The sequence below is a fragment of the Ischnura elegans genome, chromosome 5 (assembly GCF_921293095.1).
Source record: "Ischnura elegans chromosome 5, ioIscEleg1.1, whole genome shotgun sequence".
Lineage (NCBI taxonomy): Eukaryota > Metazoa > Arthropoda > Insecta > Odonata > Coenagrionidae > Ischnura > Ischnura elegans.
In genome coordinates, this window is record NC_060250.1 from 74209938 (window position 1) to 74270885 (window position 60948).

The 60948-nt window shown below is 37.4% G+C and overlaps 5 protein-coding genes across 6 annotated transcripts; 2 read left to right on the forward strand and 3 right to left on the reverse strand.

Moving 5' to 3' along the window:
* Window positions 1-18227: 18227 nt before the first annotated feature.
* LOC124159049 (DNA-directed RNA polymerases I, II, and III subunit RPABC5) lies at window positions 18228-18975 on the reverse strand. Its single transcript, XM_046534548.1, has 2 exons — window positions 18630-18975; window positions 18228-18443 (listed from the first exon to the last, which is right to left on the reverse strand). The coding sequence occupies exons 1-2, from the start codon at window positions 18722-18724 to the stop codon at window positions 18335-18337; spliced, it is 204 nt and encodes a 67-aa protein (XP_046390504.1). The 5' UTR covers window positions 18725-18975; the 3' UTR covers window positions 18228-18334.
* A 1557-nt stretch (window positions 18976-20532) lies between these two features.
* Window positions 20533-37981, reverse strand: LOC124159050 (TATA box-binding protein-associated factor RNA polymerase I subunit B). Of its 2 annotated transcripts, none has more exons than XM_046534549.1 (10): window positions 37812-37981; window positions 35166-35259; window positions 34874-35069; window positions 28362-28491; window positions 28130-28260; window positions 27167-27373; window positions 25808-26040; window positions 24628-24860; window positions 23848-24148; window positions 20533-21528 (listed from the first exon to the last, which is right to left on the reverse strand). In XM_046534549.1, the coding sequence occupies exons 1-10, from the start codon at window positions 37896-37898 to the stop codon at window positions 20609-20611; spliced, it is 2532 nt and encodes an 843-aa protein (XP_046390505.1). In that variant the 5' UTR covers window positions 37899-37981; the 3' UTR covers window positions 20533-20608. The 2 variants fall into 2 exon arrangements, with proteins under 2 accessions (XP_046390505.1, XP_046390507.1); XM_046534551.1 differs by having other exon boundaries at window positions 21507-23300.
* Window positions 37982-38037: 56 nt separating this feature from the next.
* On the forward strand, window positions 38038-41247 carry LOC124159052 (ribonuclease P protein subunit p25-like protein). Its single transcript, XM_046534553.1, has 4 exons — window positions 38038-38299; window positions 38377-38650; window positions 38735-38851; window positions 40772-41247. Coding segments are annotated over exons 1-4 (621 nt in total). The 5' UTR covers window positions 38038-38298; the 3' UTR covers window positions 41001-41247.
* Window positions 41248-42650: 1403 nt separating this feature from the next.
* Window positions 42651-58436, forward strand: LOC124159051 (dynein regulatory complex subunit 2). The gene is made up of 10 exons (XM_046534552.1): window positions 42651-42738; window positions 45275-45537; window positions 49260-49486; window positions 49565-49678; window positions 49786-49924; window positions 53292-53515; window positions 54499-54696; window positions 54779-54973; window positions 55091-55448; window positions 56931-58436. The coding sequence occupies exons 3-10, from the start codon at window positions 49346-49348 to the stop codon at window positions 57098-57100; spliced, it is 1539 nt and encodes a 512-aa protein (XP_046390508.1). The 5' UTR covers window positions 42651-42738; window positions 45275-45537; window positions 49260-49345; the 3' UTR covers window positions 57101-58436.
* On the reverse strand, window positions 43804-49036 carry LOC124159053 (dynein regulatory complex protein 10). Its single transcript, XM_046534554.1, has 4 exons — window positions 47314-49036; window positions 47085-47234; window positions 46831-46960; window positions 43804-44108 (listed from the first exon to the last, which is right to left on the reverse strand). The coding sequence occupies exons 1-4, from the start codon at window positions 47364-47366 to the stop codon at window positions 43884-43886; spliced, it is 558 nt and encodes a 185-aa protein (XP_046390510.1). The 5' UTR covers window positions 47367-49036; the 3' UTR covers window positions 43804-43883.
* Window positions 58437-60948: the final 2512 nt, after the last annotated feature.

Here is a 60948-nt window from a genome sequence, read left to right on the forward strand (position 1 = left end):
CTTGATTGTGACCTTAATGGGTCAACGGTTAAATTTTTGTAAATAAAAGTGTTATTTTCGGTTTCCTCGTGTCCGAAAACCTTAGAATTGACATATTGGTCAATGAAATTCAGACTTTTTTCCATCTCAATTTTTTTAACATTGAAACCCCGTAAGGCAAATTCAAAATTTTTGGTTTGGACCCACATTGTGAGGTCAGAAGGTCAAAATTGTAAAATTTTGCTTACACTCAACAAAACTTAGGGTTCAACAAAACAACAAAAAAAACCTTTCCCCATAAGTATGCCAATTTTCATGAATGTAGCTCGATAAAAAGTTACTAAAATTAGAGGACAAAAATGACACCAGACCTGTGGGACAGTCTTTACATATCATTTCTCATGGTCATTTTATGTTATATCATTTCTTCGCCTTTTAACCCTCAAATGAAACATATTCCTCGCCTTAATTTAATTCAGCATTGACAGAAATGTGTACGTCTTATCTAAAAGGCAATATGTGCACTGTACGCATATATACGAATGTGGGGAACACTGATGAAAATATATAAAAAAATACTTTTGAACTAAGCAAGATGCAAGCGAACAGCCGTGGAATCTCATAGGGCAAGGCTTCATGAAAGCCTTGCCCTATGAGATTCCACGTTATTCCACATTCACAGTATCGGAAGCCACTCCCAGGAGTTAGGTTAGTACACCTAGCCCCCAGTATCCTCTCTTCATGTCAGTTAACAATTTTCCGTTTTTCTGATGTCGTTATTACCTCGTACGGGTTGGCTGTTGTACCTTGTCTTTGTGATTTTTATAGCATCCCATCTCCAATTCCGTTTTCCCATTGGGTTAACTTTCGAAACAGTTTCACAGTTGCTTCCAGATTGGCAGCTGCAGTATTCTTAATCGTGAAGGACTTGGGACACGACGATTTCACTGTCGAATGGCGCAGTCATACACAAGTCTGTTAGTTAGGACTGAATATTGAGTACGAAGTAAACGGAGTCTTCGAGGAGCTCATGTCAGTGCATACACCAAAAGAAAATTAAAGTAATTCAAATTTTATTTTCAATACTTGTCAGCTCTAATAAAAATTTTTTTATCAAACGCTGATAACGCTTCAAGTATTTCGTTTTTCCCTTGGTGGCCATCACCACTCTACGCATATGATGTCTTTACTGAGATGGGAACTCAACGTAGTCTGGTCTCCTAACGCGGTTTATAATTTATATTTTTTCCCACTCTCCTTGGCTTGTTCAAGGAATACAAATGTACGACATAAAATCAATATTTATCAACATTAGATGACAAAATAGCTAGATGAGCACTCGCTCCTACCATTGGATAACACTGAAGAAATATTGACGTTATTTCTTGTGTGTAGCTAAGGGCTTGAAAGGGAGCGGTGGAAGCTTGTTTTTAAGCCTGTATTATCATCCAATCGGGAGATTAATTGGATTATTCACTGCTTTCCCGTAAAATCTGGAAAACAATAAATGGTCATAAAGCTATAAACCAAAAACTTAATTGCTGTGACGACACTATACATCCATTTATATGAAAAAATAAAGTATGCTGACAGCTAAAATGCATGTGATGTATACAAATTCAATCCATTCTTTAAAACCTATTTCTATGATATTTTGTCTATTATAAGTTCATGTATATTTCTGAACAGTTTAAATGAAAGGAAACTTGTGCGAATTGGTGAACCAAATTGGAAGAGATACAATATTCTGATCATGTATCGTAAAAGAGGTTAAGAGGTAAATTTTCACGTACATTTTCGGCTCATACATCCTTATATAAATTTGTACGTAGCAATGTATCGCGTTATTTATCCAGCCCTCGCTGCAGGATCTAGAGATTAAAACCCATAAAAAATGCATGTTGCAAAAACTACATTGATTTTCACTATATCTTACTGCCAAAGCGTATATTGTAATTTTATACCAAACGTGCGAAACATAACGATTAAATATGCAGAAACACCATGGAGTAATAGGTACGAGTAAAAGACATGCCTCCACTCTTCAGCAACAGACCATCCGTCTCTTACCACCGATGCAATAGCTGTGAGACCCGGACTTTACGGTAACAGAATGAGGACTAAGAGGAAAAACCGAAAGCGGTGCACTGCTTCTTACTTATCGATATTGGAGGATGGGGAATTGCAAAGGAATGTTGGGGACGTTACCTGGCACGAATAGCCCAAGGCAGAGTCAAAAAGTGTTGAACTGAATTTGAGTCGCAGTGAAGCACTAAGTCTGACGGTTGAGTTTCGGTTTACACGTCATTGAACGAGCAAGACAGGAGTTGGTGGCTAGATGGAGGGAGCGAAAGAGCATCTGCGAGGACGAGGGTGGGGGGAGTGACTTAGGGCGCCACACTGTACACACTAACACCATTAATTCTGTTTTAAGCGTGTGCGTGTGCAAAAATTGGCTGCTTTGTGTTCTATTACATGTACTAAGGCCATTTTTAAATTTCGAAGCGAATCGTCAGACAAAGAAGTAAAAATCCATTCGTTAAATTGCAACGAGAAATTGATTATTGATTTAATGTCCCTCGTTATAAATTAAAACATTGTGAAACGTGTATTTTTTCTTTGCGTTGTTTAGGAATCTACATTTCCATAATACCCAGCGAGCCAGTGGAGCAGCGAGGGGGGTTTTGGGGGGATAGACCCCCCCCCCCCCAGAGCTCGGGGAAATTTTTAATTTTTTATGTTTTAATCCATTTTACTTAATTGGATTGATATTACTAATTGAATAGTGTAAGTATTAATAAAATATCCCTAAGAAAGCCGTAAAACTCACCATTTTGAACCATTTATCTTAATAATCCGCAATTCTCGCACCTGCCGATTATCCTGGTGGGTATTCCATACCCCCACACACCCCGGTATTAGTTGCACCTAAACCTCCCCTCCCCCCTCCAACCTTAATTCCTGGCAGCGCCCCTGCTGCGTGCCACCTCCAGGATGTTCGGCAGGGGGTGATCAATCACCAACGTGCAGCATGCAAGAGGGTAGTCACATGCACACCACACGGTCACAGAAATATTACGCATAATAGGAAAATATACGTGCATATTCATGCAAATACAAAACTTCAGTCGTCGCCTCGGTCAGAAGTGGGAAGGGGTTATGGAAATGAAGGGGAAGAATAAATGTGAAGGATGGGATAAGTAAGGTCTTTCCGGGTCGGGTTGCATGAAAGAAATAGGAAATAGTTATCTTTCAGAGCATTACATTTCCTCCCACCCTCTCCCATTAGCAGACATTCAGTGGACTAATTCCTTCTATGTTCCCCTTCTCAGGAAGCCGGCTGTTATTATGAGCCACCTAGTGGGCTGTAAAGTGATAAACAATAACTTATCGCAATTTATGTTATACCTCAATACATATTTCCCTGCCGAGGCTTCAATTACTTTCTGGAGAAGCTGAGTAACAAGCGCAGTTTTGAAATGAACCCTCTTGTCTTAAGCTTACCAAATAACAAATTGCACTGACGAAATCATCCATTCATTAATATGAAAAGAAGGAATAGTGATAGCTGAAATTCATGTAATTTATATAACTTTTTCAAGTTTTTTTTACTGATTCCAGTGATTTTTCATTTGAACGAAAGCGAATATCTGAAGTTACAGCGGTCCTTAGGCTCATTAACATATCGCTTACCTTTTTTCGTAGCATGCGCGGTATATAAAAAGACATAACCCAATATTTTTGCTTTTTTGCAATATACATATGAATGAAAGTAATTTTTTTATTGCCGATTTTAAAGCAATATTGGCGGTTCACTTAAACGTACGTGTTCCAGCAATTGTAGCTACACCTATCTTTTGATTGATATGATGGGCATATCTTATCTATTTTTACTTAAATTCATTACTAAACTATCAGTTTCACTCAGTGATTTAATGGCAAAATTAGCCGTGCCTGATTATTAACTGATAGTTTAGTAATGAATTTAAGTAAATATAGATATGTCCATCGTATCAATGGTCTAAATACAAATACTTAATTATTATCACATATCTCCGCATCATTCATAGTTTGCTACAGTTAGTTTGTTAAAGCAGCATTTAGCTCGGTGGCTACGATTTAGCCCAGTGGCATGGGAAGGATGAGGGGGATAGATCCCCCTCAAATACTCAGAGAAATTTAAAAAAAAATATTTAAAACTATTGTCTGGTTTTGACATATAATAACTGCATCTGCTTGAAATTAAAGATGATGTAAGATTTATTTCCAGAAATGTCATTTTACCAAAATTTTCTCCCGTTGCCAGAGGGAGTTGCCGCCCCAGACCCAACCTACCCTCCCCCCAAAGCCTATTCCTAGTTACGCCACTGATTTTTAGGAATTCAAATAATGGGATTAAATTTACGCCTAACGGCATAGGTTAAGGGGTTATTTTTTTGAATTGGAGTAATAAAACGGTAAATACGAGTCTAAAGACATTACTGAATGAAAGAAGCCCTAGAGGTGCGTTTACACTGTGTAACATGTTATATAAAACAAGTTACACATAACATGTTTTACGAAAAAGTTACAAATCCGTGCAACATGTTACATGTACCAATGTGTTATTAAAACAAAATATCGTGTTATACAACAAGATTTTGGTTTCCTGCTTCGTGTGTTTTTGTTTTATAACATAATGCTACACGTAACATGTTACACGGATTTGTAACTTTTTCGTAAAACATTTTATATGTAACTTGTTTTACATAACATGTCACGCAGTGTAAACGCACCATAAGGCCCTTCGTGCTTTTCACTACAAGTTAACTTCCACTGAATTCGAAAATCCATAAGGTCAGATGTTTCACCGTTTTCTGCAGTAATCCACGGCGTTTGAAGCATGAAATTTTCCACGCACTTGAGCAAGGGCGCAACCGCAAGGACATAAACGTAAACACCCCGACTTGGGAGGGCAAGCATGGATCACGTGCTGCGGTGATAAATGCTCGACCGAAATGCGTGACCCATAGGTAGAAATGTCATGCGACGAATGCAGTAAAGCAATGCATGCAGAGCAACATGGACGAACTAGAATGCCCCACTTATTGTGAGGAACTCGACAGACTGTATGGGCTATCATCAAGCGTACAGAGGCCGTCCGCTGCAGCCTTCATAATGATACAACGCAGTATCAAGACCTACACTCAAAGACGCGAATCAACGGTAAAAATAAATTTCAAGAGAAAGAAAAAAAAAACACAATCTAGTGTCGACTAACTCAACACATTTTGTAATGTGAATAACGAATTATGGGTCATTATTGACACCTATAAGTCTCTCTGGTTTTGCTTGTCGAAATGCTTCAAAAAAGATTTCCACGCATGCATAGATAAATTAACCATACCTAGGCGAATATTTAAATTGATAGACCAAATCATCACAGAAGAATTAGACCAAATCATCACAGAAGAAGCGCAATGTGAGGAAAATTGGTTTTTCTGTTGAATCCGCACTTTTCTGCTGCTGTATTTAAGTGTAAAGATTCATTTCACCCCCAGAAAGGAAATGACATGAGCAAGGGGACTTAAGAAGGGCACAGTCCGCCCCTACATGGTTGGAGTTGTGTCCAGGGATGCCGACTAACAAAAAATATTGGGGGGCCCAAACCGGGGATCTTGCCCTGGGAAATTTTGTAAGGAATGAGTTTTAATTTTTTTAAGCTTTTTAGAGAAGTCATATGATCAACATTAGAACCTTGATAACTCAAATCTCCATATCTGGACACTCCGGGGAAAATCGGCAAGCCTGAGACATTTTTTCCTCATCGAAACAAATAACGAATTTTGAGGGGGCTCGGGCGCCCTCAGGCCCCATGGAGTCGGCGCCACTATTTATGCCGCCAGAAAGCGCGCTCTATCAAAAAATCCAGTACAACGACGATGACCGCAGAGCGATCAATTTATTACCGCTGTTTACAATAGATTATTTACTATTGCAAACGAATATGATTGAAAAGTCGTTTAATCGAGTAGATTACGTATGCCTGATGTGAAAACTTCTGTTTGTAGACCAAATTATGGCTTATTTCGCCGTGAAAATCCAATAGATTCATCTTCAGGGTCGCGACTTTTGTAAGTCTAAAAGATAGTTTCCGTCGTGATTCGGAGGAAATCTTTTATATTTAACATAATGAAAGTGCTTTTCCATTTCCACACTTCATTATTTCCACCAATTCAGGTCTTCGGCACAAAGCCTAATGCCATTTTCATTATTGAAAATTCGGCACATAATGCCATTTTCATTACAGCATTCATAATTGAAAATGGCGTTGTTAGGCGAAACCTGGAGAAGTAGAAATAGACAAGTAATTTCATTATGTTACATGTTTGCAAGTCTTTTTGAATGCGCGGTAGGTGACAGTACCATCTACTAGTCGAGGCTGATATCCTCTCCTGTGATATTCTTTGGATCTGAGAATCGTACGTGGTTCTACAAGGGAGAGGTTGAAGAGGAAAGGGCACGCGGAGCGAGCAGAGGATACAGAGAGAATAGCAATGGGAAGCCCCGAACGAATCGTGGACGTCCACTCACTTGTCAGTCCCTCTAACACAGGACTCCCCTTCGCCAATGGGTCAATTTAGAATTTTTACGCAGGCTCCGAAACTTCGGCCTGAAGTCCTAGCCTCCAATTTCCTCCGCCACCTTCGACCTACTCCACACTTCGCAGAGCTCTTCCAACACGACCTCTCTTTTCCTTTTCATCTCCATTCGGGATGAAAGGCCAGGAAATCTATGCCCACAGCCTAGTTCAGCTCCTCGCGACGATACGAGCTCATCCATTGCGATATTGATTTTGTAGACTCAACGCCGCCATGAACTGCGTTTTACAAGTATTACTTGCATATTATGAATAAAATACTACCGTGGATAGTGATACAATCACATTTAAAGTATAGTATTATGGCATCACATAGTCGTATTTGACATAATTATCAATGGCATTTCTTATGGTGTGCTTCCACTATCTTCATAATATCAATGTCTAAGGTCCAAATAAAAGTAACAGAAGCAGGCGAAATATAGTGGAATGACATCCTGGAAGTATTAATAGAATATAGAGATGGCACTTTTCCACAGGTTTATTGAGAGTACGACGCGTTTCGACCGTTAGGTCATTTTCAAGTACAATGAGGATTTCTTGGTCACGGAGCTGTATTGATACAGAACGGATGGGTGGCAGGTGGAAGGGGAAGTTTAGGAAGGGTATGCGTTATTGGGTGGTGCGCTTTGGGAAAGTTATGGCAAGGAGTGGGGAATATCCAAAAAATATTAGTTCATTCATAAGATAAACGCCTCCTTCTTACACAATTTCCAGTTTTTCCAAAGTGTCCAGTCTTCGGCCTTTCCTCTCCACATGGACGATCTCCGGGTCAAAATCACAAGAATGTTTATCTACAAGATGTTCCGCCACGAGAGAGATGGTACCTCCTTTCTCCCAGCATTTTCTACGCTCCTTCACACGTGTATCGAAACTCCTGCCCTGACGATAATGGCCCAACTGTCGAAACGAGTCGTACTCTCAATAAACCTGTGGAAAAGTACCATCTCTCTATTCTATTAATACTTACGTCTAAGGTCCAGTTAAAATCACGAATCGCAAAGTTTGTTGGAAAAACCCAATCGGGCATAAATCAATGAAAACACTGCATTATACCCGCATTAATAAGGCAATTTCCAGTGGCTTTAATACAAATATGAAAAATTACATAAATGGTACGGCGTCACGATAGATAGACTCCACTTTACCAGACCCCATGGCATGAAGATTCTAATAGGGCGGTGTCCTATTATTTTTTATTGCCTAAATCGAAAGATTATTACTCCTGTAGTACGTATTTCACGCTTTTAGATTTTTAAACGACGATATCTATTTTTCGCGATTAAATGAAAAGTGAAAAGTTTCAAGCGCGCGAAAACGCGACGCGTAAGTAGGAATGATGGGAAAAAGTCCGTGCGACGCATTTCTGGTTCCCCCTCCCGCCTTCTGAGGTGACCTTGATCGAGGCTCTGAGCGCTGATAGGACGCAAGTTGCTAGCAGGTAGCAGAGTGCCCTGCTAACAGGTAGCGCTTGGCTTAAATAACCCAGTCAACACAACAATTATGGCCACAGTGTGGCCGAACTGTGGTTTACCTGTGGCAACTATGGCTATGGCTAGCCACAGCTTGCCATACTATGGCCAGACTGTGGTTGACATGCGGCAAGCCATAGTGTGGCTTGCCAAACACATATGCAACTATGGCCACACTTTGGAAAGCCACAGCTGCCACAGATGATGAAGTTTGTTTACGGTTGCTATAGATGCAGACTTGTTGATGAGTTATCAAAATGAGAGTTGGTTGATTTCATTGATATAAAGAAAGTGTGTTAAAGAAAGAATAATATGTATTAAAGGCTTCCACATTATTTATTGATTTAATCTATTTCGGCGTCTTTCCGTGAGTACTGTGATGTTGAAATGTGGGGAAGATTAGATAGACTACCGTAAATGTTGTAATGACTAAATATGTGATTTTACCTGTTACAGATTGGTCCATAAGCCTAGCTAAAATAACTTGAGGTGGATGTGTAACATGTTACTGTCTCAAATCCAAGGCAATATTGTAATACTAGCTTATCTGCAATGTTGTTATGTTTTTTTAGTGGCTAACCGAGGCGATCATTAATGGTTATATTATGTTATTTATGGTGAATTTACTGCAATAATAAAGTACTTACAAACATCATTTACTAAGTAGGAACTTTTATTTGCATTTACCTTTCTGATACTCTATATCGCAAAGTGCTACTTGGGGTATGGGGTGCCAACCAGAGGGCATTTTAACGTATTTATTATTTAAATTGATGGTAAATTAAAATTTTTGGTTCGCATCTAATTTTCCAAAAAATCATTATTTTTGCATTGATGGGCATAGCTAGGATTGAAGGAGGCATAATAATACTAGTAAAAAGGAATTATTATATGTATAAATATTAATATATTAGTAGTGGAGCATTGTGGCTAGCCAAAATGTGGCCATAGTGTGGCTATCCACACTAAAGCCACATTATGGCTAGCCACACTTTGGCCACAGTGTGGCCGGGGGTCGAAACCATTATGGCGCCATAATGGCAACCCACTATGGCCATAATGCCTTGCCACAGTATGGCCATAGTGTGGCCACATTGTGGCCATAATTGTTGTGTTGACTGGGAAGGATCATTAATACCTTATCAAACGAATGAAACTTTTCGACCATAGGCAGTTTTAATAGGTGATTATTAAGGCATCTTTCCCTCAGCTCTGTGCCTCATGCATTGGTAATCTCAGGCGATATAAAACTCCTATCTACTCGTATAGAAACTAGGTCCCTGTGACGTCACGTGGAGTGGCATCGCATGGGCGCCAATCTATCCTTTTTCAAGTGCGGTTAAAATTGACCATTGCCATTCGTCTAAACTAGGATTTCTAAAACCAAATAATATGTATATTATGAATACACTAATGGTGGGTTACGAATCGCAATCAATGCCTTTCGTTTTCTTTGATGAAGGAAACTACCCTATTAACAAGCCGATGATGGAGAGCGAGCGGCCCTCCGAATGTTCGGCAGCCATGAAGCCTGTCACGCAGTTGGAATCCCGAGAAGTCTTTCTGCAACAACGGCATCATGCCAAACAGCACCATTTCCATGTCCTTAAAATCTTCTGTTGCGGCTCAATAAAATTTCCTTGAGCCGCGTAGGTGAAAGAGTGGAGTGATCGATCGTTAGTTATTATCACGAAACTACAAACGAGAAGATACATATTATTTCACACGTAACACGGCAAGCAGCCCGGTCACCAGTCATTGACAATTCATTAGTCGCCGACTTCATCAGGAGGAACCGACTTTACCACACGATCAAGAAAACAATCTGAAATTTGGGGTCGCAAATGTGCGCAGGATGTTTCTATATACTTACCACGTGCGGATGATTAGCGCTGTAGTTGCGAAAATACGTTTTGATATTGGGAATAATTGGGGCCAATATCATACCCTAGCAACGCATCTATTGTTTGTTTACATATTATATTAGCGTAGCCGTGGTAGCCGTACCCAACAATAAAGGAATGGTATCCAAAACACGGATTTTAATAGAGGACCGCTCGAATAACTGGATCCCATATTGCGAAGAGCAATATCACTATAAGGAACAACACGTGTTTTCATCACATAGTGCTTGGCAGAAACAAGCAAACGTATTCTTTCATTCGTGAGTGCAAAACGGAAAACGAGAAGATAAAAGGTATGACAACGCGCGACGCGAAAGGTATGAAAAATAAGCGCGGGCTACTGTAAGTAGCTGCCATTTAATGTTTATTTGGGTATCCTAACCCTATTCACGGAATAAAAATCATGGTTTACGCTAGAAATTACTCAGATTCATGAAAAATTCTGAGTATGATTCAACACAAATTATAAACTTATCAGTGATGGGTCGTCTGTGACACCTCTGCTCGTCAAGGGAAGATGTGGCGATGGTGTAATGAATCTATACGAATTTCAGGAACGAACAACGTGTCTTAAATTTTCATAAGCTTACCGCTTTTTTTCTCGTGGCTATTCTAGTATGAGTGACAAACATGAAAAACGCTACGTTTTGACCTGGTTTCCAAACAAGTTCCTTGCGTGGTGGAAATAAACAGCACAAAACCGTAGTTAGAGCGCATGAAATGAGTTTTTATTTTTCGTGCGCTTTCGTGGCAAACTCAAATCTAGAATCCTTTTGACTTCGAAAAGTTTTAACCTCACATATCCTACCGACGAATTCGAAAATTGGTCATAGTTAGCAAGAGGTATTCTCTCTGGCTTACTATGACCAATTTACGAATTCGTCGGTAGGATGAGTGAGGTTAGAGAATTTCGTGGAATACTGGTTCATCCCACTCACGAAAAAGGTGAAAGCAGACAAATCCAAGGAAAATGGGACTACGAGCTTAATTTGGCGGGCGGCGTAAGTGTTTCTGAGGGTTATGAACATACGAATGGGGGCGAGGGTGAACGATTTCTTGGTCAACGATCACTTGGTTTTTTCAGTCAATCCGATATGCACTAGCGATCAGGGGCACAGCCAGGAACTAAGGCTGGGGGGGGGGGTTTGGTGCAACTAATACCGGGGTGTTTTGGGGTGCAGAATACTCACCAGGATAAGCGGTAGGTGCGCGATTAATAAATAGCGGAATTTTAAGATAAATGGTTCAAAATGGTAAGTTTTACGGCTTTCTGAGGGATATTTTGTTTATACTTACACTATTCTATTAGTAATATCAAATTAAGTAAAATGGATTAAACTTAAGCATTTCTCTGAGCTCTATGGGGGTTTTTAACCCCCAAACCGCTGCGCCACTGCTAGCGATAATGAGGACTACAGTATAGAGAGGAACACATACCTACCCACAATTTTCACGATTGCTTCGAGGATTCTGAAAAAACATTTGGGATAGTAAACTTGGAGATTCTAATTGACATCCTTCAGAAAGGAGGTGTTAATTGCATTACAGGTGTGGAATGAAACTGGACAGGCAACTCATTCGAAATCTGAATATCGCTCAAACTGCACAATAAAAGATAGGAAATCCGAAATAGTGCTCCGGAATGGTTACGCGAGGTTTCGTAGTACCATGCGTAATGGCAATGTATCTACAGCGAAGCAACTGAATTCACTTTCCTTTTGCATTATTGGATAATTTTAAATTACAAATTTTACCCGCTTATTTCGCTTTTTCGTTAATCATTTATGAATACATTTTCTTGATCATCAACTTATAATTTTAATATTTATATCTGCGGTTCATCCAGGTATTGATCACATTCTGCTCATCCCAGCCGATAGTGTGACCAGCCAACTCATCCGAATGCAGCAATATCTTCTCGTCATAAAATATTCAAAATAATTAATAATTACGACAATAAAGCAGACTAATGCTTCAAATTATTCCGCCTTATAATCATAGTCATCGCTAAAACCAATAGTGTGCGTCCACTTTCCCTCCATCAATAATTTATATTGAAGCAAATTAACGAAACTACTTACATTTTATTTTTAACAGTTACTCGTAAAATGTTGCTGCTTTAGAAAAAATCAGTTCATTGTGCGGGTGAGGAACAACAGGGAAAAAGTTTATCATTCACTTACCGTTAATCACGCAGAGAAATAACATTAAATATTGAACATCAGGAATTATATTTATTTTTTATATCACGAGATGTGGGTGAGAGATTTCATGCCAGAGGAGAGTTAAATCAGAAGAGATTGAAAACCATTTTCAACAGGAAGGACTACGCCAAGCAAGAGGAATATGGGAGATAAAAAAAAAAAAAAACATTTGACCCACATCTCGTGATATAAAAAATAAATATATATAATAAGGGGTCGTGAAGTATAAAGTTTGAATCAGGAATTATTGCAGCATTATTAAGGGCACCAAAATCACATTGAGAGACATCAATCCAGGAAGCCGTTCTTAGGATCGGGGAATAGAAGTTAGATAAGATTCGTCGCCAGAGGAATTCCTCCGAATGTGGCATTCGCGACATTCATGCCGTAGAACCAAATGAGAATGGTGGTGATTAATCAAATGAGAATCCGTACGAATTAAGAAAACGCCCTCAAAGCACAATATTCCGATTCAAATACTGCTCAAATTTCTCAATTTGCTTTGAAATCACTAGGCCTCGAAAAAGTCGAGCGTATTGAAAATATTCACGACAAAATGGATATATTATACAACCCAAAAGAGAAAAGGATTATAAAACGGAGACAATTGCTCATATAAACTCCTAGGTGTTCGGTAACTTACTATGGTTTGAATTGAAATAATAGGGTGGTTTCCTATTATTTTTTTATTGCCTAAATCGAAAGATTATTACTCCTGGAGTACGTATTTCACGCTTTTAGATTTTTAAACGACGATATCTATTTTTCGCGATTAAATGAAAAGTGAAAAGTTTCAAGCGCGCGAAAACGCGACGCGTAAGTAGGAATGATGGGAAAAAGTCCGTGCGACGCATTTCTGGTTCCCCCTCCCGCCTTCTGAGGTGACCTTGATCGAGGCTCTGAGCGCTGATAGGACGCAAGTTGCTAGCAGGTAGCAGAGTGCCCTGCTAACAGGTAGCGCTTGGCTTAAATAAGGATCATTAATACCTTATCAAACGAATGAAACTTTTCGACCATAGGCAGTTTTAATAGGTGATTATTAAGGCATCTTTCCCTCAGCTCTGTGCCTCATGCATTGGTAATCTCAGGCGATATAAAACTCCTATCTACTCGTATAGAAACTAGGTCCCTGTGACGTCACGTGGAGTGGCATCGCATGGGCGCTAATCTATCCTTTTTCAAGTGCGGTTAAAATTGACCATTGCCATTCGTCTAAACTAGGATTTCTAAAACCAAATGATATGTATATTATGAATACACTAATGGTGGGTTACGAATCGCAATCAATGCCTTTCGTTTTCTTTGATGAAGGAAACTACCCTGTTAAGTTGAGCTACTGAAGTGAATATCTCCGCAATCGTTTTTTTTATTGTGAAAGGCATAAATTAAAGGAGAATATGAGTTAGGCTGCCAAGAGCTAGAGTCAATCCTATCTCAGCTCAGCTCGTAACCATTCGATGATTTCCAGAGTTGAAACCAAACTCCCTGCCGATGAATCAAAAATAGATTGTTAATTCTAAAAGGATAAAGAAATTTTCAGTTTAAACTCTCGCGAAATTCAAACTTTGAAATCTATCTATCTGTGGCCACGTTAATCCCAAAATATCTTTGGCCTCGAAAACAGCTGCTCGCCAACCGTCTCGGTCCTGCATCAGCTCCAATGTTACGTTGAGCCTTTTTGTTCTAATCACGTAAATATTCTTTACTCTAAAATTCGTAGGATAACGATAATTTACATTCGCCCGCACGGTTGGAAAGCATGCTCAGTAAAAATAATTTTCGGAATGGACTCTGTCAACGAAAGTAAATTATCAGGGAGGAAAAAACTTAAGTGACAACCCCAATTAACCGTAGCCGATTTTTTTCACGGTACTTTCCGCGAGTTAGTTTAATTTTTTTTCTCTTCACCCCATTAGTATATAAACTATGGCCCTGTCAACTATTAACTCTATTTCAAAATATTAAACATTCAGCACGTCTACCTCGGGGACATTTCTCTTAAATGGCAGCATGCAGAAAAGACTGAGTCCCAGCCGGAGTGCCGTACCGCCTCAATCGGGGGCCAAAGGTATCATAGAAATTTACCGAACGATTTCCATTCTACCCGTACTCTCCAAATTTTTTAAATGTAAATACGTCGTCGTCTCTTAGAATCTTCCCCCATAGTGAACGTTCATTAATTACATGAGAGGATTTTGGCGATTTTTGGACCCTACCGCCTCCCCTTAGTGAGATATGTGACATTTGGCTCGACCCCCTCCCTCACGTGAGATTGTTCAAAATGCGTATTTTCAGTGTAAATACGTCAATCTATGCTTCATTGCGTTGGACTGTTAAAAAGAAAAAATTAAATTATTTTTATTTAAGATTAGATAAGACTAGTTTTGAGCTTACTAAGATCGTAGTCTAGAATCATATTCTACGCAATTTCCTGAGGAAAAAATGACGTGCTAATTGCCATGACCCCCCTCTTTCCCTACGGGAGATTGGGTGAGAATCGGCTTAACCCCATCTCCCCTAAACGCCTCACGTAATAGATGGATGCCCCATTAAATATCCTCACATCACCAAGGTTTCCTTCCCGGTGAGGCGCGTCAAACCAAACTCTTAAGAGTCCAACTCACAACTCGTTGCTTTTGTTGCATAGAATTCTCAAAAGTCTTCGGCATCGTTAACAGCTCTTTACTTATGTATAAAAAACAGCAACGATGCAACATTCATTCACATTTTAATTTCTTTAATCCACCGCTACCTCAGTTACCGTTACTAATGTGTTGATGGGACAATGTCCTCGTACTTACCGGTTAAATCAGGTGTACCACAGGATAGCGTCCTTAGTCCCCTTCTGTTTGCACTATTTTTAGTTGACATCCTTCCTTTCGGCGGCTATATTTTATTCTGCGCGGGCGACTGTAAGATTTTCAGAAAGGTAGATCGCCCCTACGACTCACATTCTCTTTAATCTGCCAACAACCTAGTTTCCAACTGGTGCTCACCATAGCTGCTACAAATCGACCCTTCAAAATGAACGTTGATAACTTTTTCTTTAAAAATCAATCCACGTAAACATTCATACATTATTTTAAACAAACTCATTCCCGCGGTAAATTCCCATTGCTATCAATTACCGAATAATCCTTTGGTGTATTTAACTTTGCACCCATGTGCGTGACTGCGTACAAAGTCACTTGTTCCTGCAGTGCGTACAAAGTTTTATTCTTTTATTTCCAATATGGATAGGTTCCACAGAGTCAAGCCTGAAGACATCAATTACGCTTGTATAGATTTATACATTTTATTTTCCTTTGTTTTCTTTTCATGTTTTTTAATTTACTGAGCTGTGCTGTCTTGTTTATTTTTCTTTGAACCTCTATCAAATTGCTTTTCCTGAATTGCCGTGCTCTTGTAAAATATCTCATGGGTCAAAAAGACCCACAATAAGAAATTAATTGAAATGAATTGATCACTGCATTTTGTGGAAAATGTAGTTTATTTCATGCATGCTCCGTGAGCGGCAGTGAAATTCACATTAATTTAGGCAAAATCCAAGTCTTCTAAATTTTAAGATGCTCAACGTTTTAGCGACCAGATTTATCACCTGATGACCATCGAGAGAAAGATAATGAGAGACCCCCTAGAAACTAAAGTAAATTTAGTTCAAACAAAATTTTCTTTAAATACAAGAAAAGTGATATTTGTATTAAAAAATTTAAATAAAACGACAATATTTTTTCCAAGCGAACAATTTTAAGAACTAATAAAGAACTTTCATAATTTTCTTGAAATTGTGGTTTAAATACCTTTTATGTGTTACAACTTGAACGCCCACAGCTTGCCCCTGTTTAGTCTAGTTTCGATCCTGGGTATGCCCTTGCTCTTGGGTAGAGTACAGAGCCAGATGCAGGAAATTATCCATTTGGTATGGGGTTAGAAGCTCAGAATTACCCATAAGTAAAAGGCCGGGACAAGGATACCTCATATTTTACAAGTTGCAATGTTATTCTTAATTTTGGATTTCCATTCCATAATATACACCTCGTGTGTTCACTATCTTACCAACTTGTTAATAACCTAGTACAAACAATAACTTTTCTTCCATATGAACAATGGGTTTCATGCTATGACCTTAACTGTTTCTTTCATGCCACTATTCACGATGTTATTCCTAGAAACCTCTTTAGAATTTTAGCTCACCTCTACAATTGGCTTCCAACCTTTTTTTTGTATGCACTGAATTGCAATTGAGTTGTTTTTTGTATTTTCTTACGGCACAAAGGGCACGGGTAGTAGGTTGTAACACAAATAATACCTTGACAGAGAGCCGGTTTAATTTTGTTAGAATGTGATAATAATTTCAAATTTATAATTTTCTGTACAACACATTCCACAGAAATACACCCACTCAAGTCTGACCGCCTCGTTTGAGTATGAAAACTTCAAAGTGACAAAATCACCACATATTTATCTAAGGACTGTGTCTAATTTCCAACTGATATCCAAAATTTTTGTGATGGTCAGTTAGTTGAATTGTTGTTTCAATAAATATACATATTATTATTATTACCTTTACCTCCTGGCCCCTTCCCTTTAATACCCTTTAGAGAGGCAGGCATGCTTGTACACGATTGCCTTGTACTTGATTGGTCATTTCACCAATATCTACCAACCCTTCCCTCAAATGACGTCAACTCGACCATGCCAAGTGCATAGTTATAGTGTGGAAGAAAAGACAGGAATCCAAGGGCATAAGGGCATGGCTAGGGCCTACAGGGTTTCCATCTTCACAGAAATTCAGGGAGGGAATACCACTGCCCACTTGTTTAGCCCTTTTGCTACTAATGTCAACATGGTTGGTTTACCCACTAGTGGAGGCAACCCTATGAACCACAGTACTTAGTTTTTACAGAGTAATGCTCTAAAAAAAAAAGGCAGGGAGAGAGAATATTAATCTTTGTACTCTTGGGCAACAACAATTACTTTCAAAAAGATCAATTATCAGTCTCTAGAGGGTTGTCGAATGGAAGCAATGTATTCTTGTTCTACATTTCTTTACATACATAATTACCATTACCATGAGTTAATAAAATTTTACAATTTCTAAAATGTAAAGCAGTAGATGAAAACCCTAAAATCTAAATCATTAAATTATACAAGTATTCTAACAGATGAAATGTCTAACTTGGTGTCCTAACCATGATGCAATACTCGAAGAAACCTACTCAGTACCATTTTGAGGATGAGTCGAAGATTCCTGAGGTCATCACTAAAGAGTCACTATCAGTTTCATAACATTCATACCAGCCAGTACCATGGCAAAGCATGGGCTTGCAATGCTTCAAAAATCTAGTACCATGGTATTAATTTAAAAACTTTTGTCACACACATAAGCACCACAGATGCATGTTTTTTCTCTTCAATTCAAACACTCAGATGAACAAACATTTCTAATCCTAAGGTTATTACCAATATATACAGCTTCCTTATGGCTGAACTTCAATATTTAATATTACATAACTTCTGGTGAGGAAAATTATGAATGCTAAGCAGAAGGAAAATCCATTGTGAGAAGGTTAAAACCAAAGATGGTCAACAAGTAACTTCAGAGAGAGGAGACAACGGAATCTTGGTGAACGGAACACTTCTTTAATGAACAAAATGTCTTTCAGCAAGAGGCACCATTACCAACAAAATCTCAAATCTTTAGAGAATTTTAGTACCTCAATGATTAACTCTCACCGTTGAATAATTCCGCAGTTTCATAGGCCTAACCTAATAAATACGCAGACACCATAAATGGGCTAACAAATCATCCCACAGCCTGAAACACCAATTACATAAAATACTAGCTTCCTGCACTTGCACTCATGCAACATTCTACGCGAGAAGAGAACCCACAAGTTGCTTGATAAGGATGAAAATATATTTGTCTTTTTAGCGGGAAACGGTAAAACGTCTGATGTCACCAAAGTTACTAAATCAAAATAATAAATTGATATAAAATACTGAACTTGAATAACTTGAAGGCAAATATGTCAAAAATTAGTTTATAAATATGATTGTAGTACAATTTTCTAATATTCACAATAATGTCACATTGTGAATCACATTAAAAGAAATACAATATATACAGACAGTTTACTTTTCCAAAGGTGCGTAGTTGAGAAGTTTTTCTATAAGATCCACATGCCCGAGAAGCATTCTTCGGCAGCAATACCGCTTCAATCCAAGGGCATCCAGAGCATCACTACAGTGAAGAATATTGTTATTAATATGGCTACTGATTAATTCCTTCAAAAAATATTAACAAAAATATCAATAATTTAAAGTAACTTTGGAATGCACCCACAAAGTTATCCTTTCCGAAGGTGCGACTTCTGTTAATTGGTAAACAAGGAGTCGAAAATTAACACCAGTACAATGACTAACTTACCCCTCAGTATATTCTGCCTGAAGAAGCCCAAGGTAGGCCTCCCATTTATTTCCAATCACCTTGCCACAGGTAAAACACCTCACTGGAATGATCATTGCGACAGCAAGTAAACGACACACCGGGAATAGGCAGTCACAGTTCCACAAAATGAAGTATCACCGAGGATTTCACGCTTAGAACACTTCTCAATGCATTAATATGTGTGTAAGGGGCAGCAATTGACCCAACCTGATATGTATACTCATTTAATTCACAGAAACTTTAAAAGTTGAAATACCACAGCTACAACAAGAACGCACATTCACCGCTTTTGGCTTGCGACGCATGTGAAACAAGAAACAAATGAGCTACGGTATCCGTTCGGTCCTTCGCGAGAGGCGCCTACCTTAAAAGGCCGTTTTAATCGGGGCGCTTATTTGCGCAATCTGACGTTTGTACGAAGGCGCAGCCAAAATTGCGACGTGTAAAGCGACGAATTGCTAGAACACATCACAGAAACACTGACTGAGAATAATAGTTGATGCATTTTCCATAAAATAATAACTGTGCAGATGTTTTAGGTTTACTCATACAAATTCATTCTCATTCTCTTCAGAGACGACTAAATCACTCACTTCGTCCATTGAAGCACTGTGCAGATGTTTTAGGTTTACTCATACAAATTCATTCTCATTCTCTTCAGAGACGTCTAAATCACTCACTCCGTCCATTGAAGCACTGTTCTGTTTTCATTAAAACTTGCACTTATATTAGATATGCCACAATCTGAAAAAATATAACTATCTAAATTAATGGTGTACAGTTTGAAATTCCACGAAACAGTCTGTTTAAGGCAACGTGATTTTTTCAGTTAATATCTATTGCCACCCCATTCTTATTTTAATCAGTTTTCAAAAATGTTGGAACTGCTGTGATGAATATAGTGCGATTCACTTTTTTTTCAATATTTTGCAGCATAGTGTTTGCAATTGCAAGGAATGTTACTGAAGAGTAATGAATTTAACAAATCACATCATCATGAATGTAAATTTCGATCAACATCCATAATTTTACCTTATTTCTCCGTTGAATTCGGATCACTTTGCCCATCAGTAGTACGAGTGGTGTCTTTTGAAAACCCATTTAAATGCACTGTAGTGATAGCACATTTAGAGGTTCCCCTTTTGTATTATTTTTTAACATGAAGATTGGTAGGGGACAACATGGATATTTCACAATTTAACCCTTGGGCTGCGGGAGTTCACGATTTTAGCTGCCAGCCAATGCAGAAGAGACCCCCCTGCATGAGGCACCACCTGCCATGAGGTCTTGTCTAGTAGAATTAAACCCCTTGGCGTTCTTTATATGGTGAGGGAATGTGCACCAGTGTAAGATATCCTGGTAGCAATATGTAATAATTATGGGTAATTGCCAGTCTGCGTGCAAAACGTATTAAAACATTCCCGCACTCTAAGGTTAACATTGCATGTGCAAATGGATGAACTGGTTTGGTTCAGTTTGCATTTCATGATTGTGCATTTCCTTCTTTTTCATATTTTTTGAAATGGCACAAGAAAAGAATACAGAGAGACCACATGGGAGACAAAATCCCTTGGAAACATTAATATGATGACTTGAAAGGATTTATTTGCTTTGCTATCTTAATAACAATAAAATAAATAGATTTGATTATAGCAGCTAATTTTGACAAGATCAGCCTTCTAAAGTTATTTACTAAATTAAAGGCCAACCTAGCCGAGGATGGCTGTGCATGTCAACACAATTGTGAGCATAGATTCATTCATAAAACATTCAAATACAAAACTGAACCATGAAACAATCACTTTCCCTGCCCTTATTTGAAAGAACCGGTTGAACATCAAAAGGTCAATCAAGAATTCCTTACTAAATGAAATCAGCGAAGTTAACACAAATTTATCGCATTTTATCAGAATAATACATGTTACAGTATAAAAAATAAAAAAGGGCTGTTACAAAAATCACCATGAAGCCAAAGCTATTTCAGTCCGGTAACATTCATAAGGTTCCTTTAAGGTACCAGACCCATAGGTATGTTTGATGAATTTATGCACTAATTCCACATTAACAAGTTCATTGTACAGAGAAAGTTCACTCATTTCAAGCAAGTTGGCACCGAGACGAAGAAGCCATGAAAACGATGATGGCATTCTCAAACAAATGTCATTGAATTTCTCCTCAGTTAAGTCATTGATTGCACCATAGAGCACCCACATTTGACAATAGGGCAAAAATAGTTGAAGTCTTTGAGAAACCTTTCCCTCTTCTCCCTGAGAAGCAGCAAGTTCCTTTCTGGATTTAGGACTTCCTTTAAGCTTAGAATGTCTTCTTTTTCCATTTTTTCCCTTTAACTTTACCATTTCATGTTCTGACTCTAAAGCATCAGTTTCCATTTTGTGAATCTGATTTAATAATTGTTTCCTATCATTCACAGCCATCCATTTAAATTTCTTAAGCTTTCCCACATGTCCTGAATCTAAAGTTACTGTCAGCTTATCAGGTAGTTTACTTTTCACACAGGCACTTGATATTGGTTCAATAAATTTCACATGCTTAGGGTTACTTCCACTCAACGCAGAACTTTTGTTCACATCCACATGGACACCTTTCTGGAGGAGAGACTTTATTACAAGTTGAGGCTTTAAAATGTAGTCCACAGAAGTCGAGTTGAATTTCGTACAAAGGAGCTTGTAACATGGTTCATCAATAAGGGATCCATTCCTTTTCAACCAAGAATTGGAATGTTCTCTTAACAATTCATCCATACTTGAGCAAAACGGAGTCAAGGATGGAGCAAATTTTAGCGTGCCACTATTCTGCGCTGAGTGTATTTCCGTTAATTCCATCAGGTGTTTTTTCATGAACTCGACCCATTTTGGATCTACACAAAGCAATGAGAGAAGACAGAGATTAGTATGGAGATATTATGGTGACCTTATTCTGATTTAATGACCTCTTGTGTGTAAACTAAGGTTATCAGACTGAATTATATAGCTTATTTGAACACAGCATGTCCTATACCTCAAGTAATTCCGCTATTTGCCTCTTAACAAGGAGCACTAAAACAAGCAATACACTGTGTTGAAAATGGACACATCCTTAATAATTATGATGACATAATTCTCTAATCACATATTTCATGCTATACAAATTACACAAAGAATAAAATATATAACTGATAAGAATTGAAATACGTTACATTTATTTAAAAAATTAAATTTTCCAATATGGTATTCCATTCTAATAATCTGCACTCAACACTGCTTGCTTATTTTTTCCATACATTAACATCCTTTTATTTTATAAGAAATGAGGAGAAAATAAATTGCACTATTTGCCTCCTAATTAGTCAGGTACTTCATTCATTGAACTTAAAAAAAAAAAACAATTTTAACCCGTTCCAGTCCAACTTTTTATTACATTATTTTTTTTTCAAAATAACTTTTAGGAAAAAAAGTGACATGATTGATTGTTGTCCTCTAAATGTTCTTATTTTATTGTTTAAAGTAAAAATCCACTGTTTTTAATAGTATGCATTTTCTTATCAAAGAGTTTTCTTGGAAAATTTTCTACCTCTTGAAACAATGTATAATTCCTTGAGCCCTTCTATAATCAATGTGCCTTGCAATGTCGAGCTAAACTTATCGTTGGATCTGATGTGGAGACAGCCTCGACATTGGACCGCAAAGGGTTAAGATTAATTAAAAAATGTAAAGGAAGCAATACATCAGAACTTACATGTGGAGTATGCTTCTCTACAGAAGTGACGTATGGACAATAACTACCGGGGAAAAAATCAAGGATGGAGGCTCTCAAAATGTGGTTCTGCGATTTCTGCATGACGAGGATCAATTAGATTGAGAAACTGAGCAATGAGGAAGTCTTATGAAAAGTAGGAGAGAAGAGAAGCCTTGTGACATCCTTGATTAGAAGACGAAGCAATCTAATTGGTCATATCTTGAGATTTGATGGCATGATAAAGACAATTGTTGTAGGACAAGTAGATGGCAAGAATAGAAAAGGAAGAGTGTGAGTAAAATATTTGGAACAGGTAATGACAGACTTGAGATAGAAGAAGCATGCAGGCATGAAAATATTCTGATAGGAGAATTAATTGGAGAACTCTGCCAAATCAATTTTAGTATTGTTAACCAGTGATGATAACAAATGATGGCTGGGCAGTAATATTAAACCACAACCAATACTGAAGCCTCAAATTCGACATCATTAGAGGATATAGTTAGCAAAGTACCTAAACACATACAGATTTTATTAAAATCCTAATAATTCTCATCCTTCATTTTAAATTTAATGAAATAAAATTTAAAACAGGAATAAACAACATGAAAACAAACTCTATTGTCTTAGAAAGTCAATCAGCCCATCAGATTCATCATATGTAAGTTCAATCATTTAAGTTCTTGCTATTTCAATTCATGCATGTAAGTCAATGTATAAATTTCCTTTAATGATGGATCTTCCAAAGACTAAACACCAATGCCCTACGTTCAACACAGCTTCAACTGTCCTTACACAGCATTTGAATATTATCACAGTTCCATATCAATACCTCCACTGCATAGGCGCTCAACAATCGCCCACCAAATCAAATCCGCTCATCTACATGGCCCTTATACAGTTTGCGCTTGTCACCTGCAAGGGGGAAATGCAAATGGCAAAATATATCTGGAAGTGGTTTCATTCTCTTAGACTCTCCAACTGTTTTTATAATAGGTACATTGTTTTCATTTTCTATCTAGCACATCCCTCAATTTTCTGCAATTCATTTCCTGTTTCTTCTTTGCATTTCAGGACAGGACAAAATGTCTACTCCTTCCCAACAATTAATTTAAGCATGCTCCCAAACATGAAGAGAGGATTTTGAAGATGAGACCAAAGTAGAAAATAATTCATAATCATTTGAGTTAGTGAAAACAGTAATAATAGCTATAGAAATAATAATAGCAAACAAATCAAACTGTATAACTTAGTTGAATGGAAATGATACTTCTGGTAGTAAAAATATCTACTCCAAATGCATGGTTTTTTGGTGAATTTTTTATGAACATGAATTTTCCTAACAGCCATTTCACTCACAGTACTCATAGATGATACTATATCAATCTGAGAATTCTGAATTTTAAGGGGTTGATACTATAGCTAAAGAGCAATATCAATTATTATATTCCCAATAAATTACCTTTTTTCCAGTACTTATCTGTAGTTTTACTCTCTACTGCAAATTCACAAAATTGAATGTATTTTAAAGCACTCTGGCTTGGTGGTAATTTTGGTATCACATTTTTTTTCTCATGATTTAGTTGAAAAATTCCAGTATCTTCCGCAGCATACAGGGGATAGTTCCATCTGGATATTAGTGAACTCCGAAATTCTATATATTTGACCCATTCTTTCCAAACAAAGAGTTTCTGCTTAAGGCCACCAGAATCATTAGAAGCTAAGTCATTTGATTCATCAGAAAGGCCCAATATTTTATTTGCCTGGAAAAAAATAATAAAACAAGAATACATTACTAACATCACAATGAAGCATTAAAAATGCATATTGGATGGAAGAGAATAGGGTTTACCAGTGGATATCTGTTTAAGAGTATCATTGAATAGTAAATTAACGTCAAGGAAAAATCATAATTTCATTGATAAACAATCCTTAAAACTGTAAATTTCAAAAACAGTAATTCATTCATCTGTAGACCCTGTATTCACTGTGAGTATAAATATACACAAAAAATGATACCGAAACTGGTAGCACTATCAACAATTGGATATTTAGTCTATCCACAATTTTTAAAGGTACATGCTTTTCCAGCAGCATATATTAAAATGAAATACATACTTTGAAAAAAATTAGACACTGATTCCAGCAACATAGAAAATAAGCTACCATATTGGTACAAATTATTTCAGAACACAAATGTACTGAATGATTTTACACTTAATAACCTAAGATATCAAATTACCTCAGAAGCAAACTTGGAAAGATTTTCTTCAGTGAAGCCATCCAAACCAAAGAGCAACTTCAAAGAATAGAGGAGAAAAGACATGGCACGTCCCTCATAATTTGGAAGTTCTTTACCAATGGCATTGCATACCCCACGTAAATGAGAATACTTTCCTCTTTCCACGTCAGACTTAATCGGCATTTCAGGCTGACAATCAGCCCAGATATTGACAGCAAAATCAGCCAAATTGCCTACAATTCCAAAAAAATTAAATTTACATCTAACCATAATTAAATTTCATGCATTCCCAAACGGGTACTTTCCCTGTAATCCATTCTATTAATTAAGCATATACTAAAATTATAACTATCTATAATATTAAGAACTAGATCAACAATATACATTCAATATAAATTTTGCACAAATATTTAACCAATTACATATAATGTACGGTCAATAGCAAAGAAATATGTGAAGCTCAATCAAGCCACCACTTAGAGCCATCTTCAAGCACACCAAATTCACCTGTGAGTTTTTCATACATAGGTAACAGTTTTGAAAATAAAGGAGTAGAAGGAGCAAGGGGGTAGTGGAAAAATATTAAATGACAAATGTTTCTGTCATCAACCAGGGAGCAAGTAAAAAATGGAATGTAAAGCGGAAGTATTCAAACTATCAACATGAATGGGCAAGAAATTAGAGTGAATGAAAATGACAGCAAAACTATCAACAGTTTATATAAACCTCAATAAGCTGTGATTAAATCAAGAAGAAGCAGAAGTTCTGAAGAAGCGAGACTGACGAGAGGAGATAAACAAGGCTGTGCTTTGTCTCTAGACAATTTGAGCCAAAGCAAGAACTGAAACTATGTATGAGACATAAAAATTCATAAAAAGAAGGGCAAGTAAGATACATAAAGAGGTGGGGAAGAAATTTAGCAAGGATTAGCTTTGGTATTAAATGGGATAAGAGAGAAGTAGGAATAGAGCAGGTAACAAAACTAAATTCTCGTGGTAGACATTGAGGCAGGATCTACCAACCCATTGGTGGTTCAAGTGTAGATGCCCATTAGGTACCATGGAGAGGATAAATTAGATGGGATGTATGAACAGATCAAAATCCAGAAGTCATGGCGAACTGGGATGCTTCACTCATTGTTTTGCATCAACATAGAAATATATCGTCTAGAACAAAGTACCTGGCAAAGACAATTCCTTAGCATATCTTCGAATGAGGTTTGTAAGTGATGGAGTGGGCAAAGAGTCAATTTTTAGCTCATCCACAAGAGAACCAGCAACTTTACGCACTAATAAGTGAGAAGGCCAATTATGCTTGAATTGCAGCGTCTTGACACATTTTCCACTAGCAGCCATTTTGGGAGGCAGGAAATGAATAACTGAGCAATATGATAGATGGCCTTCTCTTATCCACCTGAAAAAATGTAAGAGTCTATTGACCTACATCAAGTACAAATCCACCATCATTTACTCATCACTGAGAATGAACTGCATTGAGTGACTGAATGATTGTCGTGCGAGTGTGTCCCAGAAAGCACATAGCCATCCCTAAGTTTGCATGTAAAATAGCCTCAGGTGAGAAGAAGTCTTAATGCCACGCACCATGATCAGGGGTACAGCTAGGAATTAAGGCTGGGGGGGTTTAAGTGCACCTAATACCGGGGTGTGTGGGGGTATGGAATACCCACCAGGATAATCGGCAGGTGCGAGATTAATAAATTGCGGAATATAAAGATAAATGGTTCAAAATGGTGAGTTTTACGGCTTTCTAGGGATATTTTATTAATCCTTACACTATTCTATTAGTAATATCAATCCAATTAAGTAAAATGGATTAAACTTAAAAATTTCTCTGAGCTCTGGGGGGGTTTATCCCCTAAAACCCCCCTCTCTGCGCCACTGCTCTCCCTAATGTTTTAGTCTAAATACGTCGTCGTCTCTTGGGGGATTTTATCACCCAGACCCTCCCCCCTCGCTGCGCCACTGACCATGATGTCCAACACAGAACGGAGGCAGTGGTAAGAATTCACCAGAAACTAAAACACTATCTGAAATATTCATCACTAGAGAAAGAGGGGTAAAACAAACAAAGAAAATTCAAATGCTTTTAAAATAAAGACACTAACATACTTTTAGAGATGTTTCATTTTAGTCTTACTAAATTTATCATTAAATACATAGTATTTTAACAACAGATATACCTTATCCACTAACGATATAAACCTAAAAAAATGAAAAAAGTAAACTTTAGGGCTAATTTAAATTTATTTTTCATGGTAAGATAGATTTGAAAACGAGGCTAGAACCACTATGAAGTTCTTTGCACACAAGGAGAAGATAGCAACTAAATTACTAAGAGAGTAAGCTCTGTCTACTGCATTCTCATCGATTTATATGCACTGGCATGTCAAAATATTTCTTTCAGTCTAGATCTGATGATTGTTGAGAATTTCTCTCCAGTGGTTACTATAAAAATGTTTTTCACTAAGATTATTACACACTAGAAATAAAGTTTAGTAAGTAAAAATGAACATAATTACCTGAGCAAGTCCGATAATTGGATATCATCTTTACAAATTAGAAGACCAATGTGAATGATGGCCAAGAGTTTCACCTTACAGAGAAATGATGGCACAGTTTTTGAAACCATAATTTTGTTTTTCCAAGGCTCTTTTTTGAGGGACTTCTCCCTATTTTTAACACATTTATTAAAATTTACAGCTTCATCTGTCATGTATTTGTTTTTCCTGAAAATGCAAGTGCAACAATGAAACTAAGATTAAAAATAGATTTTTAAAGGAATAAAGGCATTTTCACTTCTTATAGTGTACCCTCATGATGAATGTTATAACAACGAAACAATATTCATTGGGAGAGGATTAACATTATGTAGTTCTAGCACGATTTGTTCCACAAAGATGAATCGTAGCATAAAAGGTATTCCTAAAGATGTTGATGATCTGTGATGCGTAATGTATGAATACTATACACTATAATAAAGGTCTAGACATGATGTAAAATACTGAAAAGAGTTATCATGAGAATCATACATAATGGACCATTATAAGGGAGTTTAATGAAAAAACTATTGGAAATTTGAAAATGCATCTACCAGGATGAAAAATATACATATATCTCTTTCCATAAACAAGAAAAGTATTTCAAGGGACTTACTGGAAAACCATTCTAAGTCTAAAAGATTGCATCTTTTAGACTTAGAATGGTTCTGGGGGGCCTGGCGATGAGACTCTGACTATTATTTTGTGGTTGTGGTGGAGATACACAAACTATCATAAGATTCAAAAGAATACATATGTGAGTAAGGAACATTACTCCATTTCTGATAAAAATTTCATAATGCCATTGTTTTAAAAGTTTCAGATTAATTGTAAAAGAAAGCCTGAAAACCTGGACCTATTGCAACAGCAAACAGCTTGTTTTGGAGAACAAAAATAATGCTAGGCAACTGCACACAACACCACTGAATCATCAACTATAATTACCTCAAAAGAAGCCTAACCGATGGCTGGTGACTGAGGCCTGAGGACTCCGATAACTGATCAGAATGAAATGATGAATCCATATCCGAACCCATTGATGATTCTTTATCATGCTGAGCTCTGAAAAATGCTCTCTGCAAAAAAGGCACTCAATAATAATCATTTCGGCTCAACCCTTATGTATGAAGAATCCAACTACAAAATAAGTATTTCAACATCATACTGAAACACATACCCTGGCCTTAGCTCGTGCTCTGGAAGAAGTAACTGAAGAGACGTCAGAACTGCCATCAGAAGCATTTCCCTTGGACTTTTTCTTTTTAAAATGACTTTTGGTAGGCCATGAATACAAAACCTGTGCATCCCTTGAGGAAAAAAATGGCCAGATATCAGAATAGGCTAACATAACAAAAAATATACCAGAGGGGAATATTTAAAAAAATTATGTCGTAACTATAGGTTTGTGGTGATAATCAGTTTCCTTTCTGACACAATGTTATTTTTAGGTAGAATTTGCAATGTGAGTAGTAATTCAAATGCAGGGAATTGTTTTCCTCTTTTTACCGTAAAAGTCAGAGAAAATATACTAACAGCTTGATACATGTGCAAATTATGGCAGAAATATCTGATGTATGGAGAGTATTACCTTCTCAAAGACGAAGGAGCATGGAAGCTAAGGTAAACTACAGTTGAATTCTTGCACCTTGACCAAGTACATGAGATGACACTTACTATGAAAAAAATGAGACGAAAAAGGAAAATAGGGGAACTATTGGCATGCGGGCTAAAAAGAACATTTCAAAGGCATTGCATAAGGGCAATTTAGTTTTTGAGTGACAAGTACAATTTACACTAAGGGCAGGAAAGCCACGAGTATTTCCTCTCTGACTTTTTCAGCAAGCACAGCAACTCATTAAAATATCCTTTGTCTAGCATTCAGCCACAGAATAACATGCCAACAGAAAGAATAACTATTTTCTCGCACACCGATTGTGTCAGCACAAACTTGAGCAACATGATTATTATTCTTACCATTTCATGACAATAACACACCAAAGCAAAATTTTTCAAGGTGAATTTCATCATTGGCACATATAACGATAACATACATTATAAACTTTTACAGATAATCAAAATCACAGCATAAAATAGAACAGGATATGATTATTGGAAATAAAAGAATAAAACTTTGTAAGGTTCACTTGTGTATTTAAATAGGCAAGACCCGGGTTTCGTGACGTAGTTACATCTTCAGGTGACTGATGTTACATGCATCTTATATTTATACATTATTGACTGCGACTGGAAAGACATCTATCGGAAGGGATTGGGTGAGTGGGGGTGGGTGTTAAGCAGGGAATGGAAGGGGAGGAAGAGAGGCCTTGGGTTGGGCAGAGGGTTTACCCTGTGTGGACAGGTATCTGACCGGCAAGGGGAGGAGGGGTTACGGTGGGCTAGTAAACAAGGGGCTTAGGAAGGCAGCGGAGTTGGAGAGGAAAGAGAGGATTAGCGGGGGCACATTGATTATCCAAGTCTCAATAGTCTATGTTCATGAGTCCCGCTGTGGACGGTGCGAGCATGGGATAATGGTTTCCCAGAAGGACATGGATCACTGGAGGAATTTTTAGCAAAAGCACTGCATGGTTATGTTCTATTGCAGGAAAACACAAGAGTCCATTAGGAAATAAACTTTTAATTCTGGGCTATGCACGATACAACGCATGGCGTAGTCCCGCCAACAACTGCCGGGCGTGCCCCGTCCTCACATGTCTTATTCTTGGGACAGGGCTACCACCCTGGATACAACAACTCCCCTCCACTAAAATAACCCTTTACAAACATGAAAATTAAATACAGGAAAACATAAGATACATTACATAAGAAAATCATTCAAATATTTTGGTGGCTGCCTTTTTCGTGATGGGCGACTCAAAGGAGTAGAACAAGGCTTAGCCAATACAGGGCTTCTAGGCAAGGGTTCATGAGTATTCTCATGGGTAGCAGATCCTGGACTGTCTGACTCGGAAATATCATTTTGGGGAAGTGGGATTTCAGCAACCTCCTCGGTATTGACATTAGCAGGTGGGGTAAACTCATTTCTCTTATCTTCACAGGACACAATTCTCGGACGAAGGAATTGAAGGGAGACATTTTTTTTAGTTTCCCATCACACAAGACATCAAAGGACTTGGCACTCACTTGCTTTACTATTGTCGCAGGTTTCCATCGTTTTACGTTGTGTTTGACATCCTGTGTCCACACCGTATCACCCTCTTTCAATTCCGGTAATTTAGTGTTATGTTTGGAGGCCACCTTCTCATTACAGGAAGTCACCCGGTCTTCCACAATGCTCATTGGATTTAATAGGGACAACTTTGTTCTAAGCTTCCTCCCCAGGAATAACTCTGCAGGTTCTAACTTAGTTACAGTGTGTGGCGTCGTACGATAAGCCATTAGGAATTTGTTAATCCTACGCTGCAAGGACAATACTTCACACGATTTATCAAGCACCGATTTCTTTAGAGCCTGTTTTACATGCTGCACAGTTTTCTCTGCCTGACCATTTGCTCTTGGTAAGTATGGGGGGGAAAACAGATGTTTGGCACCCATACTAGTAAGAAACTCACTAATTTCTTGGGACTGAAAAGGTGGGCCATTATCGGAGACAAACACTTTAAACAACCCATATGCAGCTGTCATAGACTCAAGTTTTTCAATTACTGCAGAAGCACTTGTTTCCTTCATAATTGCAACAATCGGCCACTTAGAATAAGCATCTACCACAATAAGCAATGTCTTATTTTCTACATAACAAAAGTCGGCATGAACTCTCTCCCACTTAGATTTTGGCCATGTCCAAGGAGAAAATGGTATTTGAGGAAGTGAGTTTTGGACCTGTTGACATGGCTCACAAGAAGCTACCATAATTTCAATGTCCTGGTCAAGAGTGGGCCAATAGACATAACCACGAGCAAGTGCTTTCATTTTACTCATTCCTGGGTGTTGATCATGCAACAAATTTAAGACATCATGTTGTAGAGCTTTTGGGATACAAACTTTCGAACCATAGGTGACACACTGGTTATTAACAGAGAGTTCTAACTGTCTCTTAAAGTAAGGTTGTAACCGCAGATCATCACATTTAGAGGGCCAGCCATGCTGGATGTACATCCGTACTTTCAATAAATCAGGATCTTTTTCTGTGGCTAGCACAATCGACTGGGCATTCAAAGGTACACCTAATGTCTTAACTAAACATATTACATTTTCAGGAGACTCCACTGGTGTATCATCTGCCAATGGAAGTCTGCTTAAAACATCAGCATGAGGGATATTTATCCCTTTTTTATACACAATCTTAAATCTGTAGCCATGCAGTAATACTGCCCAACGCTGAAGACGTGCAGCAGCGAGGGGCTTGACACCAGTCTTTGACTCAAAAATTATTGTGAGAGAACTGTGGTCAGTAACCAGTTCAAATTCTCTCCCCCAAAGAAATTTGTTAAAATGGGTGACACCAAAAATTACTGCTGCAGCCTCTCTCTCCACTTGAGCATAATTGCGTTCGGTGGAGGTAAAAGTTTTTGAGGCAAAGCCCACTGGGCGCTCTTCCCCTGAAGGGAGAATGTGAGATAGAACTGCCCCAGCCCCAACTTGAGAGGCATCACAAGTTAGTCTAATAGGTAACTTAAGGGAATAAGGAATAAGTACCTGGCTACTACTAAGGGCTGTCTTACATTTTGCAAAGGCTTCCTTTTGTTCTTTACCCCAAGACCAAGGGAAATCTTTCCTCAATAGTTTATTTAAGGGTTCCATAAAAGTAGATGCATCTGGGAGGAATTTATAATAGAATTTGACAGCTCCTAGGAAACTACTCAACTCAGACACATTTGAAGGCGCACCCATATTCACAATAGCCTTAACCTTAGATTCTTCAACATGTAACCCATGAGAATCTAGCACATGACCTAAAAATATGACTCTGTTAACAAAAAATTCACACTTAGGTACGTTAGTGACAATGTTATGTTGGGCCAATCGCCCTAATACCTGTTTTAAAACAGAGGAACATTCACACCAATTTTCAGCATAAATAAGAATATCATCAAGATACACAAATAAGTTAGGAATACCCTTTAAGATTTTTTCAACGGTTTGCTGGAAAATAGCGGGTGCAGAAGCTATCCCATACAGCATTCTCTTTACTTTAAAACAACCTACATGTGTGCTCAAAGTTAATATAGATTGTGATTCTTTACCAACGGCTAACTGTAGATATGCCTGAGAAAGATCAATTTTACAGAAACACTCACCTTTTAGTAAAGACAAATCGTCTATCAGTGGTAGTGGGTAATGATCCATACTCAGACAACGGTTTACTGAACAACTGTAATCCCCACAGATTCTCACCTCGCCATTGGATTTCGGGACCACTACAATTGGAGTACCCCACTGTGTGTTGGTCGTGGGCTCCAAAATCCCTTGTTCAACCATTTTTTCCAACTCTTTTCTTACCTTGTCTCGCAATGGAATAGGCACTTGTCTATGAGATACAAAAACTGGTACAGAATCTGGTTTCAATACAATCTGGGCGACATAACCCTTGATTAGCCCAGGCTTTCCAGAGAATACAGAAGGGAACTCTTTCTTAAGATCCTCTAACACCTTTTTACCATTGGCAACCACATTTACAGCTTTCTTTGGGAAAAGACTGTACCAATTTATAGGGAGCACTTCTAGCCACGGAAGACCCCTCAAGCAATGAAACTTCCCTTTGTGCACAACCAGAGGTAACACATATTCAATTCCTTCAAACATAACATTAACCTGACATTCGCCGAGTAACGATAAGGGGGCACTGGAACAATTGTATAACATAGAGGTGGGCGTCAACTTCAAGTGGCTTAAATGTTTCTTATAAATATCTTCTCCTACACAGGATGCATCTGCGGCCGAATCTATTTGCATAGTTACAGGTGCACCATTAATCTGAACAGTCAACCTGCGCCGATTTCGTTGGGTTCCCTGCACTTGATGCAACTGCAACAACCCCACATAGCTGTGGCAGTCTTCGTCACTAGATTCCTCTGGTGTTTGTTCTAGCACGGATTTTACCATCTTTTTCTTTTTGAACTGATCTTTACTCTTTTGACGGCAGAATTTCACTGAATGCCCATCCTTGCCACAATGGGTACACTTCAAAGGCTTGTCACATGAGTTAGCATAGTGAGGCCCTCCACAATTAAAATATTTCACCATGTTCTTTGGTGATAACGGATTACAGTGAGGTTGAGATCTCTTATTAATTACCGAAACTGAGGCAGGACTATCCCCATTGCTTTTGGCGTATTCCGCAGATCCTTCCATATAGCACGCTTTGGCCACGAATCTCTTAAAAGGAACATTTTCGCCAGCCAACTTAGTGGTTATTTCTTCACTATTAAGACCATACAGAAATTGGTCAATTAATCTATCTTCCATACTGTTCCCAAAATCACAGGTGGCAGCCAACTTCTTTAACGCCAGGGCATACTCCGAAAAACTTTCATTGGGTTCACGCACACGACGTTGAAAGATCAGCCTCTCAGCACGAAAGAAGCGCACCGGTGTAAATATGGTCTTAAGCTCCTCCACTAATTGTTCGTAAGTCAGCTGGTCCGGTGTGAGAGGGTGAAGATTCACAGCTAGCTTCTCCAATGCTGCCCCTCCTATGTGACCAATTAAGAAATCCTTCTTGCCGAGATCCTCAACAGGAGGACGTAGTGTCCTCATATAGCTGTTTAGGCGCAGAAGGTAGGTTGAGATGCTCTCGACACTTTGATCAAAAACTCCTATACTCATATTTAGGCAATAGGTCCGTGAAGATACAAAATGGCACGTACCACAGACGCGGTCGACCGATCAGTTTTTTTTCCGAAACTCACGTAAAGTAAGGTTGTAACCGCAGATCATCACATTTAGAGGGCCAGCCATGCTGGATGTACATCCGTACTTTCAATAAATCAGGATCTTTTTCTGTGGCTAGCACAATCGACTGGGCATTCAAAGGTACACCTAATGTCTTAACTAAACATATTACATTTTCAGGAGACTCCACTGGTGTACACGACACATAACCCACGACAGTATCGGACTCCAAATATCCCATCCTCGTCGCCAAATTGTTCTCACATGTCTTATCCTTGGGACAGGGCTACCACCCTGGATACAACAGGTTATTAAGTTCCAATATCTCTTCAATTATTACGGGATTAACATTGCTGTTTTGGAGATGGTCTCTAATAGCTGGTGGCACTTCATTTTTCAGGACCTTCCTGAATAAACAGTTGACATCAAAGGTTCCTGCCACTAAGACAAAAATTCCTCGAGTGATCCATGTCCTTCTGGGAAACCATTATCCCATGCTCGCACCATCCACAGCGGGACTCATGAACTACCATAGACTATTGTGATTTGGATAACTCATTGCGCCCTCCAAACATACCTTCAAAGCGACTCCTCTTCTTCCTCTTACAACAGGGAAGGGAAGAGGGCTACAAATACATCTTACCACAGAAAAATGAAAGATTTTTTCAAACAAAAAAGATTTGGGCACTCATGGGCAGAGTTTGTCTTTTGGTAGGTCAAGTCATGTCCCCATTATCATGAATAATTTCTCACTGAGAATTAACATGGCTCAATGAATGTAAATCAATCATTATTCCAAATAAAAAGCCATGCTTTAAAAAAATTAACTGAGCAAACTACCTTTCCAGATAATTAGCCCCAAGTTTTGGCAATTTTTTTCCACTTTTCAAGAAGGCCACATCAATGCTCTGAAGATACCGGACCCACAACTGAAACACAACAGCCTTAAAATTGGGTGAGGCACCTAATTCCAAAAGCTCATCGACCATTCCTTTGAGCACATAATTGTATGCTTCCCAAGAAGTCCAACTATCCTCTGAAATAAAAGTGGAAGGTTATTTATCACAATGGTTACATTACGGTCAAAATGAATTAGAACGCATAAGTGCTAAAATTTATTCTTATTTTAAACCTTCATGAGCAGGTCTATGCTGTTCACTTATTCTTGTTTTACTTTCATGCTGAGCTCCTCCACCCCATGAATCAAATACTTGTTCTGACACACCCTAAAAATAAGAAAAAGATAGAAAAATAGAAATAAAAAAAGATAGAATGAGGAAAAATAGAATTACATTTCATGATTTTATAATCTACATATCAACATGCAGACAATATACTACTATGGATCATTTCAACTCAAAAGAGGACTAACAGAAAAAGCATCAAACAGCAAGAAAACAAGTACATGTGTTGGGTATGCAGGTTTTGGACTTCACTTGAATGGCAGCCAATTTAAATGATACCACTTTGAAATAAGAAAGTTCCTCTGAGGGGAAACACCCAATCAAAACCCATATTCAGAGACTAGCTGAATAGTACAAAGAAATTAGACGGCTTTCTATTCAACCTTCCTTACCTCTTGTATCAAATTTCACTCCCTTACTAGCCCACGAACTAATATCAACAATCTCTTGGAATTCCTACTCATCAACATATGCAAATATTTTTTTTTAATTCATTCTTTCACCACATATTCTCATTAAGTTTCTTGAATAAAATAATGAAAGATACTAGCCATCAACTGTAAGAAATATGGTTATATTTTACTTTAATTTAATTTTTCCTACAAAACTCAGGATATAATTTATGCATTCTGATTGGTTCTGTCGATTTGAATGCATGCTCTCAAGGAACAACACATTGTGCGCCACCTGAAATTGTAGCCAGAAAATATTTCTGGATGTTCATTTGAGGGTGGGGAGTTCATTTGGAGTGGAGATTCTTTTGGGTGACTGGACTCTTATCCCTGTGATATTGGTGATAAGGATATATAACACTTATCATTTGCCACTCACAGAGGTAGACTCAAGAAAAAATGTCACCAATGCCAATAGGAGGTTGCATGCAAGAAAATTCCCATGACAACAATAAGGACACTCCAAAATATAAGCCATTTTACAAAAGAAAATTATTATGCAGGCCTGACTTCCATTTGGCTAATTTTCCTCGTAAACATGTGTTTCTGAATAAAGTGCACATGAACCTTATGTAGGGTCAAGTGCTGACCAGAAATAATTTACAAGTGACTTTCATGTCCAATAACCTTATTTAAATTCTATGAGGCCTTTACATTGGCGATGGACTACAAATAAAAATGGACAATAACGAACATCCATATAGGGATGCCCTATAGGGACATCACATCGAAAAAGGACTCAAACTTTAAACGTTTAGGTTTGGCAAGTGAGGACTTAAGCCTACCACTACCAATGCCAGCAATTTCTGGATGCAATTTGAACAATTAAACTCTAGGGTGTTTTAGAAATTTTACCAAGGTATGGAAAACAAATCTATTTCATCTATCAGGAGGACATAATGGGATTATTACCGAGTCCTTCCTGAACCAAGATAAGAGGTTCAAATGCAATACATAAGTTTAGGAAATAGAGAATACCTCACCACCTTTGCATAAGGGTCTTACCCCTGATAAAAGGAGATATCCATTCAAATATTTCCTCCTCACAGTTGAAGGCTTATGATCTATTTCTAACATTAAAGCTAAAAGCTCTGCTATAATGGGCATAGAAAACACAACACAGCCTTACTCTGAGTATGGCACAAGTTAGAATCAGAAAAAGTAAGAAACTGGAGCGGCCCTGGAACGGCCTTGCAGACCTCACCTGTACATCAGTATGGTGCCCCTTATTTTATTGGTAAACGGAGCTAAGTTTTCTTGAAAGGCCCATGACGTGCTCTATACTTAGCTGTATATCCTTATGGAATAGTGGACCATTCTGACCAAGCTAGAACATACATCTACGTGCTAACTATGAATCGGCTGCATTTAAATAAAGGAAGAAACTTGACAGAATTAAATGAAAAGAGAACTACCCGGGTCATTGACAACATTTTGACGACGAACAGCGATTGACTCGGCTCAGTGACAGGGGCATAGGGTGACTCTTTACTCCCTGGTCCAATACAGACTTGCTGACATCGGCATTTATCATAGGTCCATAGATTATCATTAGGTCACTCAGAAATCTTGAAAATAAAACTAGAATTACTGGTACTAAGAATCAACAGAATTTATTATGCAAATGAAGGCCGATTAATACATATGATCATTACTGCCTTCAATCACACGATACACATCGATTAAGGTGAGACATCGCCACGTCTATGATCGGACGCATAACAAATTATGACGGTAATACAGCATGTGACATAACTGTTTACCACCTTAATTATTTGAGAATTTTTTCAAATAATAATTTTCGACAAATACCAAATCCCGAAAACTTTAACCGAAGAGGAACTTCTATAAAACTGTCTGGCACTCTGGATTATGGGGCGTTTCCACTCGGTCCATTATACCATAAAGGGCTAACTGTGAGATAGACACCATAAATATCATAGAATTAATCATCATTGAACAAGGAACGTAACTGTAACCAGCACCCCATTCAGTATTCCTGGCGCTTTCACAGATTACTTTAATCCGATCACTCTTATTATTTATTTATATAATTACAGCTATACATGCTACGAATCCGAGGTGTCTGTATTTCGGTTCGTATACCAATCAGCTCCTTTTCACAACTGCACATTTACTTACCTTGCATTGGGTTTGGCACTCGGAACAATAAAGAAACCCCTCCTCTTTGATAAATTCTGAACCACCACACACATGGCATTTCGGCATTTTTGATCTAGGAAACTGTACCAAGAAGTATTGAAATCATGGTCCATCACCATTGAAACGAATTTCAAATTACAGCAAAAAGATCACGCAAAACAACCGCATTACGTAATTCGTTATTCAAAACAAAAGAGAACGCCACGTGTTTGCGATGTTTTGGTGCCCGCGATTTTCTTGAGATCTCCGCTGAAATGGTTCGATGATTGTTTGGTGAATTTGGTTTGATTTGGTAGCAGCTGGCGAGTCGGAATATACATCATTTATTAGTATGGAATGCAACCGCAAGTATACTAAACCCTGCGATGGAAAGAATGTGGCTTTAAATTCAGCTTTGTAGAGCTAATCATGGGAAGTGGAGATTGTTTATCATTCTATCGCCACTCGATCTCAAGAGTATACCCTAAGTAATTCATTTTATTGATCATCAATTGATATTGTTTCCATATCAAGTGTTCTATTTTAATATATGAAAATTCCACAGTGGAAAACTATGCTAAAAGTTGCAGTACAGAAGCTCCCTTGGAAAGGCAGGATGTCCCCATTGATTGTCTCCCTGAAAATTTCCTGTGGATGAAAGTGAAACCGGGGAGCAAGCTGCGAAATATCTTAGGATTCGCATCCAGTGCGTTTAAAGATCAACGTGTTATTTTATGGACTGGATCTGGCTCTGCTATTATCAAAGCAATTTCTTGTGCTGAGATAATGAAGAGAAACTTCAAAAGTTTGCACCAAATAACTCGCGTCTGTTTCCGCAAGTATGTTGCTCTAAGTTATTTTTTCAACTGACTTGTAGAATGTATAGATATGAACTGCTGTCATTTCCAACTTTTCTTCGATAGACTTGAAGAAACATGGGATCCAATTACTGATGGTTTGGACCAACTGGTGGTTACGAGAGAAGTTCCTACTATCCATATCATGCTATCGAAGGATTCTCTGGACATCAATCAACTTGGGTAATGAATTCAATTTTGTATGGAGGCCTCAAGCTTTTCCCAACTTGTATTAACCCTTTCACCCCGAACAGCGACTATACAGCCGACGAACATTTTCATGCGCTTATAACTATCGACTGTTGGCTATAGCCGACGCGGGGGAAGGGAAGTGGTATTAATAATAAATGATAGCTGAGGTGACGATGGTTACAGGTGTTCAGGCCCCATCTGAAACCCAGCGAGACCATCCTAGTCATTCAGGATCATTCTCACAGAAGTGATGAAGTGGTTGCATTGGCAATGAGTGTTGAAAAGAAAAATTTGTTGTATGCTCCAAATTTATATATTTTGAAATTAATTCTTTGTTCTTTCTCTGGGATATGCAATTTTTAAAAGAAATGTTTATGTTATTATTAACGACCTTCTGGAGTAAAAGCCTTAATACATTATGCTTACTAACTTTATTATCAATGCTAGAAATCTATTTAAAATTCTACAATGCTTAAAAAAATATTTTTCTTATAAGTGAAAATTACTAAAAGTCATAAAACAATATTGTTTAATCATTTTATTAAGACTGCTAATGTTTTAAAAAGATCGTGGACTTGTGATAAGGAAGGGTTGGAGGGACTACTCCAGTGGCTGTAGTAATGGCTAGGCATCAAGTTGGGTCCGAAATTGGCGGAATGAAAACACCTGGGCAACTCGTCCCTTGAAAAGAGCTCCATAGAGAGTTCTAAAATATTCCCGTGCTACTCATAGTATGTTTTCCTCTCGTATGCATCGGCAGAAAAGGGTTAAGATGATTACATGTTTGAAGCATTTCATTGCAATGCCTTAACGGGTGATAACATTTTTTTTAATATAGTGAATTACCTCTTATGTTTATGTGTTTGTGTTCTCCTTTCTGCAATGCCATGAACGTTAGTTCCTAATACCCTCTGAAATGTAATCGATGCTTCTTACCCTCTGAATTTCTTTTGATATAGGGAAAAGGGAGATGGGACTCTAGAGAATTATTTGGTGAGGTTTTTGGTAAGACTAGAACGTTATTGCCATTGCCTTAAGGAATATCATGGTGAGCTGTTGCACACCCAAGATCCGTATCATATGATTTTCTCGGCATCTAGCATATTTTCAAACTAACACAAAACAAATATTTTTCCAGGTTCAAACTTGCTGAAAATAAATAATATAATTATCCTTTGTTGCCAAACATACAACTCGATGAATACTGCAGACAAGGAGACTTCATAGAAGAGGCCTCAATCTGTCCTGTAGAAGTTTGGTTTCTGTTGCCACTATATAGTGTATTTAAAACATTTTTTATTTTCTGTAGCGTTGGGGTAATGATCCATTTATTCTCAATATTTAAAATACAATATTTGTAATCTCAAGGAATAGTATTGAAAACTTCACCATCAAAACAAGTAGAAATGTCTGTTAGCTGTAAAAATATATGTATTTAAAACTCAGTGCATCAGTGATACCACCACTGAATTTTGTGAACCTACCTGAGATTTGTGCATTATTCAGTATTGCAATATTCATGGCTGCTGCAAACATGCTGGACGGTAGCAGTGAATGGGCAAGTCTCAACTAGCTGTGTTCAACCTTCAATTTTTCATCTGTACAGATGATAATATTTCATGAAATAACTTAATTATACAGTCTGGTAAATCTAAAAAGTTTTCTTAGCTTAATAAATTAGTAATTACACTGGGATTTAAAATGTGTGACTGATTTTTGCTCTTGCTTTTTTGTTTTGTATGCCAAGGACAAGAAATGTTACTGAGTTATCAATGTATTGTAGCTGATACAAATTACCAAAATCTGCTTTCTTTACTTTACCGCAGGAACTCAAAATAATTTTAGTTTTTAGAAACCTTGTTAATGAAGGTATTGGTTAATATAATTTATTTTATCTCCTTGAAAATGTAGTTATCAGGGCCCTGAAGACAAAGATCCATCCTTCAAACAGAAGAAACAGCAAGGTGTGAAGAAAAAGATGGTCCATAGAAAGGGCAAGCAAGTAACTAAAGATGCAAGGGGAACTCAATCAGAGGAAACCAAAGAAGGGGTCTTGTTTACCAATGAAACTCCTCTAGCACAGCATCAAAGGAGTCAGAAACGGAAAAGAAATACTAATGGAGAACAAAAAAAGGAGTAGAAGATAAAGTTTGACAAGAGAGGATAATTTGTCGAATAAGTTCCTTTTGAGGTTATTTTCGAAGCAGAGAGATTCTGCTATTTTGGCACATGTACATTGATCTTGAAATTTTTGTGTATTGTTTTTGATTTTGTTGAGTTTTTCTTTGTCCATGCCATGATGACAACTTAGAAAGAGTGTAAATGCCTGAGAAGTACCTATTTTTGGGCAAATTAATTAAAATAAATTGATCAGTTTGTTTTCTGGAGACGATGAATGCCATTCAATATTTACTTATCTGAGGTGTGTTTTTCAAGGCTATGGTGAGCTGAGAGGCCAAGGTGTTCTAATTGTAAGTCGCTTGAAATGAATAGGAAGCATGGTCTCCAATGGACACACTCCTAGAATTGTACTTTCCAAAAAAATTAGAGAATTTTTTTTCTTATTGCTGCATTGGCATATTTGTATTTTTATTTGAAAAACTTGTCAGTAGGGGCTGTTATTTTCAGACATGGGAGAACATATTGGTAGAAATTCAGTCAGAATGGCTATGAAGGACCATAATGTTAATGCTTACTTAAGTCATGGAAGCAACTTCAATTTTAAAGGTTAGGTTAACTTGCATCAGTCTCAATTGCTGTTTAAGAATTCCTATTTTAACAAGTGAACCTGTGTTCGTCAGTCATTGGTTATTTCTGACTACTGCTGCATCACAGTCCAGCAAATGGCCCATGCTAATAGACCCATTGTCCCTCTTTTCCCTCACCAGTCATCCCTTACCTAAGCTTTGTCATTGCAATGCATTAGCAACCTAAATGTTAGGGATTCATTCATTTTAATTTTCCTGTTAATTTTATGCAATGTTTTCAAAATCATCGAATAGGCTTTTGAAACCTATTGTGCAGCTGACTGAAGAGCCCCGTAGGATTTCAGTCTTGTTTGACTGAATGATCTTGCGTTATTAATTATGGCAAATCCTGTGGGCATGCAACCCTTCAATACTTGGTGCTCAATGTCTTGTGTATCATTGTAGGAATCTACTTTATAATGTAATTGAATCTTTTCACTGAAGTCACCAGCAGCCATTGTATGTATTGGCCTTTAAAGTCAGTGTCTTGATGTTAGCCTTAAGGGAGGAAAGTTGAACTTTACTATAAAAGTCCCCATAAATATGTTTCATGTATTTAAACGCAGAGGTGAACATTTGAATCTTGGTGAATCTCTTTTCACTCACTTTATATCCACTTAATCTTATCCTGTCCACACCAGCCAAATTCATTCATTTGTGAGTTGACTACTCTCCTCTTAAGAAACACAGCTTATCTTAAAATCTCCTGTTCTTACTACTGCCAGTTACTACTTACATAACATGAATCTATTGTTAAAATAAAAGTATTTCTATAATTGAAAATTATGCATTTGGTTTAGGTCAGGATCCAGTTATACATTGAACTAAGAAAAAAGTGAAGTATTTTACACCCAGAGCTATTACTACCAGATCGCAGAGTAGTTGGATGGTTAAGCACTCTGGAAATTACAATCTAGAGGATGGATGCATACTCCTGAGTTCCAGGAAATATTTTTATAATAATAAGGTCCACCCCCTATGGAGGTCAACCAAGGACTCTCATTACCCGAGCAACGCGGGATCAACTCTTATGATCACAAGATGCAAGTAATGTGGCTGTCGGAACTGATGTTGGCATCAAGAGATAAACTATTAAAGTATCATATTATAAATTTACATCCACATGGTAAGGTAAGAAAAACATATCAAGCCCATCTCATCACACTATCAGAAAGTGATGCAGCGAGGGGGGTTTTGGGGGATAAACCCCCCCAGAGCTCAGAGAAATTTTTAAGTTTAATCCATTTTACTTATTTGGATCAGTATTACTTACAGAATTGTGTTAGGATTTATTAAATATCCCTTAGGAAGCCATAAAACTTGCCATTTTAGCCATTATTCTTTTAAAAAATTCTGGAGGAGGGCCCCCACAACTCCTGCTTACCCTGGTGGGTATGCAATACCCCCACTCCCGTAAGAATTAGTTGCCCTAAAAACCCCCATATCCCTAAATCCTAGCTGTGCCCCTGGTGTGCTTGATTGGTTAGCTTCTCTTCCAATGTAAGCCTGTCTCAAAAGCTAAGAAATTTAAGTTTGAGAGTTATGGTAATATTCTGTTGTTTAGTCACCTTCACTGTACATGATAGGTAATAATGAATGATTCTGAAACATATCTACCATAAAATTAACCCTGTATATATTTCAAATTATATCACTACAGCACAATCATCTCATATGAGGTTCATGAGCAGAAGGCAGCAGCCAATATATCATGCTGAGCTTGATGTAGTTTCTACATAATTATGCAGATTGAGTGTATGTATTTTTTATCAAGGAGAAAATACTACAGTCACTAATATGGAGTAAATTGACCCATAGTAATTTTTACATGTCTAGTGAGAGCTAATTTAACAGCCCTCTGGTATTAAGATGCCAATGAATCTATTTATAAGCAGGCTAAATTGTATCAAATTTTGGCATATCCCAGAAATATGAGGGATATATAGGTAAAATGTGTTTGTCTGTAAAAATAATTCATTTATTCTAAGGACATTTTCTGACATCATTAAGGTCAGGAATGACTTGCTTAGCCTTTGGTAGTTTTTACTGTTATAGTCCGCATGCAGAAAGTGTGAATGGGCCACAATGTTTTTGGATTGAATTAGGATACATTTCCATAATTATTTCCTCCAGGCTGTTACCATGCCTACAACTAGTAGGTGGTATGTTTAAAATGACTCATGATCTTGGTGCATATTTAACTGAAATACCACTGTTTATGAGTGTCCAGTGATAATGCCATTTATGTTGCAGAACTCACGGAGGTTCTTGGGTCTTTATGGTTTTTCTACTCCTTTCTTTTTCCCCTTCCCTTTTCTTGCCTTCTTACTCTTTGCCCTCTCTAGTCTTCTCTGCTTCATACCCCTCCAGTGCCTTTGGATTATACGTGCTGCAACTCTACGTCTTAGATCCTCTATACGTCTCTCCAATTCTAAGTGTTCTTCATAGGCTTTTTCTTCCATTAAAATGATGTATTCTCTTTCTTGTTCATTAAATCTTTCCTGAAACAAAAATGCACTTTAATTATTGGCTATAGAATAAATGCATTATTTACATCTGCTAACACATAAAAAATTAATAGCGTCAGTATCTTTTTCACTAAATCACACAAATATGTACTGTTAAGTTGATGAAGCCAACATTTCGTGTTTGGACACCTCATATACAGTTAAATATCTGTTTTACACTTTTGAAGAGGCTGTCTGAATAAAAATACAAAATAAATGAATGTACATATAAATGGAGTAAGCATTGCTCAAGTAAGGCAATATTTGAGAACTAATAAAATTAGAGAATATATGTAGTCTATTGGGGGTTAAATATAAGTTTCACTTCATCTTGATTACATGCAGGTCATATGGAATCAGCCTAAAATGCTTTCAAGTCATTTGTTTTTTCTAAAAATCTTAGTTTTTTAATCTGTGTTAGAAACTTAAATGTACATGGATGGAAAATTATCTTCCAACCATTGGAGTGCAACCCTAGGGCCCTGGAATAGTTCATTCAAATAGGCCTCGTACATAGTGAAAGAGCCAACCAATTAAGCCGGCAAAACGTTATTATGTAGCTGATTAAAGCCCTGTGAAGGAAACAGACTCTAACGGAAGGCAGGGGCGGATTAAAGTCATTGTTTTGGGAGAGGCCGTTTTCTACTTTCCAAGAAGATAGATAATAGCATTCAATTAATGAATTGTGTTGTGGAAGGCAACATGGGATTTCCACCGGGTCAGGTTCTCCAACTCCCGGCGGAAATCCCGTGTAGCCTTCCACAATTCAATACGCCGGGAAAGCCTACGATCATTCTTCTAACGAATTGTGCTTAGGCAAGTGACTTTTAGATATTTTCTAATTATCTTTACACATATTTTATTGAGCAGGTGAAATAAAAAATTGCTTAATGATCACAATCTTTTCTATTTTTTCAGGGATAATGGGAAAGTGACTGCCCCTGCCCTAAAGGCTGCAATGTCTACCTTCCTTTTTTTCCTTGTTTCAAGAGTTTTTGGTGTTGTCTAGAGGTGTCTCTTTTTTAACTACATATTTAAATCAGTTTTACAGAAAAAGGATGTATGTTTTGCTATTATTTGGATTAAATTTTGCCGTTTTTTTATTTTCAATGTGTCATCGCCAAAATTTCAATTATCTAAAATTACCATTTTTACTCTAGATTTTCAGCAGTGTTATACATATTTTATTGATAGCTACAGAGATGCATAAAGAGGGATTTTTGGACCATAATAGATCCTCAGATTGATGATAGCAACAAGCAGGTTTTGGCCATTGCTCACGCGGCGAGGATTTAATGAAAGTTCCTGAACCCATGTGATCTCTCTGCTTTCTTATTCTGCGCAGGGAAGGAGTAGGTCATATTGAAGCAGGGAAGATCACTGATTGGCTGATTCCATTGACTGAACTGCTTGAATTGATGTGGTAAGTTCGTTATCTGCTAGTGGAAATAAAGTTTTTTGTAAGTTAAGCTCAGGGCGTGGGTTGCATCCAAGGAAGAATAGATTACCTTGCACATCGAATGGAAAATATCAACCTTGCCATCCTAACCAGCTTTTTATATTTTCATAGCGGCAAAACTATGAGTTTCAGTACTGCTTCCGTTCAGCAGCCACCAACTTTGCATCAGATTCAGGCTTACATAGGTAGTGCTGATGCTTAATTTTTACTTCATGCTTGGGCTATTACTTATTTTTATAGTTTATTTTCACATTTTTAACATTATATAATCAATTTACATATTGTTTTGACCTGCTATAGCTCATGAGAACCCTTAAGGCTTTTGCTTCCATTGTTTTCTATTGTCTTTAATTCTACTGAGGAACATTTTGCCTTCACCTAAGGATAAATATTAATGATTAATAATGTATAAATTTATAACTGATAACTTCAGGCTTGACTCTGTGAAATCTCTCCATATTGGAAATAAAAGAATAAAACTTTGTAAGGTTCACTTGTGTATTTCAATAGGCACCGCCCGGGTCTTGCCTATTTAATATACAAAGTGAGCCTTACAATTTTTTTTCTTTTACTTACAATGTGTAAATTTAGTAACTAGAAAAGTCCCTCAATTGTCACTACCGGATCAAATTTTTCTAGACGATAGGAAATGGATACCCTTGAGATGTAGTTTTGGTTTCAGCCACCAACACTCAATATATTTGATATGTGTATTAGTGACAGAAAGTAACAGGAAAACGCCTAAATTTAAGCAACATGTAGCACAACAATAGGTCCCTATAAACTGTTGCTAGGATGAAGAGCACTGATGGTGTATTGTTGTGCTTCAGTATGCATACATTTAGGATGTTTTCTGGTACTTTCAGTCACAAATATCTGGAAAAGTATTGAGCATTGGCGGCTAAAACCAAAACTACATCTCATACGTATGCATTTCCTATTATGTACTTAGAAAAATTTGAACGATATCTGGTGTTGCCATCTGAGGGACTTAACTTGCAAGTGTTACTGTTCTTAGGAAATGAATTTATAATAAGAGTTCAATATGTAATATCAGGCTTCTTGTCAAAATTTGTCAGGCTAGAGAAACTTTTGATTTTGTCATCTTAGTGCAGGTAGGGCTGATTATTAGAAAAATTGAGATGTTGTCTTTAAGCGAATCTACTTCAGCAAATAAACTTCATCTGTAATAAGAATAATAAAACAATAAAAGTGGTCTTTTGTAATTCAGTAATCAAATACTAATAAGTTTATTACCAACAGAGATGCCAAAAGCTTTTCTTCGTCATTGTATGCTGCCATGATCTCCTCTAATTCTGCTTGCCTTACTCCCATGTCATTATCATAAGTCTCCAAGCAATCTTGCAGTTGACTCTCGATCTTACACCTAGAAGCAAAAGGAAGTGGATTTTCTAAAAGCCCTCTGGTGGCATTAGTGTAGGTGATTCCTAGTTATCTTCTCGATTCATTCGTTTAGTAATACTAAACACCTAACTATAGTCTAAACCCACCTTTTTATTCGCAGTTCCTTCTCTTGTTCTAGATGGTCACTAAGTGTATTGGAATAAGTTTCGCTCAAAGCTTTAATGTCATTTTGAATAATTTGTTGGTGTGCCTCATTATTTTTATGCTCTGCAACCATAGTTTTTTCTGATTCAGCTCTGAAAAATCATTTCCCTTCCACATAATGACAGCAGAATTATATTTTATCAGTTAATTCCAAGATATTAAATATCTTACCGTATGTTGTCAACTTCCTCATTGAATTTGAGCTGTAAATGAGTTAGCTGCATTTGCAGTTCTGTTATTAGATTGTCTTTTTCTTTTACATTGGTGAGGGCTTCGGCTTTCAAACCATTTAGCAGAGGTTCTAAAGAACTAATTTTTGCTACAGCCTCCTCATTTTTACTCCATATAGCCTGATAATACTGAATTTTCCTGTTCTCTTCCTCTGGAGAAAGATCTTGGAGCAATCTATTATGTGTACACTGTCATAACGCTCGAATATTTTCCAAAAAAATGAAACCATTCTCTCCTAAAGACAAATGTTGGCATTCAGTCTTTGCAACATTCAGTAAATCTGAATCTTTCCAAAATATTTCAATTGCCTTTTCAATGATTGGATCCTTCACTCTTCCAATTTGAGGCTTTGAATATTCTATTTCAAAATGTTTAGCTCCAACGTCTAATGTGGGTGCAAGTGCATTCTCCATCAGGCCATCGGTTTGTATTGTAGGTTCTTTCGTATCTTCCTCTATTTCATGTTTAGTAAATATTTCATTTTCTTCTCCATAACGATGAAGCAAATCCTTACACATAGATAAAGCTTTAACGTCCTCTTCATTAAGATAAATGTCACATCTTTTTAGATTGAATAACAAAGCTGGAAGGTATAAACCAACTTCCAATTTACCGACCATTTCAATCAAAACTTTTAAAATTCTCCCAATTCTAATGGAAATTTCTGAATCAATATTTTCTTGACCGTATTCATTCATTTTAGCGATACTTTTTAGGTGCCCAACCAGCCAGGTGAAACCAATGCTTAAGTCCTTCGTGTCCGGCGCTTGATATGTAGTGAAGCTGAAAAATACCACTTCTGGTTATTTTCCGTGTTCGTTGTGCACGAAAGAAAATATCCAGCTTCTCTCCTGTCTCCGCGTAAATGTCCAAGACCACTTCGAGGCGTTTCTATGGGGAACTTCCATGTGAATACCTTGGTTGCTACTCGTTTCTGCCGTTGCTAGGTTCAATTCATTCCCCGGTTGCCGGGTAGCTACGATATTGGCTAGTCGCGTATTCAAACGTTGCCAGGTCAGTGTTGCCTAGGAACAGACGCGATCCCGCGGGCGTATGGGCGGGTCGTTAACGACAAGCACGACAAGTTTTAGGTGAAAGGTTAAGCCGTACTTATTTATAAATAAGTTAAATGTCGACAGGTGTGAAAATATGATTTGGACTATTGTGGTCTCCATAGGAACGTTAGGAAATAAAGATTGCCACCAACCTAAGTTCGAACAGTGGTCGTCGCGAAAAATTGCTCCTACGATTCTATTTAATCGTGTCGAACTGCGTGTGTAGCTTTTAATTTACTTTAACTCTTTTAAAAATTTCTATTTTCTCGTACCGTGAATCATGTTCTCGAAATCCAATTTTGGTTTTGCACCAGAGAATGTGGCAACCTCTGTCTGAGTCGTAGTTGTGGGCATTTTGAATTTCCCGAATTAAAGACGCGACCACGGCAGTTTAGGTTTAGGATAAAGCGCGTAGAAACGGGTGTACAATATTTAAATCGCTCTGTTTTCATGCATTGAACTATCGCGGCTATTTAAAACTCCTTCGTAGCGGTTATTCGCGTAGTCTCGTACTCCCACTTCGAGCGTTACCTAGGTGATAAAAATTTTGAAAGTCGGCATCTTTACAATGGACATGTCGTGAAATTCTTGGAACGTATCGTGTTACTTTTACACCTGTGGTATTTAGAGTTACACCTGTGGTATTTTAGAGTTAGATTCCACCGTCAGTTGCTCACGTAATCAAATTTATTCATATTCGTGAGGAGTACATATCTCCCATTTTCAGTAAATAAAATTAATTTAATTGATTTCAGTTGGTAATGTCCTTTTTACATTAATTTCTTGATTTTTTTCGCTGTAGGGTGATTGTGTTTGCTTTTATATTTGCAGCGAATCAAAAGGAACGCAACCGGGTTAATCATTTGTAAAAACTGTAGTAACTGCAATATACGCACGTGCGGCATTAGCTGATAAAAATGGCTCCGAAAAAGAAGGGAAAAGCGACTAAGTTCTCTCGTATGACAGATGAAGAAAGAGCACGTTACTTACAGCATAGAGCGGCTATAGAAGAAGAAGCACGGAGGAGGAAGCAGGAGTTGGTTTTTACCTTTCTTAAGGTGAAATTTTATTTCAGTGAGTCAATTTGTGATTCATGTAAAATTAGTCCGTGACTTTTTATTCATCATACTTTTCAGAGTAAATTCAAAAGAGAGGATGCTTTTGCAAGAATTAATCTGGCCAAAATTCATCAGCAATGGAGGCAAATCCTAAGGAATATTAAAATAGTGGAGCTCAAGGAAGAAGTTGAGGCATGAATTTCCAATTAATCTCAATACAACTAATGATTTAAACTATATGAGGATTCTATCATCACGACTTTGTTTGTATGTAATTGATTTAATTTTAATTTAAATAGGCTTTACAGCAATCTTTCAATCGTTTATTTGAAACAAAAGACGAAGCAGTTAGAAGTCTTGTGGAGGGACTGGATGAAGCTGAAGCACAATACAGGAGGAATCTCTACAGCCATGTGTGCACAATCGACAGACTCATAGGTAAGTTTAGAGTATTTATAGTGGTGCTCTAATTTTGAACTTGACATTGTCTCCTTAAAGACAGAATATACAATTTTTAGGGTTAATCATAAAAGATTTCACACCAAATGTCGGCAGTAGCTGACAAGCATTTTCATGCTCAAAAGACCTCACATTGGCTATAGCTGGCATGGATTTTTCAACACAAAAAATTTGGTGACGGATAGGGCCAATGCTGGATAATGAAAGTGACCACTGTGGTGGCAATGGTCAGAGGTATTCAGGCCCTTGAGACCTGTCAATGGTCAGAGGTATTCAGGCCCTGCCTGATACCTGTCAATGGTTTTTGCAAAGAAAAATTATGCTGCATTCTCCTATTTTTAATATTTTGAAATGAATTCTTCGTTTTTTATGTGTGTAGGCAATTTATAATCAAGATATTAGCGTTGCTATTAACCTATTTTAGATGGTGGAGTTCTCCCCTTAACATGACTACTGTACTGAGCCAGTGGCGGATACAGATAGGGGGCGCGCGCCCCTCCCTTGTGGGTACGGCTGTATTGGCAAACATTGCAGAACCACGATTGTGACTTTTATATATCATAATATGGCATTGTCTTATATATGTGTATAATTACTTTAATTAAAATTTTGTTTTACTTTGCCTATGACTTGATTATTTTTTATCACGATAAAAGTAAAGGCAACTCAATATATCTTTTGCGCCCCCCCCTTGAGTGTTTTCTGTATCCACCACTGTACTGAGCCTCAAGACACTCTTCCATCCACTCTGTAGAGACCAGTTTTGCAGGACATTCTATAAGAAGAGTCCCACTGATAATCACTCACTCTCAGCACCAACCTTTTTCGACCCTTCTTGGCGGGGACTCCACATTATCTCGGAATTCTAGGGTAGTTGGGCTCCCTCCTTTCGGGGTTCATTGCCCTAATTGTTATCGCTGCTCAAAAGACAAAGAATTCAATTCTTAATTTTTTTAGAAAGGAACAAGTATTTATTCAAAAACTCACTGAATGAGCAATTGGATGACCGCGGTCCCATACCACAAAGAGGGGTAATATAATAGTTTAAAGTATACTGGGACTAGCCGCGGTGATAACTTTTACGGGAGTCACCCGCAATGCACAATCGTGCAAAAGATCCACAGAGAAAAAATCATTTGCCTTGACCCCTGTGGATATTTTTCGGACACTACCGGACAAGGTGTTACTGGACTGCTGAGCATATGATGCCACAAGCAGTCCATATCCACAGGGAAGAATGACGCCTCGGTAGCTTAACTGGCTAAAGCACTCGACCGGAAATCGGGGGATCCGGGTTTGAATCCCGGTCAAGGCGAATGATTTTTTCTCTGGGGTAATATAAGACGAGGGGTCGGGTTACCTGCTCCCGGATTTCAAGGGTGCAGCCTAAGTCCCGCTTTGTTGGGTCCGGAAATTAAGACTTCGCGAACCAAAGACCGTCATAAAAGGGGGAGAGGAAGGAAACGTAAATTTTCGGCATTCGATCGCTTGCGTAGAAAAATCTCAGACAAAAATTTGCTGCTTTCGTCTCCCAGGTCAAGAAACATCCTTCTGCATATTTTCATCATTAGTAGGGAAAGGGTTAACAGACTCCTGGAGCTTTACTATATTGTGTTATCTGACTTTGTTATCATCAATGCTAGAAATCCATATAAAATTCTACAATGTTTAAAAAATTTTAGTTATATTTTTAATATATTATTATATATTATTATATTAAATTATAGTTACATGTTTAAAAGTTTTAGTTATATATAACTAACCAATATGTAAATTATTGAAAATCAAAAGCAATATTTGTCTGAAAAAAACACTAATGCAATATTAATAAATTAACTGTGGACTTGTGCAAAGAAAGGGCTAGAGAGTTGAGTCCAGTGGCTGTGGAAATAGTTGAGTTGGGTCCCAAATATAAGGGACAAGAATACCAGGGTAACACAATCCCAAAAAAGAGCTCGACAGAGAGATGTTTAAAATATTCTAATGCTCCCTGTAGTACAGAAAACATGTTCCACTCACAGGCACCAGCAGGAAAGGGTTGACATATTTACATCATATTTATAAATTTTATAATCTATTGTCAAAAATTCTGCTAAATTTATATAAAATACTATGAAATGGCCTGGAAAAAGAAAATATTCTAGATTAGACTGGGAACTTCAGCTTGACATTTGATTGGCCGCCGTGAAGTGGTATTCACTGTCTTCGTAACTAAGTGCGAACATAGTGGCATACTATATATCATAAGTGGGGTGGCTACCCATCCCTTAATTTCTGGAAAAATTGAATATATGATAATCTTTAATCCTTACCTCCAATGAAAGTTGTTACTTCAACAGATTTACAAACAATGTTTATCATTGTAATTTGTTGAATAACTAACAGCTACTTATATAAGCATATGCAACCCGTGATACATTTTTGCAGAGAGGTATTGCATACCACTAAGGCACTGTGAAGTAACTACATACCTGACTCTCCCCCATCACCCCGAGAACAATACCCTAAATCTCTCTCTTAAGGTGGAGGAACATTGTGGATGATCAATTCTAAAGGTTATGTCTAAATTATGAGTAGCCAAGAATCCCAAAGTTTATGAGTGAAGTAAAGAACAAAGGGCATGATTGTTTGCATTGTGTACCCATTAATGTTCACTGTTTATTTTCTTAATGATGGATTAGCTATTAGTCTTAATTGAAGGAGAATTCGAGCAAAAAATAGGCAAAACAATAGAACTTTTTTAAAAATGAGCATAGTAGGCAATCGTAATCTAGCTATTTTAGGTAACTATGTCTGTTTTTTAAATATTTTATCAGGATATTATGTATTCATTTTTTGAATACTCTTAAGTTTAGAAAATTCTTCAAAAACTACCCCACAAGTTGTGATAAGCGTATAAGATGATGCCCTCATCAACATTTATGCCATGTAGTTTCTAGGCATCCATACTTTTCTTAGTTGAAAGTGTGCCAATGACAGCTATAATGGAGAAGATGCAATCACTTAATGCATGGCTCTTGCTATTGAGTTTTGTTGCATTAATAATAATTAAAAATTGAATTGGTGGATAACTCTATATATATGTACTATTGAAAAAAGTGATCATCTGCTTTTATGTTCCATTATTACTAAATCACCATTTTCTGCGGCAAAATTATTGCATTTGTAGAGACTGTGGTTTTACATAATATTATTTTCATTATGAAAAATATGAATAGTTACTCTGACTACCATCATAGCTTGATTTCTCTTGAACATAAATTTTTTAAATGTAAATACTGTTTATTATGCCTGGTAAGAGTCCAAATTTTTTTTGTTGTTTTCTTTACTCATCGAATGAATGTAGTTCTTCAAAGTGAACGCCTTAGGTTTCTACACAAGGATTATGTCAACAAGAAGAATTTGCTTCTCAAGGATGGGAGAAAGCGTTTGCAAGAGTGTAAAGTATCAAATTTTATGGCTCAAGAACACTTGAGTGTTATCATCCATGCTAGTGAAACAAAATTTCTGAAATCTGAATCTGAGGCTAGGAATGAGTTTATCACCAAAACTACAGAATGGAAGAATATGGTGAGTTTATTTCAGCCAATGGTGAAGTTTGAGTGACTATGTACCTACATATTTTGTTAAAGATATTTTTTTTACTTTTACCAATATATTTCGGCATCACCATAAATGCCTGCTACCAAGAAAATATGTATAATTCATTCTTTTAAAAAACCTGTACATCAAATCTTGACAATTTCTTCTAAATCATTTGTCATTCAAACCAAATTTCTCTATTTTGAACCTCACAGTCACCCTAAATAAATATCCTCTGAAACATCCTCCAATAGCCATTTTGCCGGAACTATCTGTAATTTATTGTCATTTATTCCTTTCTGCCAAAATTACAGTTACCAATCTTTTTGCTCATAGAACAAAAGTACCCCATATATTCACCTCAGTCATGATCAGGCACATCTCAGGGTAGATTACAGAACTTTATATTTACTAAATAGTGTGGTTTCTATTCTAAAAAAACTAATGGTGGTTTTGAAAAGAAAACAATTTCACATGGTTTTTCCCTTTAAACCATTGAAAATTTCCAAAGAGTGAGTCCATCCACGATTAAATCATCTAATTATGAGGTCCAGTGGTTTTGTTTCATGTGAGAATACAATGATGGGTTCTGAGGAAGGATATTTTACAGAACTGGTCACTTCCACCCACTTCAGAAGCCTGGAGCCACCACTGCTAGAAGTCTCTCTATATATATGTGCCGATATAGCTTAAACTGTTGCTGGCCACTTAACAGCTAAGGAGCAGACTTTGTGGCTAGTGAAATATTTATCTCAAGATATTTTGAGCAGCAGTGAGAATTTTGACAAGTTTTTCTCTTTATATTGATCTATTAAGAATTAATTTACCAACCCCTTATTGTAAATATGTATTAATTTTGTAGATCTGTTTGAAAAATCTGGATTTTTAATTTTTTTCCCTAAATATTTATATTTCCCTATACATGCATATTTTCCTCAATATATGTAGCTAACTTCCTGATTTTTTTCCAGTATGATAATGAGCATAACCTGATGATGGGTTGCCGGGAGGATAAAATAGAAGTCCTGACAAAAATTTTTAATGATACAACTAATGAATACCTTAATTCTACTGAGGAGAGAAGAAAGCATTATGCAACACTCAAAGCAAAAGATGATTTGAATCGCTGTATTATCGAAAAACAGTCAAAAAGGCTAGAGGATGGTCAGGTAGTCATAATTATGATCTGTATTCATCATAAATGTGATAAATAGATTTAATTTGAAGATTATTATCCATTTTTTCTGTTAGGTATTGACTGAGAAATTAAAAGAACATTTGGCATCTTTGAGAGTATCGTATGACATCTCAATGAATAACATGAAGGAAGAAAGAAATGAACTATCTGCTTATTTTTCACAACTGCGAAACAACTCCCTGTTGATGGAAAAAATTGATAAAGAGAAGATAACCCATGTTGCAGTTGCCAGCAACAATGTTATCAATGTAAGTTTACCACTCCTGATATCCAGGCATGAAACCCCATTGTGTTTTTGAGTGATTTCAATGTTTAAATGAATCATGGCGTATAATTTTTTTTCAACCTTTTTTATGTGTTTGCAGTACTTGGAAAAGTTGATAGATCAGGCAAATAACATTCTTCGCCTCGCACAATCATGCCGCCGATTTGAAACAATTCAAGAAAAAGTAGTAAAACCTGGGTTCAGCGATGATAAGCCCGAAAATCATCAGTTAAGTGCTTGTGACAGTGAGGATGAAGAAACCTCCAATTGGCTGAAGTGTATTTTGGCTGACTACAAGGAACTTGATGGATTTTGGAAAAGATTCAACAAGGTTTTAATGGAACGAGCTACATTGAAGTTGCATTATTCAGCATTATCCGTAGAGAATGATCAGCTGAAAGCTGCGCTACGGCATTACTTTAGTTCAATTTCCCCATCATCGCAAATGATTAGGGAAGGTAAGTTTTTGGTTTTGTGGAGTAGTACAAGATGCATCTGGACCAGGGTATCATCGATGCTATGATTCCCTCTGCATTACTTAAATACAGGCTTGACACCTGCTCAGAAAATTAATTCCACTGTAATATATTTTTTCTTGCCCAAATATATTTAAGGGGAATATCATGAGGTACTCTTGGAATAGCTGTTTATCTCAGAGGTCCCTGATACCACACTCTGGTTCAAGGGCAAAATCAGGATCAAAACTGGGGGGGAGGGAAGGAGACAAGTCGTGGTCGTTCTAGTTGTAACATTTTAGCAATATAGTCCCCCCCTTTTATAATTACTACGGTCATTTTTGGAAAGTAAGGGGGAACTACATTCAGATAAATATGGTATTTGCTTGGATAAATTATGATTTTTATTTTAAGTCCCTGTCTTGTATGTACATATAATATTTTCTTTGAAAGAAAATTTGTTCAAAACTTTCGTTTTGAACTAAATTTATTTTTACTTCTAGGGGGGGGCAGCAGCTCCCTCCTGCTTCCCTCTGGTATGCCCATGCTCTGGTTCCTGCTGGATGATGGTGGCAAGTCCACCAGCTCAAACTTCCTGCTTAAACTTGTCAAGCTTGGCCTCATATCATACTATATGATGTGTATCTATCAGTGTATATCATAATTATTCCACAAGTGGACTGTATTTCATCCTAAATGTAGAGAAACCATTCTACATTTTAGTTTTTTTTTTTTTGGTGGCCCTGATATGATGATACATATTTCCATACTTCGAAGGAAGCATAGTTATCTAGTAAACTGGGTTTATTAGATGTAAGTGGATTGAGGATATGTATGTGTATCTCCAAGGTGCAAGTCACTGGGTCAGTTGCTTAGTCCTTGGACCACTGGGTTTGGTCCAAAGGTTACTTCTCTTTCAAATCCCTGATTAATACTCTCAGAACATGCTGAGCTGTCTTTGTGGCTCATGGTGGATTTTATTCTTCTAATTCATTCAATTCCAATTATGCTTACCTTTATACTTCATTAAATTATTCTGTCAGTCTTTCAGGTTCTGCTGTATCTTAGTTTTTGGTACTTAATCTTTCACCTCTATTTCAGGAGGCTTCATTAGGAATAATTAATTTGTGTTTTAATATGGCAAGAATTTAAAATCTGCCCTCTCTTTTTTCTTACGATGGTTGTGTGTTTCCGAGGGTTTTTGGTCCCCACCACATCTATTTGGGGTGATTGTGTTTTGCACACAATGAAGTCCTCAGTCTAATGTACTTGTCTCTACATATTTAAGTTCTGTGGCTATTTTTCAATCTCAGTATCTTTGGGATTCAGTCATGGGAAATAATTTTAGCCTACAATTTATCATTATTTTGGCCTATTCTTACTAGTCTTTATGAAAATGATTCCCTCTGAAGGAATATTTTTTTTGCTGCTCTGGATTTTTAAAAATTAATACAATACAAAATTGTTAATTACATTATTTTTTAGGACCCAGTGTATCCAGTGCAAAAACTTTAAACAAGGAGAAAGAAAGGAAATACATAATGGAAACTTCTTCAAAGAAAATAATCCCGAGAGAAAAGTTTTACCAGAATCCTCCAAGACCAGTGACATCAGTTGAGGGTTGTATAGCAATCAGGAACTATTCATTAACTTGACTTTTCTGTGAATAGTATGATATTCTAGGTAATGAGGCACTGTTAAGTCCAGAGTAAATATTTGACCAAGGTGGACACTAGGTTCCGCATGATGAAGGATTTGGTTCCACATAATAATTAACATAACTTCTGAAGTAGTGTGTATATAGATTACATCTTGGGGGAGCAGGAGGGAAAAGAGGGACTCACTATCATATTTTATATTTAACTATTTCACTGTAGTCATTTCCTATGGCTGATGCAGATTTTCCTATGAAAATGAACAAAAGTTGGCTATAGCCATGGAGTTTTTTCCTTTGCAAAAGAAAAGAATGAACATTGACTATAACAAAAGAGGGGATGGAAAGTGAACATTTCCCAGTCAATAAACTCAGGTGGGCTACTAATCTCTTACAACCCAGCGTGACATGGGACAAGGCCCACTCTTTGGGACATCTGCTTGGCCTCCTTATACACACAACCCTAGACAACTGCCAAGATATGACAGCCGAGACTGGATGAGATGCCATTGAGAATTATCTCAACCACCTTGGAATAATTCTTTCTTTCAGTTTGATGCAAAATTTTTATTTTGGAAAATTGAGTAAAACCCCCAATTTATGATGGATTCATAATCTTTTTCTTGATTTTTATGATTTTCAGTTGATAATTATGTATATTTTATGATTGCTAATGTAATGGATGCTAATTGCATGCATCATAATTCACTCTCTCTCAGTGATTCAAACCAAAGGTTGGCTTGGTGAGGTTGGGTGATGGTAGAGCTCACCCTGGACTAGACCAAAGGCTTTCACACATGCAGGTTAGAGGGGGCCAGTTCCTTTCCCTGGGCCACCTTGCACTTTGAGGATTTTTGTTTGGGGGACTTGAACTTGGGACCCCTTGATCAGCAGCCATATGCTTTAAGCCCCTAGGTTACCACGCTCCCTTAATTCACTCAAAGTGATTCAAATAATAAATACTGTTTATGTAACATTTTAATGTGTAATGTGATTTAACCACATTCTATGCATATATTGATTTCAATTTTAGACCATCATATGCCTTGCACGTTGTTTGTAGAAAAGAATCTTTGTAAGCCTGAATATCTTTTTGTTTTTTTTTTTCAAATGAAAGTTGTTCATGTATTCCAGCTGAAGTTGAAAACAGAGTGAAGAGAAAAATTAATGCACATTTAATATCCAGAAATGGTCATGAGGCCTCAAAAGGATTTAAAGATTTCTGTTTGCATACATAGGATACCTATTGTGTATAGTAGGTGTCCTATGCAATTTTCATTGAATTGATTGCATTAAAATTTCATGTACTTACAGATTAAAATCATGATTAAAATATATTTACATATATACTCCATGAATATTTTTGGCACTGCTTTATTTCCTGGAGTTATCTAAGATGAATTCTATTTGTGTTGACCAATGTATGCCAATGTACATAGGTATTCTTGAGGTTGTAAGTTGGCTGATGTGGAGCCAAGAACAGATAACTGCTAAATAGCTTTTCAAAGCAATGTAAATTGGCAGGGTTGATTGGGTAAAGTATCAGTTGTGACATTTCAGCTTCTCAGGTCATGTGTTAATCATTGTTTGATTTGGAACTCTTTCTGCCTCAGAAATGGAAGAACAATAGTGGGATTCAAGTGTGTTTGAATTCTAAGGAGATTTTCAATGTCAGAGCTCTAGCATAGGCTTCCCCTTCTACTCTACTCTTAGTTATAAGACTATCTAGTGAATAAGAACACTAAGGATTTCCCCAACAAATGTAGCTCCCTGAATTCCAGTCACTCTTGGTATCTTGCTCCATAATGTTGAATGTGGAGTACTTCTGCACCATGAGGTATTCGTCACAGTATCAAGGTCCTCCAAATTTTGTTATTCCCCTTCACTCATTAAAATAGAGGGGAAATGTTAATGCTCACAACAGTCACCACAAGATTTGATATAATATTTCCTGTGCTTGACAGGTAGGGCACCTTTATCATTTTGGTATGGCAAGAGTGCTAATTATACACATGTTGATGATTACGTATAAGGACTGAGGCTGGCTGTTGATTACTGTCAACCTCTGCAGATTTGGGCCTCAATAATACGCATCTATACCCGATTCGATTTATCTTTTTAAGCTGAGCTAGTGTGGCCACAACAAGTGAGGGTGATTGGAGGGAAAATTTATGACACATTTCTTTACCTTTGCCAATCAGTAGAAAGCAGGTGAGGCTTAGTGTTTCAGAAATTCAATCCTAATCAGACATTCATTGTGATAGAATTGTGAATCAGCTAGAAGGGTAGCCAATTCTGGTGTCTGACCATTTCTTAGGTCTCTGTGAAGGGAATATCCTCAGTCCCTTCTGAGTGAGTGGGTACATTGTCTTGGCACTGAGCCAAAAATAGCTGTGGCCACCCATGACTCTTGCATTTTCTTTGACAAACAAGGAAACCTTTGTACATTTAGCAGCATTAAGGTCACTCAGGCTCTTTGTCTCAGTGCTCTCTCATCACTCAGATCAGTGGCGCAGCGAGGGGAGGGTTTTGGGGGATAAACCCCCCCCCCCCCCCCCCCCCGCAAGCTCAGAGAAATTTTTAAGTTTAATCCATTTTACTCAACTGGATTGATATTACTAACAGAGTAGTGTAACGATTAGTAAAATATCCCTCAGAAAGCCATGAAACTCACCATATTGAATCATTTATCTTAAAATTCCGCAATTTGTTAATGTCGCACCTAATACTTATCCTGGTGGGTATTCCATACCCCCACACACCCTCGTATTAGTTGCACCTAAACCCCCCCCAGCCTTTATTCCTAGCCGCGCCCCTGACTCAGATAGCTCAAAGAAAGAGAGTTATCCGTTTCTTATGGTTTTCTTACGGAAAAAATTGATAAGCAGCTTTTCGAAAGCAAAGGGGCTTATATAAGGCAAGGGTAAGATTTTAGCAAAGAATAGGTAAGGAATGCCATCAAATATCCTTAGACAACATAAGTCACTTCAGTTGGAATGCCAAAGGCGGCTGAACAGCATACTACACATGCTACGCTGCTCATCCCGACATGAATTTAAAGCCTACCTTGCCTAAGCCTAAAGTGAAATTCAGTGAGCCTTTATTAGAGCTTAACAACTGATAACAGATTTTCTAGTAAACAGTAAGAAATTAACAACAGCAAGCGACTGGCTGGTGAAGATACAAAGCATAGTACAAGTAATTCATCCTTGTGGTGGGAAGAAAAAAAAATAACACCAGGGAGAACCAAACGTATGACCTTCGCATCCGCAGCCTTTTACACTAACTATTACACCACGGCAACTGATGAGTGTTAAAGGTGTAGTTACCATTTTAAAATTCAATGATAAAGGAAAACTTAGCTGGTGTTTGAATGAAAAAACTGAAATTATTCAAGGTCCACTCAATCTAACATTTATGAATTTTAATTTTTGGTCTGATAACCCGACGAATACAATACGTATATATTTTTATATCAGAGATTCTTTCCAGCATTTTTATATTATACTGTGTTGCTATTCTTGTGAAATTATGTGTTTTTCTTACAACCGTCTTTTCACCATCATTTCAAAAATGTGAATGACTTTCAAATTATGGCCTCATGAAGTTATTTCTACTCATACTATAGACGTGCCAATAATGGAAAAATTGTTCTTATACATAAATCCCTTCGTGAATACTCTAAAATGATGGAATAAAAATTATGTCTACGGAGTTGCTGAAAGTTTAGTATCCATTTTGCCATTACTCAGGATATTTGTAGTCCTGACCATAAGAAACCCATAACAAGCTTACTTGATAAGAGCCTTCCTTATTTCTTCCTTTCACCTTATCTCAATGACTTATAAT

What these genes read in the sequence shown, in the direction of transcription:
- LOC124159053 (XM_046534554.1), bottom strand. Translation starts at nt 47,366, where the DNA reads ATGCAGCTAACTCATTTACAGCTCAAATTCAATGAGGAAGTTGACAAC. An exon ending in AAGGAACTGCGAATAAAAAG is followed by an intron (nt 46,961 to 47,084) that starts GTGGGTTTAGAC and finishes TTTTGCTTCTAG; the next exon opens with GTGTAAGATCGAGAGTCAAC. An exon ending in AGCTTTTGGCATCTCTGTTG is followed by an intron (nt 44,109 to 46,830) that starts GTAATAAACTTA and finishes TTTTTGTTTCAG; the next exon opens with GAAAGATTTAATGAACAAGA.
- LOC124159049 (XM_046534548.1), bottom strand. Translation starts at nt 18,724, where the DNA reads ATGATCATTCCAGTGAGGTGTTTTACCTGTGGCAAGGTGATTGGAAAT. An exon ending in CAGGCAGAATATACTGAGGG is followed by an intron (nt 18,444 to 18,629) that starts GTAAGTTAGTCA and finishes TCTTCACTGTAG; the next exon opens with TGATGCTCTGGATGCCCTTG.
- LOC124159052 (XM_046534553.1), top strand. An exon ending in ACTCGCGTCTGTTTCCGCAA is followed by an intron (nt 38,651 to 38,734) that starts GTATGTTGCTCT and finishes TTTCTTCGATAG; the next exon opens with ACTTGAAGAAACATGGGATC. An exon ending in CTGGACATCAATCAACTTGG is followed by an intron (nt 38,852 to 40,771) that starts GTAATGAATTCA and finishes TTGAAAATGTAG; the next exon opens with TTATCAGGGCCCTGAAGACA.
- LOC124159050 (XM_046534549.1), bottom strand. Translation starts at nt 37,898, where the DNA reads ATGCCGAAATGCCATGTGTGTGGTGGTTCAGAATTTATCAAAGAGGAG. An exon ending in TCGGTTAGGCTTCTTTTGAG is followed by an intron (nt 27,374 to 28,129) that starts GTAATTATAGTT and finishes TTGCATTTTCAG; the next exon opens with GAAAAACAAATACATGACAG. An exon ending in AGATAAGTACTGGAAAAAAG is followed by an intron (nt 21,529 to 23,847) that starts GTAATTTATTGG and finishes TGCTTTGTGTAG; the next exon opens with ATCCAAAATGGGTCGAGTTC.
- LOC124159051 (XM_046534552.1), top strand. Translation starts at nt 49,346, where the DNA reads ATGGCTCCGAAAAAGAAGGGAAAAGCGACTAAGTTCTCTCGTATGACA. An exon ending in TGGTTTTTACCTTTCTTAAG is followed by an intron (nt 49,487 to 49,564) that starts GTGAAATTTTAT and finishes CATACTTTTCAG; the next exon opens with AGTAAATTCAAAAGAGAGGA. An exon ending in AGCTCAAGGAAGAAGTTGAG is followed by an intron (nt 49,679 to 49,785) that starts GCATGAATTTCC and finishes TAATTTAAATAG; the next exon opens with GCTTTACAGCAATCTTTCAA.